The following is a 70,555-nucleotide window of genomic DNA, read 5'->3' on the forward strand; positions in this document are numbered from 1 at the left end:
GTTTCGGCCAGCTCTGATGTTTCTCAACAAAGAGCAGACGCCTTATTGTTTGACAGTTAAGGGAGGCCGCAGGGTCTTCATCATTGGACAGAGCTTATAGCTCCTTGGTTAAGTACTCGAGCCACTCAAGGGGGAAGGAATATTTCGGAACATTCGCATTTAGAGACTCGTCCAGACTCGAGACTTAGCTACACCCGGTAGCCTCTCTCAGAGACCTACCCGGTATAGTCTTCTACACGAGTCTTTGAAGTCTAGTCGGGAAGGCCAGACTTTCCGAGCAGCCTGTAGCGAGGGAAGCTCGGTGAGTTATAAGTGTAAAGGTGGTGTATTGTTGTGTATGAGATGTCTGTAAGTGTCAGATATACAGTTTCAGTTGTAGATATTTTTCTCTGATTTCTGTCAGCGACTCTGCTCGTGTTAGTATTTTTCACTTCAATTTATAATTATAAAGTAAACCTTGAGAAATGTTTGTCAACTATTAATGACATTATATACTTGCCTTATTATAAAGTAATTTGATTTTGTAACAGTTGAAAGAAATCTCATTTTGTTTCTTAAAGTTAATGAGTAGTGGAAGCCTACACCCCGGGAGGAGCTCCGCGACTCTAGTAACCGCCCCATTCCCTCGCATTCAATTAAAATTCCTGGCATTTTCCCTCCTTTATTCTCCATCCCGTCTTTGATACCATTTCCTCCCAGACAATGCCATTTCTGCCACGACATCAGGATAGTTACAAGGCATAAAGAAGATTGCTCCAAGTTTGTGTGTTGAGGAAACATCGCGTTAGGCCAGCCTAGCCTAGCCTAGCCTAGCCTAGCCTATCCTAGAGATCTGAGTGTATATTTATTTCATTGTGGAACAGCCCGTATTAAACACACCTTCTCCCGGGTCTCAGGCGTTGGTACGGTTTGTATAGAACATTTCTCTTTAGAGTGTAAAGCAGAGTGGCTGGAGATGGTTTCCAATCAGAGACAGATAATCCAGAGTGTTGATTATCGTCCTGCCTGCTGGCTCCTTCGACACGGGGCCCACATGTGTGCTTTTGGTACGCTGACCGCTGTTACATGGTGGCTCCTGCCACAGCAGCTAAAAACCAACCTTGATGGCTCCCACAGCATTTATAGCCACTCTTGGCGGCATTTTTCTTGGTAAGCGTCTTGGCTGGCCGAGTCAGGTCTCAGGACGGAAGGTAATGGACCACGAAGTCTCGGAGGACAAGGACCGCGGGCTCTCGGAGGACAAGATCCGCGGGCTCTCGGAGGACAAGGTCCGCGGGCTCCCGGAGGACAAGGTCCGCGGGCTCCCGGAGGACAAGGACCGCGGGCTCTCGGAGGACAAGGTCCGCGGGCTCTCGGAGGACAAGGTCCGCGGGCTCTCGGAGGACAAGGTCCGCGGGCTCTCGGAGGACAAGGACCGCGGGCTCTCGGAGGACAAGGACCGCGGGCTCTCGGAGGACAAGGTCCGCCGTAATAACCAAGGCTTTACCCTATTTCACGGTTGTGTACGTCACGCGTCCCTCTGTTATCTAGGTCTATACCTGCCTCCCCCTTTGTGTTCAAGGTGTACCTGCGTCTTTGTGATATAGGCCTAGCTGCTTCATACATCTCCTGCTTGCGTTTGGGCTTCCTGTCTTGTGCACTGGTGTTTTGTTCTAGGCCTGTCAGCCTGCCTGCTTGCCTGTCAGCCTGCCAGCCTGCCTGCCTGCCTGCCTGCCTGCCTGCCTGCCTGCCAGCCAGCCTGCCAGCCAGCCTGCCTGCCAGCCTGCCTGCCTGCCACTTGTACTCATGTTCCTAGGCATGTTCTTGCTTTTTAATTATTCTCTAGGCCTACCTGCCTCCTGTGTGATCCTAGCCTACATTTATCCCCTTCACCGTGTAGGCATATCTGAATTTATTCCAGTGGTTACACTAGCATAAATGACCGTGAGTAAATTGTTAAACAAGTGTCTAGGTTAGTGAGCTGCTCTTCTTATCTCTGTTTTTGTTTTACTCTGCAAAAAAGTAAGGACAAGAGAATTGGTGTTTGTTGTCCAATAGCCTGGCGGCAAACACCTGTCCTTGTACCTGATTGGCTCAGCAGGGGGGGGATGACATCATGCTGGGATGCTGTCCAGAGATGCGGTAAGGAGCAAAATCCCATAACATCATCATCTCGTCGTCGGCCTTATCCGCTCCCCAAACAGTGAGGTGTAAATATCTAGGCTTTTGAGCAGCAGAGAGAGCTGAAAGACCCATTGTGAAAGCGAGGATTTTCTGCTCTGTAGCACTGGACACAGCGCGGGTTAAGGACAGGGGGCAGGCGAGGCGGTGTTTCATTATTTCAATATAAATTGGTTCTCCAATTTATATTGAATTTATTTTATATTGAATTGATTTTATTTATATGGTTCAAAGTAGGAAGTGATAAATATTCATACTAGAGCACACTGAATAGTCGGCTCCTGGAGGAAGTCGAGGTTGGAGAGAAGTTCCAGAGGTTCCAGGTTCAGCCACTTGGGCAGGACGGTAGAGCGACGGTCTCGTTTCATGCAGGTCGGCGTTCAATCCCCCGACCGTCCACAAGTGGTTGGCCACCATTCCTTCCCCCCCCCCCCCCGTCCCAACCCAAATCCTTATCCTGATCCCTTCCAAGTGCTATATAGTCGTAATGGCCTGGCGCTTGCCCCCTGATAATTCCCTCCCTCCAGGACTAGTGGCTGGAGTGTCTCAACAAGTCCAACAAATAAAATCTGAATTATAAAAATTGAAGTGCTGTATTTGTCATTTATTTACATTAAACAAAAATTAACTCTGAAAAATTGCAGTTAGTCTTCTCTCTCGCACGCACGCACGCGCGCACGCATACAGTAGATATGATAGAGGAAAATTAGATCAGGAGTCAGTACATTAGCTATATAACCGACGGTTAGAAAGGCGGGGTCCAAGAGCTAACAACTCGATCCTGAAGGCACAAATAGTAAATACACACAGACACGCACGCACGCTTTAACGAGCATTCCCTGCAAGATAACTGACAAAAAAGTATATTGAACAGAATAGCAAAGCAACATAGCTTTAGTGAAGACAAATGCTCCCTAACAAACCTCACTGATAAGAACTTCATTGCAGACAAGAACTATTTTATTCTATTGTATTTTTAGGTTTTAAACGTCTTTCCACGCAGTTCCTCAGCCAAGACTTGTATATACAAGTTAGGAAAACAAGTTTGGATAAGAGCAAGTGCATTTAACTGGGAGTTGAGCCCACTGGATAACTTCAAGTTCAAGTAAGTTTATTGAGAAGAGAAAGTACATCACATAAGGACAGAGTAGCTTTGGCTATTTTTACCCTCACTCCCACTGGATAAGATGTCACTTAGCGGACCGCAAGACGTGAGGCCGAGCGATGAGGGGCCGAGATTGTAGGTCGGTGACAGGTGGTCCTCACGGGGGACCTTCACCACCACACCTGATCTACATCTACGGGAAGGACATAGCTGAAGAAATAGCTTCACGGGCTAAGGGCTCACCATAGCCCGTGCTGCTTTGAACTTTTTGTTCCAAGTAGAGAATCTTAAACAACACAACTTCACGGGCAGCAATATTTGACGTAAATAGACGAGGAATATGCATTTGAGCTGCACAGTCTTACGGTGGTGACCGACTACCACGAACAGTGACTATCTATCCACGTGTCACATGCAGACCAGGTAACACCCGGCCACCGTGGGACGCTCCGGACCACCATGGGACGCTCCGGACCACCGGGGGACGCTCCGGACCACCGGGGGACGCTCCGGACCACCGGGGGACGCTCCGGACCACCAGGGGACGCTCCGGACCACCGTGGGACGCTCCGGACCACCGTGGGACGCTCGGAACCACCGTGGGACGCTCCGGACCACCGGGGGACGCTCCGGACCACCGTGGGACGCTCCGGACCACCGGGGGACGCTCCGGACCACCGGGGGACGCTCCGGACCACCGTGGGACGCTCCGGACCACCGGGGGACGCTCCGGACCACCGTGGGACGCTCCGGACCACCGGGGGACGCTCTGGACCACCGTGGGACGCTCCGGACCACCGTGGGACGCTCCGGACCACCGTGGGACGCTCCGGACCACTGGGGGACGAACACGACACTAAGTGAGAGCGACAATAACAAAACATCAGCTAACAATAAGCGTCATGCTGCCATGTGTGTGTGTGTTCTAAACTGTATATGTAATATTTGTTGATATTTTGGTGATGTGGTAAAAGGAGACTTTGGAGCTTATGGAAACATGTATTGGGGACGACAGTCGTCTGTTCTTGTGTACGGAGGGTGATAGTCACATGCTCATATGTTTTTTTTTGTTTAATACTCGTGTGTTGAGTTGAGAGCGACAGGTTGTTGTTTTTGTTAAAGATTCGCTACTTGGAACAAAATGTTCCAAGTAGCACGGGCTATGGTGAGCCCGTAGTTGAGAGAGCGACAGGTGTTTCGTTTATGAGAATGGCGACGACGAAGTGACGACAGATGAGTCAGGAAGGCGGGCTCTTGGGCTCAAGGAAGGCTGTCAAGACCACGCATGTTACCCAGTCGTGTCCACCCGCTGACAAAGGCGACGACCGCTGATGCTCCAACTCTGTGCTTATTACAGTCTCAGACTTCAGACTTTACTCGGTTAAGGATGTTGAGTTTCTTTTTATAAGTATAATTGATTTTGATTTTCCTATTTGTTTTGCCCGGAGGCTCTAATCTGAGCCCGGCCCGAGGCCAGGAGTGATGAACCTGATCAACCAGTCTGACTGTTCAGACCCTTTGGAGGTTACATCTTAAATTATGCCACTATCTCTACCGACACTGATCTCAGACATCGCCGCACTTGCCGCAAATCTTATGATTCATTAAGAATTGTTAATGGTCCAGACCACCGGGAGAACGCGTAGAAATGTCTACCATTTCTACAGTAGTTATCCGACACGCGTGTTGAGGAAATTGTATAGAGATTCCGAACGTTAGAAGATTTTTCGTAGTCTCATTTTGGGTCGGCTTCATGTCTCCACGTGAGCATAGTTACACGTCTTGGGGGCCCCTAATCTGTCCTGCCTCGCTGACCCCAGCTAGCTCCCAGAGCCAGAGAGATTTCTCCCGTCGCCAGTCGCCCTAGAGAGGCCATACGCCGTGTTCACTATCACTAAGTCATCACTGGTTCTGCCGCTCTGCTTCACGTCTGCTGCTGCTGCTGCTGCTGCACAGGAAAATAAAGCAAAGCAGATTTATTGTTGGAAGACTACACAGGTGCCGTCGACCACGCGGGAAGAATTAGAGTCGTGGATCAAGTCGTTTATTATGTCATAGTTGCCGCTACAGACCTGCCAGGGAGCACGTGTCCTCTGCTCGGGCGTCCCTCAAGCCTCGTATCCTTGTGCTCCAGACTCCCCCAACCTGAGCGCTCGGCTCTGGTGATACCAACCACTTGCCGGCCAGTCGTCGTCTAGTTCAAGTTTGTCTTGAACCACTTAATGTTCTTCGCTGACACTAATAAACCATAACTTCTTTTCTCGAACCGTTTTATAAAGTCACACCTCACTTTTGTAAATGTAAATCGGTGTAAATAATATATTGTGGTAATGTTTTACAGTCATACTTGGAATTCGCCTCTTGATTAATTACTCATAATCTAGGGTGAATCGGTGTACAAGACCCAGTGCCAGCGAATGATATATATGCCCATACCTATTGCAAGACTCACTTCGGGTCGACTCTAGCATGAAGTGTGAGGCTTCTTGCCCACGATTGACTTTGCTCGGGTAATCAGTTGATCTCCTTAGCCCTTACCGGCGGCGTTACACACGGAGTAGCCATCTTGAGACTCGCAGGGACGGTGAAGAAGACTGTCTTGGTACCATATCCTTCACAGCTAACATGGAATTTGGCCAGGTTATATGTGCATGTCCATTGTTAGCTGACTCTGTGGGTGCGGTGTCATCGGGGAGACAGTCAAGCGTCCATTTGATGATGTCAAAAGCTTTATTTGTAACATTAGGTCGGGTTGTGTGTGTGTGTGTGTGTGTGTGTGTGTGTGTGTGTGTGTGTGTGTGTGTGTGTGTGTGTGTGTGTGTGTGTGTGTGTGTGTGTGTGTATTCACCTTTTTGTGCCTGCAGGATCGTGCACTGACTCTTGGATCCCGCCTTTTGAGCATCGGTTGTTTATAGCAATGACTCCGGTCCGGCACACACACACACACACCGGTGTGTGTGTGTGTGTGTGTGTGTGTGTGTGTGTGTGTGTGTGTGCGTGTGTGTGTGTGTGCGTGTGTGTGTGTGTGTGTGTGTGTGTGTGTGTGTGTGTGTGTGTGTGTGTGTGTGTGTGTGTGTGTGTGTGTGTGTGTTTGTGTGCGTGTTTGAGAGAGACTCCCAGGGGTCTTCGTTACACTGTTAGCGCCATCTGTGTTATCGGAGGCCGCTGGCACACCATTATCTCTGTATTGCAGATTAGTGGTTTGACCTTCAATTATTTTACCTGCATAAATTATATCTCCCGTACGTTCAAGGTACGTTCCTCGAGTACTTTAAGTCGCTCCTACCATCTTTGATTCTTGTTTGTCTGTGAGCCGTAAGACCTCTTTTTATGAGAAAATATCGAGATGGTAGAAAGGGATCGAACCGGCATTCATCGGGTCCGATCCCATCGTACAGCTTCAAAATTTTCCCATAGACATACCACGTTCTTGTGCAACCTGTCCTCCTCCTCCTCCTCCTCCTCCTACAAAGAACGTCGCTTTTCGCACGTATGCGTTACATAAGACCAAATATTGTCGTACTAGAAAATGGAAGCTGCTCCCGAAAGTGACGTACTGGCCCGTTTTCTGTTTTGGGTCCTCTGGTAGGTTAGGATAAGGGCAATTTAAATTGACCGTTTTCTTGATGTTGGAGAACTTTAGGAGGACGGACTGGCTGGTGATTGTACTCCCTCTCGGGCACAATCGTCACTTCATCCGGGCGGGTTATCTTGAGATGATTTCGGGGTTTAGCGTCCCCGCGGCCCGGTCCTCGACCAGGCCTCATTTTTGTTACACCCCCCTCCCGGGAAGCAGCCCGTAGCAGCTGTCTAACTCCCAGGTACCTATTTACTGCTAGGTAACAGGGATATCAGGGTGAAAGACATAGTTTGTCCATTTGTCTCCGCCTCCACCGGGAATCGAACCCGGAACCTCAGGACTACGAATCCCAAGCGCTGTCCACTCAGCTGTCAGGCGCCGGGTTGGGTGGTTTCTCCGACGTTGTTGATACCTTGTGTTTTAGCCTCTGTGTACACAAATTGATGTCAAACGTAAGCATTTGTGCACTCTAGACCCGCAGCCCCAACCCCTTGGGCTGGACGGTAGAGCGACGGTCTCGCGTCATGCAGGTCGGCGTTCAATCCCCCGACCGTCCAAGTGGTTGGGCACCATTCCTTTCCATCCCGTCCCATACCAAATCCTTATCCTGATTGATTGATCGATAAAGATTAAGCCACCCCAAGAGATGGCATGGGCATAAATAGCCCGTAACCTTATCCTGACTCCCCTTATAAGTGCTAGTGATGGCTTGCCGCCTTCCCTACCTTATCTTACCTTGAGGTTCCCCTAATATGTTTATTGTTTGTGATGTGTCTCTATGGATGTATTAACACGATGTACTGAACGGGGTGAGAATAGCTTGAGCTACCTCATCCCTTTGTGTGTATTTTACCTCAATAAACTTATTTCATTTTCAATTTGAGGTTCCCCTGATAATTCCTTCCTTCCAGACCCGCAGGCTACCTGAGAGTCAAAAATTGTTAGAATGTTGTGTTCATTCAAACTTGAATGTGACCTGACCAGTAATTATCTTGAGTAAGACAACAGGGTCTTGAGACGTGTAATGTGTTATCTCACATTTCACACTAACATACATCATTAGCAATCGCAGTGTGATTCCTTCCCGAGTTTCGGACAAGGAACTCGGCAGTCATACTGCATACATTTCACACTAACATACTTAAAATAAAAATGATTTTTTTTTTTTTAGATAAAATCCGCCAAAGGTCTTCTACTTTTTGGTAGGGGGGTTGCAGATCTCCATTATCGTATGTCCCTCTGTTGTTGGCATTACTATTATCTATTCTTGCTGTTCGGTTTCCTCTAATAATTATATTTCCTCATTACCTGGTATCCTCCTGGGAAGTTTGTACTCTATAAAACTTGTAAGTTTCGCTTCCATAATTGTGATAATGTGTGTGTTCTTTTCTACCAACCTTTTGTAATGGTTCCCATTTTTTTTGTAATGCCATCTGAGCATTTAATGCTACTCGTATCTGCTGGGGTGATTTGATTTTGTTTACAAAATAGTAGTAATTCCTGTTGTTTAAAGTTTAATCTTCATAGGGGAAGGTTTTTTCAGGGATATTCCTGCACGGGCCCTAAGCCTCTGGCTGGCCCACTAAGTGTTGCTTGTTTCTGTTTTACTCGGGCGGAGTATGAGTATTTATGACTCGTATACGGGAATGTGTACATGTGTGTGGAGCTAGGCACTACTGCCTGCTCCTTTGAATGGGTGCCTTGTCAGGCTGTTGTATACTTGTCTACCTGGCACTCTCTTTGATATTTCCTGGTTTCCTAGTGTTACACTTCCCTCTTTTTCTTCACTTACTCCTTTTCCACCTCATATATGGCTATTGTATACTTCTTGGTACTTTCCTCCATCTCGTAAATTCTTCTTTTTCTGCCATTATATATTAAAGTTTACTGTTCTTGAAGATAACATTCACTGGTCGATTATTTTCATTCTGAAACTTATCGAGCCTATATTAATACTCTATTTCCATAGTTAACACTCTAGCCTGAATTTTGGTGAGAATTTCTGCAGTTTCTGCCTGGTCTCGTTCTGTGGCGAGGGAGATACTGAGACAAGACAGCTGGTTACACAGAATGGACCCACATTTAGACCTGTGCAGAGACTATACAGACGTTAAGACACACACACACACACACACACACAGGGCTGGCAAGAGAGGCGCTTGAGCTCCATCAGACCACCACAGTCATTAGCGCTGTGTAACTTATGCATGGCAGCTATTATCCTCCTCATCGCTGTGCATTAAGAGAAAATTGAAGGCATAATTTGTGATATTAAGGGAGTTGTTGGTGTGATCGACGTGCTGTGTTCAAGGGGGGGGATTAGGGGAGGGGGGGGAGTGGTTAAGGGGCTGGGGAGATTTCTTGGTGGGATTAAAGAGGGGTGGGGGAGCAAAATATGTGAACGTTATAGAAGGTGGGAAGAGAGGATGGAGAAAGAAATGGAAGGAAGGAGAAACGAGAAAGAGGGAAGAGGAGAATGAACATGAGAGGGAATGTGAAAGCGGAAGTGAAACAAAACTTTATATTTTTCTATGAAAAGACTAAATATTTCAGAAATTTATTTTTTCCATAAGTTGCCATTGTCCTTAAATACAAGTAGGCCTTTGTGGCTAATATATTCAACCAGATTATTATTCCCTATAAAAACATTAATTCAAGCTATATATATATATATATATATATATATATATATATATATATATATATATATATATATATATATATATTATATATATATATATATATATATATATATATATATATATATATATATTATATATATATATATATATATATATTATATATATATATATATATATATATATATATATATAATATATATATATGTTCATTTCCCCCGGCGTCTATATATTTACTCAGAGCTTGAGGATTGATTTCCAAATTCCAGCCCAAACGGCTTCACTCGGCAGCGACCAGCGACCACACTATAAGCGAGAACCTAATGCAGCAAATTTGTCTTAACAACAGGTACCATAATCCGTTGAAAAATGCGACGTATTGGTGTAACTTAAAGCATCATGATATTGACGATCTCTGAGCCTCATGCCCAATAGGTTTAGAGAGGACGCAGACGGTTAGTCTCAACAACGTGGCTGTTAGACACCAAATTGATTGATTGATTGAAGATTAAGCCACACAAGAAGAGGCTTAATTAAGAAGATTAAGCCACAGGAAGAGGCTTGGCACGGGCTATTCATGCGCGTGCCAAGAGGTTGCACGGGCATGAATAGCCCGTAAACCAAGTGAGTTGGAGGAAACGTACATATACAAGGTAAGAAGAATGATGAAAGGTGAGAAGCAAACCATAGTAAAGTAAACCATAAGTAAACCATAGCACTTAATAGGTATACAGAAAACTCCAGAAGACCTCATGATGATGAAGAGAAAAGCGGTGAAATAGAGACAAAAGAGATAACGACAAGAGACACAAAAAAGCAAAACTGAACAAGATTTCTTCAGAGAGCCTGAGAGGCTAGAGCAAAGACAGATCACGTGTGATTGATTGATGATTGATGAAGAATAAGCCACCCAAAAGGTGGCACGGGCATGAATAGCCCGTAAGTGGTGGCTCTTTTGAGCCATTACCAGTATCAAGAGCTGATACTGGAGATCTGTGGAGGTGGGACTGCACCCTGCGTGACGGGAAATGTCTCCCGTGAGATCACGTGTGTTAACGTTTAGAACATTTACCCCCGAGTACTGAGAAAGGTACAAGACATCTCCACAGGTGCCGGGACTAAGGTTAATGTTGGGCACGTTGTGTATGGGAGCCGATTCGATAAGACGGCGGTTGAGAAGATTAGAGGCAGGAAATATTAGTTAAGAAGACCCATCTAACGGATGATTCGAGTCGCTAACATGACAGAATTGTGTCTGGAGACTAAACACTTTTGTCTTTCTGTAATTTGGCATTAAGAATTAAGGCAGTTTCACCAAAGTATCAGAGAGGACACGACGTCCAATACGTCGCCGACGACGACCAAGCTAACAAGTTGCATATTTTTTTTTCCCGGCGTGGCACAGCAAAGGACCGCGTGGCACAGCCTAGGACAGCGTGGCACAGCAGAGCACAGCGTGTGATAGCAACAGTGACGGCACCGAAATATTCCAAGCTTATTCTAGTTGCTGTATACCCCCAGAATGCTTCATCATAAGCTCCCAGTACTCTTCTCTTGATTATGTTAGCCAAAATATCGTCAAAAACTCTTAACCTGATATTCCAGGGCCAGAAACAGGTTACAAATGGACCTATTTACACTATCGTGGCCCTGTAGTGTTTTTGTTACGGCTGCGACACCTTGTCTGACTTACCAATCGGCAAAAACCTTCCCACGATCTCATTAGCTCGCTATTCACCTGGCAGACGTCTGGTGGTGGTGGTGTGGTGGTGCAATCTGTGTGTGGTTGTGACTCCATCCCCAGGGCCTGTGATGGTGTGGGGTGGGGTGGCGTGGTGGGGGGAATTATCACGTAAGTGGGCATCCCGCTATGCTTTTAAGATCCCTTCACCAGGTGTGTGGTGTAACGAGAGACCTCCAGCCAGGCGGAGTGAGTGTTGGGGCCAGCGACCACCACTGGGGATGGGAGAGGTGAGAATGTGGTGGGTTACCCTGGTGGGAATTCATTCTCTCTCTCTCTCTCTCTCTCTCTCTCTCTCTCTCTCTCTCTCTCTCTCTCTCTCTCTCTCTCTCTCTCTCTCTCTCTCTCTCTCTCTCTCTCTCTCTTATGAGTGGGTGGGGTCACTGGCACTATTGTAAGAAAGGTGTGTGGGTCATTGCCACCATTGTGAAGTGGCTTCACATAAATTGAATATTTTATGTCAATATGTTTTCAGTATTTCTCTAAAATTGTGGCGTAGAGACACTCTACATAACATGATCTATAATTATCATTTGTTTTTTTAATGTTTATTCTAATGCTTCCCTTTAAAATCATCTAGTGTGTTTTGTGATTGTCTGAATTATTTGGGGCAGGTTGAAGCCACTGTTGATAGACTTAGTCAGCTGGGCACTGGAAAGATTCTTCCAGAACTAACAATGTAATCTGGACCCCCAGTCATTCAGTGTTCTGGATCCCAGTCATTCAGTGTGTTCTGGATCCCAGTCATTCAGTGGGTTCTGGATCCCAGTCATTCAGTGGGTTCTGGACCCCAGTCATTCAGTGGGTTCTGGATCCCAGTCATTCAGTGTGTTCTGGATCCCAGTCATTCAGTGGGTTCTGGATCCCAGTCATTCAGTGGGTTCTGGATCCCAGTCATTCAGTGGGTTCTGGATCCCAGTCATTCAGTGGGTTCTGGATCCCAGTCATTCAGGGTGTTCTGGATTCTAGTTACTGGAAAGTTGGTGTTCATTTCTTAAGTCACCGTGATGGCGCTTGCCATTTTCTTCCACAGCCGAAGGCTTCCTTTATCTCACCCGGTCAGCAAGCTCCCCATCTCTTCTAATCAATGTCTAAGATACTGTTCATCACTGTCGTCCAGTGTCACTGTCCAAGGCAGCGTGAAGGCTGAGTGCCACTCTGAGGGCAGAGGGCAGTAACCTTGCCCCAAACACCAGCAGTACGTACGACTGTTGGAGTGAACGTACACGGTGAAACGAATATCATATTCTACTCTCTAATGCTGTATTGTCGCAAAACACACACACACACACACACACACACACACACACACACACACACACACACACACACACACACACACACACACACACAGGGACGTTAGAAAGAATTTTGTCAGAGTAGTTAACAGATAGGATGAATTAGGAAGTGATGTGGTGGAGGCTGACTCCATACACAGATTCAAATGTAGATATGATAGAGCCCAGTAGGCTCAGGAACCTGTACATTAGTTGACAGTTGAGAGGCGGGACCAAAGAGCCAGAGCTCAACCCCCCGCAAGCACAACTGGGCGAGTACACACACACACACACACACACACGAATGTGTATGCATAGTAATAATAATACTAGTTAAAACTTGTGTATTAGTAGTGTAGCCGCGCGCGTGTGTGTGTGTCGGGATAAACATCGCCTCGTCTTAGAATGATGTAAACCAGAATGTTGTTTACAACTCGCAGCGTTCAATGCCCATTCACCCATTAGGGTCCAGTATAGACTGTGGGTGCGTGCAGCTGTGGCTAAGATATACTATCTAGTTAAGAGGACCTGGCGCTTACATCCGTGCTACGCTTGTTTGGTCATGGGTAGTACACACACTCGCTACTACTGTGTAATTAGCCTAATGATCCGGGCTAATTACTGGGGTTAGGGAAATCTTGGCGTGCCGAGGCTAATCTGGTCAAATTAGGCGCCATTTATTTCAAAATATGGCCACTTGGCGCACTAATGCATGTTTGAGCTTTTTTGGAGGGGGAGGAGGGGGGAGTGTACCCGCTGTGTACCGTCAGTTGGTTCACTGTGGTTCACCACTAACACAGGACAGTGAGGATAGTGCTTATATTCACTGCCACACAGGACAGTGAGTATGGTGGTCATATTCACTGCCACACAGGACAGTGAGGATAATGCTCATATTCACTGCCACACAGGACAGGCTCATTCATACCACAATAGGTCTAAATCCAAGATTTGAACACTTGTTGATTATGACCGGATGAAATCTATATATCGGATCTTGTACACTTTCAATACACGAATTTGTAAACACAACGTTCTGTACACGTTCTATACACGTTCTGACGCGTGCATTCATTTATAATGCCAACTAGTATGCTCTTCCATCCTCCCTGGATAATGCTCGTGGCGTGGCCGACCCCATGCGGTGTAGGGAGGCATTATAGCTCTCCAATTAGGCACAATTGTATACTCATCTTGTCAATAAGAATGTTACTACGACCTGTGGAAGATCATTATTGGCTTTACCATGCTGACCAGAACTCTGTTCTCTTCGTCAGTCATGGATAAAATAGAGAATAATAATAAATAATAAGTAATAAATAAGTAATAAATAAATAAGTAATAAATAAATAAGTAATAAATAGAGAATACTGAATGCGTTTTCGGTTTAGTTCGCCTTCATCAGAGAGCAAGATAGTCTCTCTCTCTCTCTCTCTCTCTCTCTCTCTCTCTCTCTCTCTCTCTCTCTCTCTCTCTCTCTCTCTCTCTCTCTCTCTCTCTCTCTCTCTCTCTCTCTCTTTTATATATATATATATATACATATATACATATATATATATATATATATAATGTATATATGTATATATATATATATATATATATATATATATATATATATATATATATATATATGTATGTATATACTTATATGGTACAATATAAGTACCCGGGAGTTAGGCAACTCTAGGAGGGTTGCATCCTGGGGAGGGTCAATTGTTCGATCTTAGGGGGACCTCCATATAAGCCTAACGTATTTATATATACACAGGCTGTCTGTCTCCGACAAACGATAGCCTGAATTTACCTGAGGTTATGATTAAGTATTTGTTAGCGGAGATTACTTCAGTCTCCCACAACTTGACCGAAGAAAATGAATGTCATAGAAAATTTGTTTAAGCGGTGACTACTTTATAAGTTCCTGGTGCCCATTTGGGTTTCCATTGACTGGGATACGAAGGCTGTTACACCAATCGCTGGTCCTCCTATGAGCCCACGACAGTGCATAATTATTATTATTTAATATTAATAGTGTACAATAATTATTGTTATTTATATAACTGTAACGTACGATTCTGTTACGTTGTTGGGTGGATTAGATACAGTGTTTAGTGGGTTTTCATTTTTATTTTTAGTAGTCTTGCTTATAGCAGTCGGTTGTTGGAAGTGTCGTAGACGGTGAGACGAAGCTTGGAGCTGAGTACGGCCGGAGTCGTGGAGCTCCATGCGGGAGAGCGTGGCGGCTAGATGCGGGATCGTGAGTGTGGAAACTCGATGAGGCCAAGAGTGTGGTAGCTCCATGCGGTCGTAGTTTGCCGTCTACTGTGTTGAAGCTGAAGCGTCTTGGGGTCGGTTGGAACTGAATACACTGAGTGATGTTTACTTTAATTAAGGAAGAGGTATGTGTTTCGTCATCAGTGTTAATGATAGTTTTGCTACTCTCATTAAAGCTAATGAGTTTGGAGCGAGTATATTGTTTACATAATATACTCGCTACAACTCCAATTAGTTTGACCAATAAAAATAATAACTGTAATGTCCTAATTTTTTATATATAAAATAGGGAGAATAATGTTATGCCGAGTCGTGAATGTTTTGCTCATTATATGACAGGTGTTTTATATACATTCGCTCCCACCCACCCAACCATATATATATATATATATATTATTAAATATGACCGAAAAAGTAAGATTAATAATTCTAACACGAATTTTCTCAATCTTTCGTACATTTCTTTTCACTGTTGGAGGTAATTCAAAAATCAATTCTCCAAAATTCATTTTTATTTCTAGCCTGACGCGACACGAGCGCGTTTCGTAAAACTTATTACATTTTCAAAGACTTTAGTTTACAAATACACAACTGAATAGAACTTACACATCTCCGATTTTTGTTTATATCTACATTTGAGTGAGGTGGATGGGGTGAGGTGGCATTAATATGGTATTAATTTCATCAACACAAGACAGAACACGAAACAATGGGTATTGAAATGGAAGTGATTGTAGAAAACCTATTGGTCCATATTTCTTGATGCTTCTATATTGGAGCGGAGTCTTGAGGTGGGTAGAATCGGAGATGCGTAAGTTCTATTCAGTTGTGTATTTGTAAACTAAAGTCTTTGAAAATGTAATAAGTTTTACGAAACGCGCTCGTGTCGCGTCAGACTAGAAATAAAAATGAATTTTGAAGAATTGATTTTTGAATTACCTCCAACAGTGAAAAGAAATGTACGAAAGATTGAGAAAATTCGTGTTAGAATTATTAATCTTACTTTTTCGGTCATATTTAATAATATATGTCTACAGGAAAGACTGCTACCAAAATATACTAATATATATATATATATATATATATATATATATATATATATATATATATATATATATATATATATACAAAAGTTCTTACATTCTTGTACAGCTCGCAACGCGTTTCGGCCAAGTCCTTAATCTGTTAATCTGGGTCCTTACTTGTGATGTGTCGAGTCACAGTTCTGTGATCATTGTTGAGAGATGTGCGTCAGTGCGTGCGTCTCGTGCGTGCATACACCTCGTGCGTGTGTGCGTGCTCCTCGCGCGACTACCAGCAAACCCAACATGCAACATAGACACTAGGAATGTTGTAATATCAATTATAAACATAATTGGTACTCAGACAAGTGTTTCAAGTTGTTCTTCGTATGGACACCATAACACACACATATATATATATATATATATGTGGTGTCCAGCATGATATGTACAAGGCAAGTACAAGGAGGGGAGAGAATTATCAGAAGAGAGCGCCAAGCCATTAGGACTATACAGCACTTGGAAGGGGGTCAGGATAAGGATTGTGGACACCACATATATGTGATGATAGGATTTGTGCAGCATTTATCCGGGGTTTTCATTTTATGATTGCGTTAAAAATGTTATTTTGAAGGGATATAAATTGCTCCCTGAACCCAATAGGAAGAAATTTAGATAAACGAAATCAAGGACAGATTTGAGTAGAATTTGCCAGATGTGTCTCACCAGTTTGATAAATTGTGCAACTCTGCCTTAGTGAAATGTGGAACCTGATGCTAGAGGAAGACTTGTTAGGGCTTCCTTGGCAGTGTTTACTGTCAAGTAAACAGTCTTCCCATAGGTCATCTTAAGCCTTCCCCCTTACTAGTGTTCCCTGGAACACCAATAGACAATCAGTTTACAGTCGGGTCCCCCAATAATTGCTGGGTAAAAAGGGGGCTAAGAATTAAAACCTTGGTGCCCAGTCAGTTCTAGCCAGTCAGGGCTTGAGACGGGACAAAATGAACAAATCCACAAGGGACGTGACGAGGATTCGAACCTGCGTCCGGGAGCATCCCAGACACTGCCTTAATCGACGGACAAAACCTCTGAGTCGCAGGGCGAGTGTGCTCCGCCACCGGGAAATACTAAGCTGCCGAGGCCGGCAGTTTTTAAGTAATATCTGAAAGATGAGGACCACTGCCAGAGAGGAGGCCAAGAGTTGCAATAAGCAAGGCGTTTTTCCTGTTGGTAGATTTGCCCGTTGGTAGATTTTCCTGTTGGTAGATTTGTGTTTATCTTCTCTGTGGCTTGTGCTGTCAGCTCCAGGGGCCAGATTCGCGAAGTAGTTACGCAAGTACTTACGAACGTGTACATCTTTCCTCAATCTTTGACGACTTTGGTTACATTTATTAAACAGTTTACAAGCATGAAAACTTGCCAATCAACTGTTGTTATTGTTATAAACAGCCTCCTGGTGCTTCGCAGCTCATTAACTGTTTAATATTTGTAAACAAAGCCACCAAAGATTCAGGAAAGATGTACAGGTTCGTAAGTACTTGCATAACTGCTTTGAGAATTTGGCCCCAGGCGTAGTCGACGTCGGCTCTGATGTGATGGGTGTACTGGCACGCCCCTCTCTCCCTCTCTCTCTCCCTCTCCTCTCTCTCTCTCTCTCTCTCTCTCTCTCTCTCTCTCTCTCTCTCTCTCTCTCTCTCTCTCTCTCTCTCTCTCTCTCTCTCTCTCTCTCTCTCTCTCTCGTCTCTCTTCTCTCTTCTCTCTTCTCTCTCTCGTCTCTCTTCTCTCTTCTCTCTCTCTCTCTCTCTCTCTCTCTCTCTCTCTCTCTCTCTCTCTCTCTCTCTCTCTCTCTCTCTCTCTCTCTCTCTCTCTCTCTCTCTCTCTCTCTCGTCTCTCTTCTCTCTTCTCTCTCTCGTCTCTCTTCTCTCTTCTCTCTCTCTCTCTCTCTCTCTCTCTCTCTCTCTCTCTCTCTCTCTCTCTCTCTCTCTCTCTCTCTCTCTCTCTCTCTCTCTCTCTCGTCTCTCTCCTCTCTCTCGTCTCTCTCGTCTCTCTCTCTCTCTCTCTCTCTCTCTCTCTCTCTCTCTCTCTCTCTCTCTCTCTCTCTCTCTCTCTCTCTCTCTCTCGTCTCTCTCGTCTCTCTCGTCTCTCTCGTCTCTCTCTCTCTCTCTCTCTCTCTCTCTCTCTCTCTCTCTCTCTCTCTCTCTCTCTCTCTCTCTCTCTCTCTCTCTCTCTCTCTCTCTCTCATGGACTTGCGCGCTGGCCCGCTATCTTCCTTCATGCTAGCAGTCTGACGCTCCATGATCAAATATCCCTATAATTAACCTGAATTTACCTGAGGGCCACTAACACACCACTGGCCTCGACGAGGACAGGAAGCCAGCGGCTTCTTAACCCCTCTCACCCCATCTGTCCCAATGATTTTTTTTCAAGCTGGATTTTATAATTCAACAGCGTTTTGGCATTTACGTCCTCGGCGGGTAGGCGGTTCCATGGGTTTATAACCCTGTGGGTGAAAAAGAATATGTTTTGTGTCCTGTATTGTGGCTTGTTGAGCTTGAGTCGTTGCTCCTTCTTTGTGATATATCTGACTCCTCGAAGAAGCGCTCTGGATCAACAACTCATGTCTGGTGTGCCGTGTTGTTAGCCCTGTGGCCCTCAGCCCTTCCTGGTATGGGAGTCGACTTTGTTCAGGAATCACTTTTGTCGTCCAGTGTTGGACCTTCTCCAAAGCAGAGATGTCCGTCTGAAGATGCGGTCTCCATGCTTGGATACAATAATTGAAGTGGAGGGTTAAAGATTTTTATACAATTGAATAACTATCTTCTTCTTTTCCCTGAAATTAAAGTTAACTATTCCTAGGATATGGTTGGCTTTTTTTTTACCGCAGCTGCCAATTGTGAAACCTTCAGTGACCAGTGATTCTGACTCCAAGGTCCTGTTGTTCTTCATTAATCTGCTGCAAGATGTTATGGTAGTTGTGATGTGCAGTGTTATGGCCCCACATGCAAGATCTTGCATTTTTCGGTATTAATAATCATCTGTTGATCTTCCGACCATTTAAGGAGTTCACGCTGATCTTTTTGCAAGGCATTTAGCATCATTTCATTAACTACTTTACTATTAATCTTAGTGTCATCTACAAATTTGGTGATGTGGTTTGTCATATTCTCAACTTTGATGTATATGACAAAAATGTGATATTCGCCACATTTCTCACACATTCATTTCCGTTTAGCACGACCCTTTGATTTGTTAACCAAACCACACACTAGAAATTGAAGAGACGACGACCCTTTGATTTCTATATTTCCACCATTATTTTATCCATTCGAGTATCCTCGAGTCGGGGAGCCAGTCGGCCGAGCGGACAGCATGCTGGACTTTTGATCCTGTGGTCCCGGGTTCGATCCCAGGCGCCGGCGAGAAACAATGGGCAGAGTTTCTTTCACCCTATACCCCCTGTTACATAGCAGTAAAATAGGTACCTGGGTGTTAGTCAGCTGTCACGGGCTGCTTCCTGGGGGTGGAGGCCTGGTCGAGGACCGGGCCGCGGGGACACTAAAAGCCCCGAAATCATCTCAAGAAGATCCTGCCATTTATTCCATGTACTTGTACTTTTCTTACCAGTATTTTATGTGGTGTTTGGTTATTTCTTTTCCTAAATTTATTTGTTAAACTTGCTGTATATATTATATATACATATATATACTGTATATACATGTATATACATATATATACATGTATATACATATATATACATATACTGTATATATACAAGTATTCACACAGTAACAATAAAAAATTGTAAGAAATTAATATGCGTTCTTACCGTTGCTGGAACAGCATGGACTTACCAAATGAATTTTACAAACTAAAGGAAGGAGCCTATTTAGCATTTATTATTCTTTTTAGATAGAGTCCCAAAAAAGGACAAATTATCTGTTCTGCTTCATTCAAAATTATCTGTTACCAGAAATTTTAGCCAAATATCCCCAGTTTGCTAACTGTAGGTAGTAACTAAGTGATTGTAACCTATCCACCGCTGCCCACTGGATGGGGGGCGGTGTGCAGGACAAACGTATAAATTGTGACACTAGCTCTCCACATATGTCAGTTGCTTAATTTAGAACCTGTACTTGAGGTCGATCTCGAACCCATTGTTGATGTGACGACTTATATTGAATTTTGTAACTAGCTCATCAAGATTGTAACTTGCTTAGCTAAATGAATTGTTCATTTCACCGTTCCTCTATCTACCGATAGAGGAACAACAAGGCTAACAACAGGATAGAGAATCACCGTTCCTCTATCTACAGCACAACGCAACAAGCACCTTGGTAGCTCCGATCATCTTCAACATAAACGCGTCCAACAACATCATTACTGGTGCAGTCATCGGGAGGACAAACCCTTCATGCAAACTGCACCTACTATCAACAAGAAGAAGAAGAAGAAATGAATTGTGGGGTTCAGTCCCTGAGTCCATTATGTGCCTCTGTAACCCTTTCCACTACCGCCCATAAGATGGGTATGGGGTGCATAATAAGTGAACTAAACTAAACTAAGCTGCTTGCGGTGTGAGGACGGAGGTCACACTGCTCAAAATCATCATTGTCCTGCCTAAAGCAAAAACGTCTGACCACACTACTGCCACGTCGTGTGTGTGTGTGTGTGTGTGAGCGCGCGCGCGCGAGGGTACTCGCCTACTTGTACTCACCTAGTTGTGCTTGCGGGAGTTGAGTTTTGGCTCTTTGGTCCCGCCTCTCGACTGTTATTCAACTGGTGTACAGATTCCTGAGCCTACTGGGCTCTATCATATCTACATTTGAAACTGTGTATGGAGTCAGCCTCCACCACATCACTGCCTAATGCATTCCACTTGTTAACTACTCTAACACTGAACAAAATCTTTCTAACGTCTCTGTGGCTCATCTGGATATTAATTTTCCACCTGTGTCCTCTTATTCTTGTCCCATCCGTGCTGAAGAGTTTGTCTTTGTCCACCCTGTCAATTCCCTTGAGAATTTTGTAGGTGGTTATCATGTCTTTCCTTATTCTTCTGTTTTCCAGGGACGTGAAGTTCAGTTCCCTTAGCCTTTCCTCGTAACTCATACCTTTCAGTTCCTGGACAAGTCTGGTGGCATACCTCTGCCACCATTATTTTGTCTTATGTCTTGCTAGGTATGGACTCCAGGTTGGAGCTGCATATTCCAGGATTGGTCTGACATGAGTGGTATACAGGGTCCTGAACGATTCCTTACACAAGTTTCTAAAGGCAGTTCTTATATTTGCCAATCTAGCATATGCCGCTGATGATATTCTTTTGATGTGGGCTTCTGGGGACAGGTTCGGTGTGATATCAACCCCCAAATCTTACTCTATTTGACTCTTGCAGGATTTTACCTCCCAGATGGTACCTTGTGTTCAGTCTCCTGTTCCCTTCGCCTAATTTCATTACATTACACTTTCCTGAGTTGAACTTTAGTAGCCATTTTCTAGACCATTCCTCCAGTTTGTCCAGGTCGTCCTGTAGTCTCTATCTTCATCTGTCTTGATTCTTCTCATAATGTTTGCTGATGATGCAAAAATTGAGAGGAATTTGTCTATGCCTTCTGAAAGATCGTTTACATATATTAGAAACAGGATGGGTCCAAGTACAGAGCCCTGTGGGACTCCGCTGGTGACATCTCGTCATTCTGATGTGTCTTCCCCCTCACAGTTACTCGCTGTTTTCTGTTGCTTAGATACTCCCTTATCCACTGGAGCACCTTACCTTTTACTCCTGCCTGTTGCTCCAACTTTTTGTAACAGCCTTTTATGAGGTATTGTGTCAAAGGCTTTCTGGCAGTCCAAAAAAATGCAGTCTGCCCACGCTTCTCTTTCGTGACTAATTTTTGTTGCTTGGTCATGGAATTATATTAAGCCTGTGAGGCACGATTTATCATCTCTGATAAATGTATATGTGTGTGTGTATGTGTATGTGTATGTGTGTGTGTGTACTCACCTAATTGTGCTTGCGGGGGTTGAGCTCTGGCTCTTTGTGTGTGTGTGTGTGTTTACAAGAAGGAGGAGGAAAGTCTCAACTCAAATTTACAAGGAAAATCTTATCAATCCCCAGGAAGTATGCGAAGATTCTTAGTCTACTGGGCGAGCTATGGGTCGTACAGCACGCTGGAGGTGGTGGTGGTGAGTCTCTGACGTCGGTGGTGAGTCTTTGGTGGGCGGCAATGAGTCTCTGGCATCCGTGGGTGAGTAACTGGAGGCAGCGGTGAATTGCTAGTGGCGGTAGGGTAAGCTAGACGTCCTGATTTTGAGCCTTCTGTGTTTCTTCGATCTCACTTCAAGAAGCACGTTAACGTGTTCTTCTTTCAGGGGGGGACCTGTCTAAAAAAAAGAATGATATGCATTGCCCCGAGATAGACTAACACAGCGGGAAGTTTGGGAACTGAAGGTTACAATAACCACTTGGATATTTTTATCGTAATTTTATGCTTATGTCAACACTTCGCACGGAGCCCTAAGGGCGTGTCCAAGACGCACGGAGCCGTAGGGGCGTGTCCGAGACGTGTCCAGTTATCAGTCAAGTACACGTCCTCGGAGTCTTGAAGTCAGTACACGTCCTCGTCTCAGTTACTGAGTCAGAGACGGTCAGTCAGCCTAGGGGCCACTTGGGTAGACAATACTGCTTCCTTTAAGCCCCTAAAGAAATGCCGACAAGAATACAATTATCCCTGAATGGACCAAAGAATTCGGATTTATTTCTAAAAAAACACAAAAGTTCAGGCTTGCATTTTGTAAATTTTATGATATTATGTTGTTTGGTTATTAGCAGCATGGGGGAGAAATGCAGTTGATGGGTACATATAATGCCACATATATACACACACACACATGTAACACTGATAGTAGCAGCACGTCACCACTCTAAGCAGTCATCTCCCCAGCCTCCTCATCTCAAGACGCCAAGATAATGGCTGGAGAACTGTCTGCCATACTGCGAAGCACTAGTGTATGTGTGCCATACTGCGAAGCACTAGTGTATGTGTGCCATACTGCGAAGCACTAGTGTATGTGTGCCATACTGCGAAGCACTAGTGTATGTGTGCCATACTGCGAAGCACTAGTGTATGTGTGCCATACTGCGAAGCACTAGTGTATGTGTGCATACTGCGAAGCACTAGTGTATGTGTGCCATACTGCGAAGCACTAGTGTATGTGTGCCATACTGCGAAGCACTAGTGTATGTGTGCCATACTGCGAAGCACTTGTGTACGACTATCAGCCATACACAAGTGTTGATTGTAGAGTGGAAGTTGACCAAAAATTGAATAGCGACACGTTGACAGTGTGTAACATAAGGGGAAACTAAAGCAAAAGCTGTGTGTGTGTTTGTGTGGAAATATTCCAGCACGATGCTCTGTACACACACACACACACAGATGCAGTATACTCCAAAGGTGCAACAAAGTGTGTCCCAATATGTTGACCACACACTAGAAAGTGAAGGGACGACGACGTTTCGGTCACGTCCTGGACCATTCTCAAGTCGATTGACCCAATACTTCTGAGACACTTTCGTTTTGAGAAGGGAGCGCAGCGTGTGTGCGTGTGTGTGTGTGTGTGTGTGTGTGTGTGTGTGTGTGTGTGTGTGTGTGTGTGTGTGTGTGTGAGTCTTGACCGGCTGTTCAGTGATACCATTGAACCATCAGAGGTCATAACAAATCAGCAGTTAACTATGTCAATGTAGTTACTCTGTTCTTCTTGCTACTTTGACTATTATTATTTTATATAAATTCAGATGTATCCTTTTATTATACATTTACGAATGTTTCTTGGGTCCGGCTCCAACAAGCCAAATCAAAATGATTAATAGAGAGATTGACAGAAAGATTATTAATATAAATGTATCACGAAGAAAAATATGATGATGACCAACAACATTTAATTGGACGCCAAAAATACATTAGATGATTTTGGAGACAGTATTGGTAATGTTTCTTGAGATAATGATTTAAGTCATAACATCTGTATTTCCAGGAGCAGATGGAGGAAGGTGTTTGGCCCGTCTCTGTTGATCCTGGTGGCACTCTCTCTCACTCTCTCCCAGCTCCAGGCCCCACCAGGTCAGTCTCTATCCAGGTCCCATCAGGTCAGTTTATCCAAGCTCCAGGTCCCACCAGGTCAGTTTATCCAAGCTCCAGGTCCCACCAGGTCAGTCTCTATCCAGGCACCAGGTCAGTTTATCCAAGCTCCAGGTCCCACCAGGTCAGTTTATCCAAGCTCCAGGTCCCACCAGGTCAGTCTCTATCCAGGCTTCAGGTCCCACGAGGACAGTGAATCAATCGGCTTGTGAGATAATACAGATAACCTTGGATAATTATATCTCCTCTTCTTCCATCCTTCAGGGTCACGCCCCTTCAGGTTGTCTGTCATTAACAACTGCACTTGACCCATTAACAACCTCACTTGACCCGCTTCTTCCTCAAGTTAGACTAGGGTAGGAGAGAGTTAAGCCTCATGCTCCCCAAGGTAAGGTAATCGTGAGGGGAAAAAAAGCACCAACCCAGTGTGACTGTGTAGCGCCTAGACGGGATATGAGGACAAGGAGCTGGGAAGGGCGGAGGGAAAGGGAGGGTTATCCCTCTCTTATCATTATTGCCTCTTTTTATCATTATTATCGCTTTTTTGTCATCTTATTACAACGGGGCCCATGGTGATCATTGTTGTCCTGGCAGGAGGCGCGAGGGAGCGGAGTGACAGGACCCGACGCCAGGTGAGGCGAGTGTGCAAGTCACTCAACGTGTCCACTAAGGTCACTCAGGACCACCTCAGGAACATCCTCGTCGACGACGCCCGCGGCATCCTCTACTGCAGTGCCCACAAGGTCCGCAGTGCCCTCTCTCTTATGGGAATATGTTGTTAGGGTCTGAGATGAATTATATTGTGTGTGTGTGTGTGTGTGTGTGTGTGTGTGTGTGTGTGTGTGTGTGTGTGTGTGTGTGTGTGTGTGTGTGTACTCATCTAGTTGTACTCAATTGTGCTTGCACGAGTGAGCATCTGCTCTTAATACTCCCGTAGCCTGGAAAAGATCCTTCCTAAATCTCTATGGCTCATCTGTGTTACAGTTATGACCTCTCGTTCCACTGTTCCTCACTTAAAACATTTCTATATCTACTTTTCAATGTCCTTTAGTATCTTGTACGTCTGTATCATGTCTGACCTATTCCTATAAGCTTTGGCACAGTATGGAAAATTTGTTTTTGAAAATGTAAGGAGTACCTTGCGAATCGCATCTCTAGGCGTCAGACCATAATATTGAAAAATAGTGATAGTGATAATAGTGAAAATGAACTTTGGAGAGTTACTTTTTCAACTTCCCTCGACAGTAAAGAATAAGGTAAGAAATATTGAGAAGATTTGTGTTAGAATCATTAATCTTAACCTTATATATATATTTATTATGTTTATATATAATATATATATATATATATATATATATATATATATATATATATATATATATATATATATATATATATATATTATTCTAATTACGTTTTATTGATATGAATCAATTACTTCTTACACAGGATATATACTAATAGTATATGGTCAATTACATATATATTTTAATTGATATGTGGCTGAAGATTTACCAGTCACGTCAAGAATATGTCGGCCTCCTCAGCAAAATATCTGACTCTAAAATAATATGGTAGTCTTACGGTCCATCCACTTGGACTGGTCGGTACAATAACGGCCATGCTTCTTGAGGGGGGGTCGGTGTTCGATCCCTGATGGTCCAAGTGATTGAGCACCATTCCTTCGCCCCTTCAATTCCCAGCTCGATGTCCTTAGTAGTAGTAGGCATCCATCAGTCTCAGGAGACTATGGAGTTGCGCTCTGGTTGTCGGTCTGGAGTGGCCTCACCAGGGTGTAAAGCCTGGGTAGGTTGATTCGGGGGAGAAGCTGTTACCCAGGCAGCAGGTCCCCCCCCCTCTCTACGGCGCTGAAAGTCCTTATATATCCCTTCCAAATGCCACACAGTCATACTTGCTTGGTGCTTCCTCCTCATACTTACACTTACCCACAGGTGGCAAGCAGCAGCTGGAAGCGTTCTTGGCTTCAACTTACCTCGTCCACCTTCAACGCCTCCCGCCTCGCCACCATCTCCAGGTGAGCTGTATATACGGGGTAGGGAACCGAGCTATAAGGCGGGGTAGGGAACCGAGCTATAAGGCGGGGTAGGGAACCGAGCTATAAAGCGGGGCAGCGAACAGAGCTATAAGGCGGGGTAGGGAATCGAGCTATAAGGTGGGGCAGCGAACCGAGCTATAAGGCGGGGTAGGGAACCGAGCTATAAGGTGGGGCAGGGAACCGAGCTATAAGGTGGGGTAGGGAACCGAGCTATAAGGCGGAGCAGCGAACCGAGCTATAAGGCGGGGTAGGGAACCGAGCTATAAGGTGGGGCAGGGAACCGAGCCATAAAGCAGGGCAGCGAACCGAGCCATAAAGCGGGGCATCAACTCTCCGCTTGCCCAGTGGAGAGGCATCACCCCAGATGAGCTCTGGGTAATGGTAGACTCGACCAAGGAGCTCCTCAAGAGGGAGGGACCCCCACAGGTGTAAAATAAACCCATGGAGGGGTCCACGGTTCGTCTCTCCTAAGTGCTCCTTGAATGGAACCCGCGGAGGTCTTCCCTTCTTCTAACGAAGCTCTACGCTGTGAACTTATGGTGTGAATTTAACGGTAAAATCGCATAGAACAACATATGATGAAATTCTTAATAAACGTGTATTAAATCGAGAACGAATATAGCTGCAACATTTTCGGACACCGGCCTTATTTCACCCGACATTCCGTTGCAGTGTTCGATTAAGAAGTGTTCGAACACGTGCAGGCGTCTTACCCACCACTCAAGGTAAGGTAATCAAGAGAAAGCGCTAAGCCAGTATGTTCATACAGCCCTTGGCAGGGATATGAGGCCGGAATAGGAGCTGGAATAGGAGCTGGAATAGGAATTGGAATAGGAATGAATAAAAGAAAGATTCCTAGCCCATTTGGACCATCGGGGGCAGCAAACTCCGACCTTCAAGAGGCGAGTCCGGTGTTGTATACGGACCAGTCCAAGTCCCATTACTCGTGAGCCTCTTGGATTATAAGAGAAGCAGTAGTGTTTTCCTAGTCTTCGTAGGCTCCTCCTCCTCACCCCTCTAGGTGCTGCCACGCAAGATGTAACCTCACCAGCTGACGGCAACTGGCAACTCCTGAGGTCAACATGTGATGTAGTGCCCGCTATGAGGATAACAACGGATTAAGACTGACATCTAAATCTCCCTTAGGCAAAGTACTGACTTTCCAGAGGATGCAACTCTTCCCCCCCCCCCCCCCCCGACCCCGAGAAGAGTTGCCTAACTTCGAAAATATGTATTGCTGCTAGGTGAACAGAGGTGTCAGGTGAAAGGGAACGTGGCCAACTGTTTGTGTCCTGGCCAGGGATTACACCCGGGTCTCTCGGGGGATAATTGTAGGACGGCGATAAATGTTTCCAGATTAGATGTTCTGAAGTAGCTGTAAGCCTTTTTTTTTTTTTTTTTTTTTTTTTTTTTTTTTTTTTTTTGTGTGTGTGTGTGTGTGTGTGTGTGTGTGTGTGTGTGTGTGTGTGTGTGTGTGTGTGTGTGTGTGTGTGTGTGTGTGTGTGTGTGTATCAATTTCTACATCTCAAATTTGGACTTATCTCAGGGACTTGTGAAAACTGGAGTAATTTTGTACCCTCGGCAGGGAACGACCCCAAGATCTTCCTGGTTGTACCCAATAACGCAGAAGGTGTCGAGAAAAAAAGGTTCTCGTCCTAAAATGAAACTATAAAACTCCTGTGAAGGAGTCTCGTTTGATGAGTGACGAGCATGATGAGTGACGAGCATGATGAGTGACGAGCATGATGAGTGACGAGCATGATGAGTGACGAGCATGATGAGTGACGAGCATGATGAATGACGAGCATGATGAGTAAAGAGCATGATGAGTGACGAGCATGATGAATGACGAGCATGATGAGTGACGAGCATGATGAGTGACGAGCATGATGAATAACGAGCATGATGAGTGACGAGCATGATGAGTGACGAGCATGATGAGTGACGAGCATGATGAGTGACGAGCATGATGAGTGACGAGCATGATGAGTGACGAGCATGATGAGTGACGAGCATGATCAATGACGAGCATGATGAGTGACGAGCATGATGAGTGACGAGCATGATGAATAACGAGCATGATGAATAACGAGCATGATGAATGACGAGCATGATGAGTGACGAGCATGATGAATGACGAGCATGATGAGTGACGAGCATGATGAGTGACGAGCATGATGAATGACGAGCATGATGAGTGACGAGCAGCCACTAATACTAGCGTCAACATTTCCCCCAGGCACACCACTCATCTCCTGACGCAGCAGTTCATGCTGGTGCAGCCCAGGTTTGAGGACGTGTGGCCGGACATGCTGGCCTCCTACAGGAAGTTCCTGTTCGTGCGAGAGCCGCTCCACAGGGTGGTGTCAGCCTATCGGGACAAGCTAGAACATCCCACCGATATGGAAGATTTGGAAATTTCTCCTTACATAAAGAAATTAATATCTGAAAAGTTTGGGTAAAATATGCCAACACAATTATATATTTTTAAATTAGAATTTTGTAGTTTAATGACTGTGCAGGCGATGAGTCACAATAACGTGGCTGAAGTATGTTGACCAGACCACACACTAGAAGTTGAAGGGACGACGACGTTTCGGTCGGATGAATGGTCCAGGACGGACCGAAACGTCGTCGTCCCTTCAACTTCTAGTGTGTGGTCTGGTCAACTTTAATGACTGTTTTGCAAAATACAACCCATTTTATGCAAGCTTCTGGAATGTTTGTCGTTGGAAACACGACAAGTGAAAGATTCAGCAAAGACGGTTCTACTGTAGAACATTTTCTACAGAATTACTCCTATCATGAATTACTTATATTTGTTTTTAGGTTTGTGTCACAGTTGAAAAAACTCTCGTGTCTTGCCCTCCAGGACGCTGCCGACACAGGTTGAGGAGGGAGTGAGTTTTTCGGACTTTGTTAAGCTCATAAATCATCAGAAGGAAGAGGAGTCCATACCCTGGGACTCCCACTGGCGTCCCATCCATCAGGTGGGTCCAGGAGCTGGGTCTTCATCCACCTACGTGCGCGCGCACTCATACACAATTCCCTTAGTCTGTGCGCGTTGGTCTTCTATTTTAGTTCTGGGACTAGCCTTGTATCTCTGGCCTCTCACTTCTGGGACTAACCTTGAACCAGTATTTACCAAAGTTTTTTTTTCCTGATTCTAAACACTTGACAGTAACACAAGACACTTCACAGAGAAAAGCAAGGTTTGGTAAGGGGTGATTTAATTAATACAGGGAATTCATATCAGGTGCAGATATCACCTGGAAACTGGAAGATCAATAGCAGTTAGCTATTACCTCACCTCAGCTGCCAGCGGGAGTGGTCGTGTCCTCTCTGCCACGCCACAGGACACCCAACGCTACTACGACCCGTAGAGGGAGTAGCATCTGGAGCAAGGGTCAGGAGGGTCAGCTCAGGGATCACGGACCGCGACATCACCGATATCATCACCAGCATCAACTCAGAATACTCTGCCAAAACGGTTACCACGACCAAACTCATCACCAGCGACGACATCCGGCGCCCGACCTTGTAGATGTCTTTCGTAAACGCTGCCACCGCCGATCTCGTCACTGACAACATATTCTCATGCTTCGGAATCCAACCTGACCTACAAAGTACGTTGGTTTTCGCTCGCATGCGTTGCCTAAGGCCAAAAATTGTCATACTAGAAAATGGAAGCGGCTGGCGAAAGTGACGTACTGTCCCGTGTTCTGTTTTGGGTCCTCTGGTAGGTTAGGATAAGGGCACTTTAAATTTACCGTTTTCTTGACGTTGAACAGCACACACATACACAGCTTCGCTCCTGTGCCAGGTAAGTCCACTACGGGCTCACCATAGCCCGTGCTACTTGGAACTTTTTGTTCTAAGTAGCGAATCTTAAACAACAACAGCAGCAGCTTTAGGTGTTACCAGTACTCTCACTACACTGGCAAGTTCATGTTGCGCACACCGAAATGCAGCAAATGCTCCGAGGACCACCACTACACTGCCTACACTGACATCAGAAATGTCTCCTCTGCAGCGACCTACATACAGCTGTCTCCCCTGACTGCCCTCGTAAGAAGGAAGAAATCATGATGATGATGGAAATCTCTGCCAATCGCCACACCTCGACCAAACATCCCACCAACGTCTGCAGCATTCCCGGCCTTGCCCGGGATCACACTTGGTAAAGCTGCCGCTACCTCACTACCTGGTCCCTGGGGACGCCACATTAAGCTGACCTCACCCCTGCTTGGCCCCTGGGGACGCCATAATCAGCCGACCTCACCCCTGCCTGCAGCTACCACCAATATCACCCTGCTACCGGTACTTTTACACCTCGACGACAAACTGGCTGGCAGCGACGTCAACCTAAACGTCCACACCATCAACCGGCTTCTCACTCCAAATGGATTGCCGACGGTGACCGTACCCGACGACCTTCTACCAGCTCTTCCAGCTGCTGCCGGCCCCACAACCAGTCCGGAAACAGGGACGCTACCCACCCTGGCTACCTTTTCCAACATCGACATCACCATACCTGAAGACGACAACAGAACACCCGTAACTCCAACAACTGACACCAGGAGGCGCTCCAGACGCCGACACCGATGTTGACAAAAATGTCCTTGCAACCCACAACAACGGTCCGTCTAATTACCACAAGCTACCACAAACTACACAAACTTCAGAAAGCTTCCTGGCAATACGTTAGTAATGAATAAATATGATATATTTACTCATTATAATGTTGGTGCTGAATGTACAACACGAAAAAACATAATTTTAATCTGAAAAAGTATCTTTTTATAAAGAAATTAGACGAAAATAAAAAGCTGGTGACGCCAAATCAAGTCGACGATCCAAGCTTCGGTTAGGTTAGGTTAGGTTTGGTTAAGTTAGGTTAGGATAGGATAGGATAGGATAGGTTAGGTTATCTTGAGGTTATCTTGAGATGATTTCGGGGCTTTTAGTGTCCCCGCGGCCCGGTCCTCGACCAGGCCTCCACCCCCAGGAAGTAGCCCGTGACAGCTGACTAACACCCAGGTACCTATTTTACTGCTAGGTAACAGGGGCATAGGGTGAAAGAAACTCTGCCCATTATTTCTCGCCGGCGCCTGGGATCGAACCCAGGACCACAGGATCACAAGTCCCGCGTGCTGTCCGCTCGGCCGACCGGCTCCCTTAAAGTTAGGTTAGGTTAGGTCAGCCTAACTTAATATATCATATTTATTCATTACTAACGTATTGCCAGGAAGCTTTCTGAAGTTTGTGTAGTTTGTGGCTGCTTGTGGTAATTAGACGGACCCAGAAATGTATATTCCATTCACCAGAAATGGTGAATTTCACTTTAAGAAATGTATATGTTTATCACTCAGAATGTTCGGTAATAGGTTGATTGTTTGTGATGTGTGTGCTACATAACCTTCCCGGCTTGGTGCCTTCTTTTGATAATTACCTACTTGTGATATGTGTGTATTTATATATGAACACGTTGTAATGAACGGGGTGAGAATAGCTTGAGCTACCTCATCCCTTTGTGTGTAGTTATACCTCAATAAACTTATTTCACTTTCAATTCAATATCAGTGGCAGTTAAGTTGATATTAACCAAACACTCCATGTTGTCCCCAGATGTGTAATCCTTGTGGCATCGATTACGACTTTATCGGCAAGGTTGAGAGCTTGCATGAAGATTCGACTTACGTGTTAAAATGGCTTGGTGTTGAGAAAATTGTCGAGAAATTTCCCGTCCACAGCAGAAGCACGGAGGCTGACCGACTGGCCATCCACTACCTACAGGGCCTCGACTACTCCCTCAGGAAAGAGTTCCTGGATCACTACCTCCTCGACTATCTCAGCTTTGAGTACGACCTTGTGTGAGGATACCCACATGCGTACTGGGTACAGCTATTGCTTGTGATCCATGTATTTTATTTATATATTTTACTGTATTGTAAATAATGTACATTTTTGTAATGCTCACGATAGAATTTGCACTTATAGATGTACAAGATGATAGTGATTATTTAAGATAGATTTGGTGTAACATGTTTAAGAAAGTTACGGTATCCATGAACTACTCATCCTCTACCCTAACTACTAATATTGAACAGGAGCTTCAGTTGCAAATTACTAGCAACTGCTTTTGCAAAATTCAATGCAACTTGCAGTTGCAAATATTTTAGTATTAATATCTAAATTAATAAAGAAATTATATCGCCTATGTTGTTTGTTCACCCTCACGGCCAAAAACTAAGTTTATGTATGTCTTCCCCGCTGACATCTTTATAGGGATCTTTATTACCCACTTGCTGTACATGTAATCTTTGTTTATTCTTGTGGCGCAATTCTTATTCATGTCCTTAAACAGTTGTTAAGTCATTACATTAACTAGGCTTGTTATCAGCCCCTCGCTAATTACTGTTAACTCAATAACCCTTTATTGTGGTCATTATCTAGCATCAATTATTATTTGTTCACAGTTAATTTACTTGTTAACTTACTTATTTTACATGTTATATTTTTTACTTGATCTTGATACCTTAACTTTGATCATTCATTATTGTAATTAGGCTAATTCCCAAGGAAGGCTAATTACTGTTACATTAATTATACACCGTATGTCATCATTTATTAGTTTACAGTTTATTTACTTATAATATTTTATATATTTTACGGTGTATAATTTATTTATATTCATTATAAATAAACAATTTACCCAAGAGTATCAATCACCCTATCCAAAAATGTACTCGAAAATGCAGACGTCTTCTTAGAAAATATAGCATTACCTATTATACCATTGCCTGGGGCATTTAATTGTTTTAATTTTGCCCCAAGGGGCGAGTTTATTGGGCAGCGCCACTCATCCTGTGAGTGGACACACCGCCATAGCAGCATGTACAACACTCCCCAATAGGAAGAAAACCCGGCTGGGTTGTTTATTCTGTCACTTGTTGCCAGACACAGCTGGGACTTGCTTAACCGTCTCAAGTGAACAGCTTCTTAAACAAGGAGATTAACATTTGTCATCCCTTAAAATCTTACGTTATCTTGCGGTACATACCAATGCTATGTACTCCCACAAACCCGAATGTACCTTCTAGTGCGTATATATAATATACAGTTAGTTTAGTTCATTTATTATGCACCCCATACCCATCTTGTGGGCGGTAGTGGAAAGGGTTACAGAGGCACATAATGGACTCAGGGACTGAACCCCACAATTCATTTAGCTAAACAAGTTACAATCTTGATGAACTAGTTACAAAATTGATGAATTTGAGTTACAAAAATGAGCTCAACACCCCCCCCCCCCCGCAAGCTGACCTAGAGTAGAGAGCTCTATGACGGGACGGTCGTGTGTAGAGCCACCTACAGATGGCACAGTCGTCGCTGGTGACGTAGACTTGTAAACAAAAATGACAGACTTGAACAGAGAGCTGCAGGAATATCTGTCTCGGAGTGATGCCAAATCGGACTCCAAGGTGCCGCTACTGCCGACCACCATCACCGACATCAAGATCCCCAAGTTGAGCTCCTGGTTCACACGAAATGGCACTGCGGGGAGCCAAGACGAGGAGACGGGGTCGGCTTCTTCGTGGTCTTCGTCAGCACAGTCGGACCCTTGTCTGCCCAGTCTGGTAAGCTTGGTGCTCGTTACACAGGGTACTCGTTACACAGGGTGCTCGTTACACAGGGTACTCGTTACACAGGGCTCTCGCATACTGTCATATCGTTCACAGGTGTTTAATCATAATAGACCATAGAGGAGGCCTGGTCGACCAGGCCGCTGGGTCGCTAAGCCCCGAAATCACCTCAAAGTACCTCAAAGTAACCACCTCAAGGTATACTGGCTTAGTGCTTTCTCGCGAATATTACTTTAGCCCTAAAGCTCATGTTCTAATGGTGAAAACTGCATATAACATGGGTTAGACTGGGTTATGTTAGGTTTGGTAGTACTCGTACTACCTGTTCTGACCATACACGACTCTGTCATACATACGTGATTGAGAGTACGTGACTCAATTGGGAATTCCGGGCATGACAGAAATGTTGGGCAAGTTTCCTAATTGCCTCTGTTCATCTAACAGTAAATAGGTACCCCAGGAGTTAGTCAACTTGGTGTCTGGGATGCATCTGCTGTAGGGTCAGTAGCTCGGCCTTGGGGGAGCACCTCGATGCAAGCCTAAGCAATATAGCAATATTCTGCCTGAAGCCTAAGCTATAGCAATATTTTGCCTGAAATGCTATGCTTTACAAGAATGTAAAAAATCAGGGTTATGTACTCTCATAAACCCAATGTACCTTCTTGCATATATATAAATAAATATGTATATAAACAAGATTGTCTCTCAACAAAATTTAGTATCTATCCAAATGCTTGGGGCTAGCCTCGCAAAACTTTTGCAGTGACTGTAGGAGGACAGTTATAGACAGGTTAGGGTCCCTGATGTTATTAATACATTTGTTTTAATATAATTGTGTGATATAAACAAAGGCTGCTATATGTCATTCAGTAGCCTAACATCAAAGCCCAGTGATTCGGATTTCTGTTAGAATTAAGTTAACTAAAACTCGGACCCAATTGTAGCGGAAATTACCCAGAGGTTTAGGTTACTGACGGCTGAAACAGCGAGCTTTTTCTGTATTTTGAATAATTTATACATTAAAATTATTTTATTGATACTGTAGCTTTTAATAAAGTGAGGTGATGGGTCAATAAACTTTACATATAAAAATATGTAAGGTGATAAAAACTTGGGTGACCATAGTGGGCATAGCGTTTTGGGTAGTGACATCATCGCTGGCACTTTCATGTTTCAGTCTTGCTCTCACTCTCATGGTGGGTCGAGTGAATAGTTCTGTTATGTGAGTATTTATGGTGGGTTGTTCTACTTTTTACTTAAAGTAGAATGTCCTGACTTTCAGGACATTCGCGTGCCATGCTTCCCTAATGTCTCTCGGTCATTTCTCTCTCATTCAAGTCGTTAATGAATTGAATACCTTTGATAATGCTCACCTTACGTGCTTTTGTTCTTGTAATGGCATCCTCAGGGATATTTATTGCCTTTTCAATATCCTGTGGCACTGATGGTGCTGCATAGTCTCCCCGGCCTGGTGCCTTCTTTTGATATATATTGTTCTTACATGCTGCTTCAATGTGTAATGTGGAAGAAATGTACAGGGTAATAATAATGATGGACAATTAATGAACAGCTTACTATTAATATTTGGATATGTGCATTTCAGGGCAGAAAACAGAGGATTTTAGGCTTCTTGGGCTGTGTAGTGATGGGCTTAATTTGCTTCTCACTGGCAGCAATGTATTTTCCACTCCTGGTATTCAAGGCTCGCAAGTTTGCCCTGCTCTTCACATTAGGCAGCTTGTTCTCTGTTTTAAGGTAATTCTTTTGTATGATAATATGTAATTATGCAATTTCTTTTATTAAACTTGAGTAATAACTGCTGAAGAATTTTCTTATACAGTACCGTACATAGGCATGGTCTGTTTAGCTTGGAGGATGTACAAGTATTACAAAACACACAATTGTTAACAATTGGCATTATGTGGGTTGTTATGGCAAAAGATGAATATATTGGCTGTCTTTGGAAAGAATAAAGGGTGGGATGTGGAGAGTGCCAGTAAAGAAAACTTGATAAAATCCTGACATTAAATGGAAGGACAAGTGTAATGTTAACATGATAACCATTCACACTGGAGAGATGGTAAACAATTATCTGTAGTTCTGTTACATATACTCTATATGTTAAAAAAAATTACTTATCAGACCCTTGTGAGTAACCAGGTTTCAGAAATATCCTCATTGAAGTCACCAGACTCTGGAAATTCATTGTAATTTTTACATTTAAATTTAACCTCGAGATCATTAGTGGAAGAAGAGAATAGATTAAAGTCAAGAATTTCATTTAATTGTATGAATAGTTTATGTGAACTTCTGGATGTTTGTTCAGAGTTCAGATAGTAAATTGTTTTCCTTTTTTTATCTTTTCAGTTTCTCTTTCCTTTGGGGTCCAATAAATCACCTAAAACATCTGTTTTCTTCAGAACGACTGATGTTTACATCTGTTTACTTTATCTCATTGTTTGCAACACTCTACTTTGCACTCAGTTTGCAGTCAACACTTTTTACCTCCATAGCTGCTATCATACAACTGGTGGCACTACTGTGTTTTGTTGTCAGTAATATACCTGGAGGACAGACTGGGCTCAAGTTTTTCTCCAGCATATGCTCTTCCATGGTAAAAACTACAGTCTCCAAAGCTCTTCCAGTGTAGTTCTCTCCAAATTTTTACTTTCTACTTTTTATTGTATATGTACCTAAATTGTTATGAATATATGTATAGTGAAAATACAGTTTGAGGTGATTACTATGTCCTCTCTTATGCTTTTTACACTGCTTGTAAGAATTATCTGTACAGTATAGTTTTAACAGTTGAGGGGGGTAGTCATTCTCGGTACTGTATATAAGATCTTTCAATTTATTTCCTGTCCCAAATGGTAAATTTAGTACATAAGAAAACAACTTTGTATTTATATGTGTTGAGTTGCCATATTTTCTTTGATTTCTACAACCATCATAATTACTCACTGGGAAGCATCATCAATAGGAAATACTTCATTCTAAATTTGTTATGCATAACAGATTTTTTTGAACTCAAATCATCAAATTGGTCTCTTTGTGCAAAGCTAAACCAGTGTTTTAACTACTTAATCCTTATTTTTCTTACCAAACATGAAATTTTCCAATAACTTTAAACAAGAAATTAACCTCTCTTCTGCAGACGATGAGTCACAATAACGTGGCTGAAGATATGATGACCAAGCCACACGCCAGAAAACGGAGAAATGATGACATTTCGATCCGTCAAATACATACGACTTGATAGTGGTCCAGGACAGACTGAAACATTGTCGTTTCTTCATTCTCTGGTGTGTGGTTTGGTCGTCATAGGCTCTCTTCTGATCCATGTCAGTGGGTTTTTCTACTTCCTCTTTCTACTACTGTACTTTGTTTCATTGTTATTGGCCCTTCCATTCCTAGAGATCGTCATGAGGTGAGTGATTTTGAGTCCCTTTCCTGTTGAAAAATAATTATTAGCATAACTCGTAATCAGAATCTTGTACATTCATGTGTGCAGCAAGTTCATCCAGTCATTCCAGTTTTCTTGTTTATATATATATATACAGTAAATTATCTAAATTCTTCACACACCACTGTCATCGATTATCTTTTCTCAGGTCTTTGTTTTCCTATTTATATATAAAGGCTAAACACAAAATGCTATTTTCCCTTGTAAAACTGAATGTTAAATTATAAATACGTACTGATATTTATAGACAGCCACTACCAACTACTGGCTGTACAAGAATGTAAGAACTTTTGTATATATAAATAAAAAATAATAATCTTCATGTTTCATACTTCTATTAAAATATTGACATTACTCATTGAAATATTCAAGTTTGATTTTTCATGGTAAAATATTCAGAAGATATTATGCAGGTTCAGTTTTTATCTGATAATGTTGTATATTTATGACAAAAGTGCACACATTACTTTTGCGACACATAAGTGTTCATTAGTAATGTTTATCGTGCATGTTGTTTTGCTCTATAGTACAGTATATCATTAAAACTTAATATTACAAGCATAAACAACAATATCCAACATATTCAGTTGTACAGTATTACAAAATGTACAGAAAATATTTTGTAAAACACAATCTTTTTGAATTAGAAGCAATAGAAAATGTATACAAAGAGAATTTTTATATTGTTGTCTTTGTAATATAACAGTAGCAAGTCAAAATTATTATGTACAGTACTATATATATAGCCATTACATTAACATTATAGGTATTTCACATGTTAGAATTCAGTTACCTTGTCAGACAACACAGTTGCTTTATTCAAGAAGCCTTGGGGCATACTGAATCTCATCTATACAGTGGACCATTATACGACACAAATTTATACAGAGCATTTTTGCCATATAATGGTTTTTATTTACTGACTAATAATTTAAAATGCCTGCATTATTATTATATAAACACACTCATGGCATGTTCACCTGTCCACTCTAGCAGACAACCATGATTTGGCTCCCTCCTAACACCCATCAGATCTCTCGTCATTCACACACCCTTATCATACCCACTGTCAAGAACATAAAACTACATTATATAAGGATTGCCTATACTTTATGCTGGACTTGGTGTAAAATAAGAATGGTATGGGCTCTTTGTCAAGTCATTAACAAATATTGAATAGAAACTTTTGAATGTCATTAGCAGTTTAAATGCTAAGAGCTTGATTTTAAGACCACATCTAGGTTTAGTATTTTTTTTAAGTAAACTTTTTGCATAAAATTTACTGCAGGATGTGTTTGTGTGCGTGTGTTTAGTGTATGTGTCCGTGTGCATTGATAAATACATGAAGGGGAATTATTTAATTTGATCAGTGTTAGTGCTAAAAATAAGAATAAAAAACATTCAATAAGCTTTTATAAATTTAATAAGTGCTGCCGAGCTCATTATCCAAACATATGCATTCGCTGGTTTGTTATAAGAGTGAAAAAAAGTTCCTTAGCCTAATACAATTATTCAAAAGAACAGGATACTGTATTAGATATTCTAGTATTATGTAAGTTTTAATTATGCCCACCTAGACTATTTTTATCTCTTTAGTTTTCCCTTCTCTCAAACCATGTTATTGTATACAAAATAACAATATTTATGCAGATGAGGAGTGACAATAACATGGCTGAAAAATGTTGGCCAGACCACACACTAGAAAGTGAAGAGACGACGATGTTTCGGTCCGTCCTGGACCATTATCAAGTCAATCGTGAAACGTCGTCGTCTCTTCATTTTCTAGTGTGTGGTTTGGTTAACAATATTTATATTTGTCTCAATTCATGGGAGGGGTATGATTAATACTTGTATGTCATGTTAAAAGTTGGATAAATGTTGTCAAAGTCCAATACAATTGACAAAGAGGAGGAGGAGGGCATGTTAAAACAAAGCCTCTTCTGAAATCCTAGATTTGCTGTACCACTGTAAAGCATTTAAAACATATTCATTCGTGTTAGCTGAATGTGTATTGTCTGGAAGAAATTGGATGGAGTTGTCATTTCACCAGTGTGAAACTCTTTCCTTATCATAATTGTCGATGATTAAATTTAAGCATCATGCTTACCAATAAGAATTATGCATGTAAAAAAAATGTACAATTAAGTTTGCTGTCTTACTTAGAAATATTGTAGAAACCATGTCATGCATTTGTTCGAGTAAAAAAAAAGTGTTGAAACAACACATTTATGGTGGATGACAGGGAAAGTTAGCATCAGAATATAATGGTTCATTTTGGGAATGTAATATCTTGCACCCAAAAACTTGAAAAGTTGTATTTATATAGTTCATGGGAATTTTTAGTTTATACATTCTACTGTTAGTTGATATATTCTTTAATTGTTCATATACAGTACTGTGGATGGAAACCAAAAATGTAAGTATTTATAATGTTTTATATTGTGTATGACAATCTCTTGATCACTTCAGTAAATGTATCACATTTTCAATAAGAGTTCTTCTGGTATTGTAATCTTTACCCCATATATTTATATTTATTATTATTGCCAATATATAATTTTTTATGACCAATAAATAATTCTTATGATTACCCTATCAAATACTGTAGTCTTAATTTGTGGTTACCCTTGAAACCTAAAGGACTTCTATACCAACACGGTCATGTACTTTATCTCCCCCCCCCCCCAACTCAAAACGAATAAAAGGGTAAGATTTGCTGTCTTCACTACAATCGGATAATGTATGTGGAGATCAGGATTTTTTGATGGTTAAGTAATGGAAAGATATCAATGAATTTATATACAGCATTTAAGATGCACTGTATTATGCTTGCTCAGCTCTATAAATGATGGAGAGCAGTACAAGAAGCTTACTCACTCAAGGAAGCAAGGTGCTCAACCCATGTTAGAAAGGGGGGGGGAGCTTAGATCCATGGAAATAAGGTGCTTGAAACCCCTGGAAGAAAGGTGCTTGAACCCATGTGCAGTTAAACTGCAAAAGATAAAGTAAAATATTTGTTGAGGTCTAAAACCTTTTGGGCCCTCTGTAATAAGCTTGTGCAGGATGAGTATGGAGAGCACAAAAGACTAGCTGCCAGCAGTGGACAATAATTTTTTTATAAATGCAGTAATGATATTCCAGCCTAATTTTGGCAATTATTATACCCCTACTGAATGCTTTTTGCTAGGCAAATGTATAGTTTTCAACTCTATAGTTTCCCGAGTTTACCTAAGAGCCACTAACACTAGTGGCCTCGACGAGGACAGGAAGCTGGCAACTTGTCGAAGGTACCCCCATTTGCCTTGATCTCTTCCAGCTGTACCTTAAAAGTTAACAGTTTTGCCATTCACCGCTTTGGCGAGTAGGCAGTTCCATATGTTAATCTTTACTTGCTTCTTCAAGTAGTGCACCTTTAAAAATTTTTGGATACCTAGATTAAGACTGATTACATAATTGTTACATGCATATTAATTTACCTGCCTTGTTAGTTTTGTCATGCTGGGTAATACATATGAGTCAGTAGCCATACAAAGGGGCTACTGACTCATATGGTAAAACTTGTTTTGTACGTTATATTATTTACAATTGATGTTTTGATATTTCGATGGAAACCAGCAACTTTGTCTTAGCTTGCTAGAAACGCTAGCCATGTTTCCCTACAGGGACAAATTCAGGGAATTTCCATCTGTAAGATAAGATAAGCAACTTTTGAGAGGAACATTTCATCCTTCATCTTGTCATGTAGTTTAGCTTCTGTTGCAGTTTTTTCTCTGTCCAGAAACGTTGGTCAGCTTATTAACCAATCAGCAAGCATACTTTAGTCTTCAACATGATTCATAACAAAAGTAAACTTAATGAATATACACTGAGAAGTTGGCTTACACTTCTCGATATATAACTTCGATTCATAGAGCAAAGCTCTAATATCAAAATTTGATTTATCCAGTCTATATATTTGTCAGTTTAAATCATTTTGAATTTTAAAAATTGTTTTCTCATCATTATGTATATTACAATTATGTTCTGTGTTATTCATAGACTATGCAAATCACTTTAATGTTACTGTATATATATATATAGCTTATGTGAGTCATCATTGTAATTTCATGCAATATGTTTTGCTTATATAATTCTTACAACTAATTGCAAGCTAAAGATTTTGTACTGTTATACACCTGTTCAACTGTTCAATCCAGTTATGACTGTAATGATGTGTATGAATCAGTTACAAATAAAAATCAATCAATCTCTCTTCAATACAGTAAAATCCTCTTATAAATTTACTGTGTGTCTTATCTTTATGTTATCTGCAAATTTATTGGTATTACTATTTACCCCATCAAGATCTTTATTATAAATGCCCGAAACGCTTTGCGTAATAGTGGCTTTAGGCATTGTATGTACTAGCTCTATCTATAAATCTATCAATTTTTGTAAAATCTCTTGTATGTATGTACCTTACCTGAATAAACATTTATTTATTTATTTATTTATTTATTTATTTATTTATTTATTTATTTATTTATTATTACTAAATGATAAATCACAAATGAATGTGTTTGATTTGACAGCTGCACTACTGGCAGCACCAGTGTGGCACTGACCAGTCCATCCTCCTGTTTTGGTAGTCCAGTACTTATAGTAACAATGAGGATCATAGTATATGTACTCACGTACAATGAAATTAGAAAGTATAAATTGGCATTATTGAGTTGGACAAACCGGAAAACTATAATAAAACCACCCAGACCACCCTGTGGGCGGTAGTGGACCCCAATACCCATCCTATGGGTGGTGTGTGGACCCCATACTCATCCTGTGGGTGGTAGTGAACCCCAACCCGTGAGCTGTAGTTGACCCCATTCCCATCATGTGGGCGGTAGTAGACCCCAAACTCATCCTGTGGGCGGTAGTGGACCACATACCCATCCTCTGGGCGGTCTTGGGCCCCTTGGGCCCCATATCCATCCTATAGTTGGTAGTGAACCCCATACCACACCTAGTGGGTGGTTGCGGGCCCCATACCAATCATCTAATCGTTAGTGGACTCCATACCCATCCTCTGAGCGACAATGGACCCCATACTCATACTCAAGGCGGTATTGGACCCAATACCCATCCTGTGGGCAGTACTGGACCTCATTGCCATCCTGTGGGCTCTTATACCCATCCTACAGTTGGTAGTGGACCCCATAGCCATTAATTTGTCATTAACGAGTAATATCTAAGTCAGTTGAAAGCAAATATTTAACATCATCCAGTGTCGTTTCAGGAACTTTGGTTCCAATTTTTGCCCGCCAGCGGCGAAAATCGCACGGTTTTTGCCCGCCAGCGGCGAAAATCGCGCTATTTTTGGCCGGTAGCGGCGAAAATCGCGCTATTTTTGGCCGCCAGCTGCAAAAATCGTATAGTTTCTGGTCGCTAGCGGCGAAAATCGCGCTATTTTTGGCCGGTAGCGGGGAAAATCGCGATTTTTGCCCGCCAGCGGCGAAAACCGCACGGTTTTTGGCCGCTAGCGGCGAAAATCGCGCTATTTTTGGCTGGTAGCGGCGAAAATCGCGATTTTGCCCGCCTGCGGCGAAAATCGCAAGGTTTTTGGCCGCTAGCGGCGAAAATCGCCCGGTTTTTGGCCGGTAGCAGCGAAAATCGCGCTATTTTTGCCCGCAAGCTGCAAAAATCGCATAGTTTCTGGCCGCTAGCGGCGAAAATCGCGCTATTTTTGGCCGGTAGCGGCGAAAATCGCACGGTTTTTGTTCGCTAGCGGCAAAAATCGCGCTATTTTTGGCCGGTAGCGGCGAAAATCGCGATTTTTGCCCGCAAGCTGCGAAAATCGCATGGTTTTTAGCTGCTAGCGGCGAAAATCGCGCGGTTTTTGGCAGGTAGCGGCGAAATTCGCGCGATTTTTACCCGCCAGCTGCAAAAATCGCAGTTTCTGGCCGCTAGCGGCGACAATCGCACAATTTTTCGACGCTAGCGGCGAAATTCGCAAGGTTTTTGGCCGCTAGCGGCGAAAATCGTGCTATTTTTGGCCGGTAGCGGCGAAAATCGCGATTTTTGCCCGCCAGCTGCGAAAATCGCATGGTTTTTGGGCGCTAGCGGCGAAATTCGCACGATTTTTGGCCGGTAGCGGCGAAAATCGCGATTTTTGCCCGCCAGCTGCGAAAATCGCATGGTTTTTGGGCGCTAGCGGCGAAATTCGCACGATTTTTGGCCGGTAGCGGCGAAAATCGCGATTTTTGCCCGCAAGCTGCGAAAATCGTATGGTTTTTGGCCGTTAGCGGCGAAAATCGCGCTATTTTTGGCCGGTAGCGGCGAAAATCGCGAATTTTGCCCGCCAGCAGCGAAAATCGCACGGTTTTTGGTCGCTAGCGGCGAAAATCGCGATTTTTGCCCGCCAGCTGCGAAAATCGCATGGTTTTTGGCCGCTAGCGGCGAAAATCGCGCAGTTTTTGGCCGGTAGCGGCAAAAATCGCGCTATTTTTGCCCGCCAGCTGAAAAAATCGCATAGTTTCTGGCCGCTAGAGGCGAAAATCGCGCGATTTTTGGCCACTAGCGGCGAAATTCGCACGGTTTTTGGCCGCTAGCGGCGAAAATCGCGCTATTTTTGGCCGGTAGTGGCGAAAATCGCGATTTTTGCCCGCCAGCTGAGAAAATCGCATAGTTTTTGGGCTCTAGCGGCGAAAATCGCGCGGTTTTTGGCCAGTAGCAGCGAAAATCGCGCTATTTTGCCCGCAAGCTGCAAAAACGCACAGTTTCTGGCCCCTAGAGGCGAAAATCGCGCGATTTTTGGCCGGTAGCGGCGAAAATTGCGAGTTTTGCCCGCCAGCTGCGAAAATCGCACGGTTTTTGGCCGCTAGCGGCGAAAATCGCGCTATTTTTGGCCGGGAGCGGCGAAAATCGCGATTTTTGCCCTCCAGCTGCGAAAATCGCATGGTTTTTGGGCGCTAGCGGCGAAAATCGCGCGGTTTTTGGCCGGCAGCAGCGAAAATCGCGCTATTTTTTCCCGCAAGCTGCAAAAATCGCATAGTTTCTGGTCGCTAGCGGCGAAAATCGCGCTATTTTTGGCCGGTAGCGGCGAAAATCGCGATTTTTGCCCGCCAGCGGCGAAAATCGCACGGTTTTTGGCCGCTAGCGGCGAAAATCGCGCTATTTTTGGCCGGTAGCGGCGAAAATCGCAATTTTTGCCCGCAAGCTGCGAAAATCGCATGGTTTTTGGCCGGTAGCGGCGAAAATCGCGCGGTTTTTGGCCCGTAGCGGCGAAAATTGCGCTATTTTTGCCCGCCAGCCGCAAAAATCGCATAGTTTCTGGTCGCTAGCGGCGAAAATCGCGCTATTTTTGGCCGGTAGCGGCGAAAATCGCGATTTTTGCCCGCCAGCGGCGAAAATCGCACAGTTTTTGGCCGCTAGCGGCGAAAATCGCATAGTTTCTGGTCGCTAGCGGCGAAAATCGCGATTTTTGCCCGCCAGCTGCACAAATCGCATGGTTTTTGGCCGCTAGTGTCGAAAATCGCGCGGTTTTTGGCCAGTAGCGGCGAAAATCGCGCTATTTTTGCATGCCAGCTGCAAAAATCGCATAGTTTCAGGCCGCTAGCGGCGAAAATCGCGCTATTTTTGGCCGGTAGCGGCGAAAATCGCGATTTTTGCCCGCCAGCTGCGAAAATCGCACGGTTTTTGGCCGCTAGCGGCGAAAATCGCGCTATTTTTGGCCGGTAGCGGCGAAAATCGCGCTATTTTTGGCCGGTAGCGGCGAAAATCGCGCTATTTTTGGCCGGTAGCGGCGAAAATCGCGCTATTTTTGGCCGGTAGCGGCGAAAATCGCGATATTTGCCCGCCAGCGGCGAAAATTGAACGGTTTTTGGCCGCTAGCGGCGAAAATCGCGATATTTTTGGCCGGTAGCGGCGAAAATCGCGATTTTTGCCCGCCAGCTGCGAAAATCGCATGGTTTTTGGGCGCTAGCGGCGAAATTCGCACGATTTTTGGCCGGTAGCGGCGAAAATCGCGATTTTTGCCCGCAAGCTGCGAAAATCGCATGGTTTTTGGCCGCTAGCGGCGAAAATCGCGCGGTTTTTGGCCGGTAGCGGCAAAAATCGCGCTATTTTTGCCCGCCAGCTGCAAAAATCGCATAGTTTCTGGCCGCTAGAGGCGAAAATCGCGCGATTTTTGGCCACTAGCGGCGAAATTCGCACGGTTTTTGGCCGCTAGCGGCGAAAATCGCGCTATTTTTGGCCTTTAGCGGCAAAAATCGCGATTTTTGCCCGCCAGCTGCGAAAATCGCACGGTTTTTGGCCGCTAGCGGCGAAAATCGCGCTATTTTTGGCCGGTAGTGGCGAAAATCGCGATTTTTGCCCGCCAGCTGCGAAAATCGCATAGTTTTTGGGCTCTAGCGGCGAAAATCGCGCGGTTTTTGGCCAGTAGCAGCGAAAATCGCGCTATTTTGCCCGCAAGCTGCAAAAACGCACAGTTTCTGGCCCCTAGAGGCGAAAATCGCGCGATTTTTGGCCGGTAGCGGCGAAAATTGCGAGTTTTGCCCGCCAGCTGCGAAAATCGCACGGTTTTTGGCCGCTAGCGGCGAAAATCGCGCTATTTTTGGCCGGGAGCGGCGAAAATCGCGATTTTTGCCCCCCAGCTGCGAAAATCGCATGGTTTTTGGGCGCTAGCGACGAAAATCGCGCGGTTTTTGGCCGGCAGCAGCGAAAATCGCGCTATTTTTGGCCGGTAGTGGCGAAAATCGCGATTTTTGCCCGCCAGCTGCGAAAATCGCATAGTTTTTGGGCTCTAGCGGCGAAAATCGCGCGGTTTTTGGCCAGTAGCAGCGAAAATCGCGCTATTTTGCCCGCAAGCTGCAAAAACGCACAGTTTCTGGCCCCTAGAGGCGAAAATCGCGCGATTTTTGGCCGGTAGCGGCGAAAATTGCGAGTTTTGCCCGCCAGCTGCGAAAATCGCACGGTTTTTGGCCGCTAGCGGCGAAAATCGCGCTATTTTTGGCCGGGAGCGGCGAAAATCGCGATTTTTGCCCCCCAGCTGCGAAAATCGCATGGTTTTTGGGCGCTAGCGGCGAAAATCGCGCGGTTTTTGGCCGGCAGCAGCGAAAATCGCGCTATTTTTGCCCGCAAGCTGCAAAAATCGCATAGTTTCTGGTCGCTAGCGGCGAAAATCGCGCTATTTTTGGCCGGTAGCGGCGAAAATCGCGATTTTTGCCCGCCAGCGGCGAACATCGCACGGTTTTTGGCCGCTAGCGGCGAAAATCGCGCTATTTTTGGCCGGTAGCGGCGAAAATCGCAATTTTTGCCCGCAAGCTGCGAAAATCGCATGGTTTTTGGCCGCTAGCGGCGAAAATCGCGCGGTTTTTGGCCCGTAGCGGCGAAAATCGCGCTATTTCTGCCCTCCAGCCGCAAAAATCGCATAGTTTCTGGCCGCTAGTGGCGAAAATCGCGCTATTTTTGGCCGGTAGCGGCGAAAAACGCGATTTTTGCCCGCTAGCTTCGAAAATCGCATGGTTTTTGGGCGCTAGCGGCGAAAATCGCGCGGTTTTTGGCCGCTAGCGGCGAAAATCGCGCTATTTTTGGCCGGTAGCGGCGAAAATCGCGATTTTTGCCCGCCAGCTGCGAAAATCGCACGGTTTTTGGCCGCTAGCGGCGAAAATCGCGCTATTTTTGGCCGGGAGCGGCGAAAATCGCGATTTTTGCCCCCCAGCTGCGAAAATCTCATGGTTTTTGGGCGCTAGCGGCGAAAATCGCGCGGATTTTGGCCGGGAGCAGCGAAAATCGCACTATTTTTGCCCGCAAGCTGCAAAAATCGCATAGTTTCTGGTCGCTAGCGGCGAAAATCGCGCTATTTTTGGCCGGTAGCGGCGAAAATCGCGATTTTTGCCCGCCAGCGGCGAAAATCGCACGGTTTTTGGCCGCTAGCGGCGAAAATCGCGCTATTTTTGGCCGGTAGCGGCGAAAATCGCGATTTTTGCCCGCCAGCTGCGAAAATCGCATGGTTTTTGGCCGCTAGCGGTGAAAATCGCGCGGTTTTTGGCCCGTAGCGGCGAAAATCGCGCTATTTTTGCCCGCCAGCCGCAAAAATCGCATAGTTTCTGGTCGCTAGCGGCGAAAATCGCGCTATTTTTGGCCGGTAGCGGCGAAAATCGCAATTTTTGCACGCCAGCGGCGAAAATCGCACAGTTTTTGGCCGCTAGTGGCGAAAATCGCATAGTTTCTGGTCACTAGCGGCGAAAATCGCGATTTTTGCCCGCCAGCTGCACAAATCGCATGGTTTTTGGCCGCTAGTGTCGAAAATCGCGCGGTTTTTGGCCAGTAGCGGCGAAAATCGCGCTATTTTTGCATGCCAGCTGCAAAAATCGCATAGTTTCTGGACGCTAGCGGCGAAAATCGCGCTATTTTTGGCCGGTAGCGGCGAAAAACGCGATTTTTGCCCGCTAGCTTCGAAAATCGCATGGTTTTTGGGCGCTAGCGGCGAAAATCGCGCGGTTTTTGGCCGCTAGCGGCGAAAATCGCGCTATTTTTGGCCTTTAGCGGCGAAAATCGCGATTTTTGCCCGCCAGCTGCGAAAATCGCACGGTTTTTGGCCGCTAGCGGCGAAAATCGCGCTATTTTTGGCCGGTAGCGGCGAAAATAGCACGGTTTTTGTTCGCTAGCGGCAAAAATCGCGCTATTTTTGGCCGGTAGCGGCGAAAATCGCGATTTTTGCCCGCCAGCTGCGAAAATCGCATGGTTTTTGGCCGCTAGCGGCGAAAATCGCGCGGTTTTTGGCCCGTAGCGGCGAAAATTGCGCTATTTTTGCCCGCCAGCCGCAAAAATCGCATAGTTTCTGGTCGCTAGCGGCGAAAATCGCACAATTTTTGGCCGGTAGCGGCGAAAATCGCAATTTTTGCCCGCCAGCGGCGAAAATCGCACAGTTTTTGGCCGCTAGCGGCGAAAATCGCATAGTTTCTGGTCGCTAGCGGCGAAAATCGCGATTTTTGCCCGCCAGCGGCGAAAATCGCACAGTTTTTGGCCGCTAGCGGCGAAAATCGCATAGTTTCTGGTCGCTAGCGGCGAAAATCGCGATTTTTGCCCGCCAGCTGCACAAATCGCATGGTTTTTGGCCGCTAGTGTCGAAAATCGCGCGGTTTTTGGCCAATAGCGGCGAAAATCGCGCTATTTTTGCATGCCAGCTGCAAAAATCGCATAGTTTCAGGCCGCTAGCGGCGAAAATCGCGCTATTTTTGGCCGGTAGCGGCGAAAAAACGCGATTTTTGCCCGCTAGCTTCGAAAATCGCATGGTTTTTGGGCGCTAGCGGCGAAAATCGCGCGGTTTTTGGCCGCTAGCGGCGAAAATCGCGCTATTTTTGGCCGGTAGCGGCGAAAATCGCGATTTTTGCCCGCCAGCTGCGAAAATCGCACGGTTTTTGGCCGCTAGCGGCGAAAATCGCGCTATTTTTGGCCGGTAGCGGCGAAAATCGCGCTATTTTTGGCCGGTAGCGGCGAAAATCGCGATATTTGCCCGCCAGCGGCGAAAATTGAACGGTTTTTGGCCGCTAGCGGCGAAAATCGCGATATTTTTGGCCGGTAGCGGCGAAAATCGCGATTTTTGCCCGCCAGCTGCGAAAATCGCATGGTTTTTGGGCGCTAGCGGCGAAATTCGCACGATTTTTGGCCGGTAGCGGCGAAAATCGCGATTTTTGCCCGCAAGCTGCGAAAATCGCATGGTTTTTGGCCGCTAGCGGCGAAAATCGCTCGGTTTTTGGCCGGTAGCGGCAAAAATCGCGCTATTTTTGCCCGCCAGCTGCAAAAATCGCATAGTTTCTGGCCGCTAGAGGCGAAAATCGCGCGATTTTTGGCCACTAGCGGCGAAATTTGCACGGTTTTTGGCCGCTAGCGGCGAAAATCGCGCTATTTTTGGCCTTTAGCGGCAAAAATCGCGATTTTTGCCCGCCAGCTGCGAAAATCGCACGGTTTTTGGCCGCTAGCGGCGAAAATCGCGCTATTTTTGGCCGGTAGTGGCGAAAATCGCGATTTTTGCCTGCCAGCTTCGAAAATCGCATAGTTTTTGGGCTCTAGCGGCGAAAATCGCGCGGTTTTTGGCCAGTAGCAGCGAAAATCGCGCTATTTTTGCCCGCAAGCTGCAAAAACGCACAGTTTCTGGCCCCTAGAGGCGAAAATCGCGCGATTTTTGGCCGGTAGCGGCGAAAATTGCGAGTTTTGCCCGCCAGCTGCGAAAATCGCACGGTTTTTGGCCGCTAGCGGCGAAAATCGCGCTATTTTTGGCCGGGAGCGGCGAAAATCGCGATTTTTGCCCCCCAGCTGCGAAAATCGCATGGTTTTTGGGCGCTAGCGGCGAAAATCGCGCGGTTTTTGGCCGGCAGCAGCGAAAATCGCGCTATTTTTGCCCGCAAGCTGCAAAAATCGCATAGTTTCTGGTCGCTAGCGGCGAAAATCGCGCTATTTTTGGCCGGTTGCGGCGAAAATCGCGATTTTTGCCCGCCAGCTGCGAAAATCGCACGGTTTTTGGCCGCTAGCGGCGAAAATCGCGCTATTTTTGGCCGGTAGAGGCGAAAATCGCAATTTTTGCCCGCAAGCTGCGAAAATCGCATGGTTTTTGGCCGCTAGCGGCGAAAATCGCGCGGTTTTTGGCCCGTAGCGGCGAAAATCGCGCTATTTTTGCCCGCCAGCCGCAAAAATCGCATAGTTTCTGGTCGCTAGCGGCGAAAATCGCGCTATTTTTGGCCGGTAGCGGCGAAAATCGCGATTTTTGCCCGCCAGCGGCGAAAATCGCACAGTTTTTGGCCGCTAGCGGCGAAAAGCGCATAATTTCTGGTCGCTAGCGGCGAAAATCGCGATTTTTGCCCGCCAGCTGCACAAATCGCATGGTTTTTGGCCGCTAGTGTCGAAAATCGCGCGGTTTTTGGCCAGTAGCGGCGAAAATCGCGCTATTTTTGCATGCCAGCTGCAAAAATCGCATAGTTTTTGGCCGCTAGCGGCGAAAATCGCGCTATTTTTGGCCTTTAGCGGCGAAAAAACGCGATTTTTGCCCGCTAGCTTCGAAAATCGCATGGTTTTTGGGCGCTAGCGGCGAAAATCGCGCGGTTTTTGGCCGCTAGCGGCAAAAATCGCGCTATTTTTGGCCTTTAGCGGCGAAAATCGCGATTTTTGCCCGCCAGCTGCGAAAATCGCACGGTTTTTGGCTGCTAGCGGCGAAAATCGCGCTATTTTTGGCCGGTAGCGGCGAAAATCGCGATTTTTGCCCGCCAGCTGCGAAAATCGCATGGTTTTTGGGCGCTAGCGGCGAAATTCGCACGATTTTTGGCCGGTAGCGGCGAATATCGCGATTTTTGCCCGCAAGCTGCGAAAATCGCATGGTTTTTGGCCGCTAGCGGCGAAAACCGCGCTATTTTTGGCCGGTAGCGGCGAAAATCGCGATTTTTGCCCGCCAGCGGCGAAAATCGCACAGTTTTTGGCCGCTAGCGGCGAAAATCGCATAGTTTCTGGTCGCTAGCGGCGAAAATCGCGATTTTTGCCCGCTAGCTGCACAAATCGCGTGGTTTTTGGCCGCTAGTGTCGAAAATCGCGCGGTTTTTGGCCAGTAGCGGCGAAAATCGCGCTATTTTTGCATGCCAGCTGCAAAAATCGCATAGTTTCTGGCCGCTAGCGGCGAAAATCGCGCTATTTTTGGCCGGTAGCGGCGAAAAACGCGATTTTTGCCCGCTAGCTTCGAAAATCGCATGGTTTTTGGGCGCTAGCGGCGAAAATCGCGCGGTTTTTGGCCGCTAGCGGCGAAAATCGCGCTATTTTTGTCCTTTAGCGGCGAAAATCGCGATTTTTGCCCGCCAGCTGCGAAAATCGCACAGTTTTTGGCCGCTAGCGGCGAAAATCGCGCTATTTTTGGCCGGTAGCAGCGAAAATCGCACGGTTTTTGTTCGCTAGCGGCAAAAATCGCGCTATTTTTGGCCGGTAGCAGCGAAAATCGCGCTATTTTTGCCCGCAAGTTGCAAAAATCGCATAGTTTCTGGCCGCTAGAGGCGAAAATCGCGCGATTTTTGGCCACTAGCGGCGAAATTCGCATGGTTTTTGGCCGCTAGCGGCGAAAATCGCGCTATTTTTGGCCGGTAGCGGCGAAAATCTTGATTTTTGCTCGCCAGCTGCGAAAATTGCACTGTTTTTGGGCGCTAGCGGCGAAATTCGCACGATTTTTGGCCGGTAGCGGCGAAAATCTTGATTTTTGCCTGCCAGCTGCAAAAATCGCATAGTTTCTGGTCGCTAGCGGCGAAAATCGCGCTATTTTTGGCCGGTAGCGGCGAAAATCGCGATATTTGCCCGCCAGCGGCGAAAATCGAACGGTTTTTGGCCGCTAGCGGCGAAAATCGCGCTATTTTTAGCCTTTAGCGGCGGAAATCGCGATTTTTGCCCGCCAGCTGCGAAAATCGCACGGTTTTTGGCCGCTAGCGGCGAAAATCGCGCTATTTTTGGCCGGTAGTGGCGAAAATCGCGATTTTTGCCCGCCAGCTGCGAAAATCGCATAGTTTTTGGGCTCTAGCAGCGAAAATGGCGCGGTTTTTGGCCAGTAGCAGCGAAAATCGCGCTATTTTTGCCCGCAAGCTGCAAAAACGCACAGTTTCTGGCCCCTAGAGGCGAAAATCGCGCGATTTTTGGCCGGTAGCGCCGAAAATTGCGAGTTTTGCCCGCCAGCTGCGAAAATCGCACGGTTTTTGGCCGCTAGCGGCGAAAATCGCGCTATTTTTGGCCGGGAGCGGCGAAAATCGCAATTTTTGCCCCCCAGCTGCGAAAATCGCATGGTTTTTGGGCGCTAGCGGCGAAAATCGCGCGGTTTTTGGCCGGCAGCAGCAAAAATCGCGCTATTTTTGCCCGCAAGCTGCAAAAATCGCATAGTTTCTGGTCGCTAGCGGCGAAAATCGCGCTATTTTTGCCCGCCAGCGGCGAAAATCGCACGGTTTTTGGCCGCTAGCGGCGAAAATCGCGCTATTTTTGGCCGGTAGCGGCGAAAATCGCGATTTTTGCCCGCCAGCTGCGAAAATCGCATGGTTTTTGGCCGCTAGCGGCGAAAATCGCGCGGTTTTTGGCCCGTAGCGGCGAAAATCGCGCTATTTTTGCCCGCCAGCCGCAAAAATCGCATAGTTTCTGGTCGCTAGCGGCGAAAATCGCGCTATTTTTGGCCGGTAGCGGCGAAAATCGCGATTTTTGCCCGCCAGCGGCGAAAATCGCACAGTTTTTGGCCGCTAGCGGCGAAAAGCGCATAATTTCTGGTCGCTAGCGGCGAAAATCGCGATTTTTGCCCGCCAGCTGCACAAATCGCATGGTTTTTGGCCGCTAGTGTCGAAAATCGCGCGGTTTTTGGCCAGTAGCGGCGAAAATCGCGCTATTTTTGCATGCCAGCTGCAAAAATCGCATAGTTTTTGGCCGCTAGCGGCGAAAATCGCGCTATTTTTGGCCTTTAGCGGCGAAAAAACGCGATTTTTGCCCGCTAGCTTCGAAAATCGCATGGTTTTTGGGCGCTAGCGGCGAAAATCGCGCGGTTTTTGGCCGCTAGCGGCAAAAATCGCGCTATTTTTGGCCTTTAGCGGCGAAAATCGCGATTTTTGCCCGCCAGCTGCGAAAATCGCACGGTTTTTGGCTGCTAGCGGCGAAAATCGCGCTATTTTTGGCCGGTAGCGGCGAAAATCGCGATTTTTGCCCGCCAGCTGCGAAAATCGCATGGTTTTTGGGCGCTAGCGGCGAAATTCGCACGATTTTTGGCCGGTAGCGGCGAATATCGCGATTTTTGCCCGCAAGCTGCGAAAATCGCATGGTTTTTGGCCGCTAGCGGCGAAAACCGCGCTATTTTTGGCCGGTAGCGGCGAAAATCGCGATTTTTGCCCGCCAGCATTAAAAATCGCATAGTTTCTGGTCGCTAGCGGCGAAAATCGCGCTATTTTTGGCCGGTAGCGGCGAAAATCGCGAATTTTGCCCGCCAGCAGCGAAAATCGCACGGTTTTTGGTCGCTAGCGGCGAAAATCGCGCTATTTTTGGCCGGTAGCGGCGAAAATCGCGATTTTTGCCCGCCAGCTGCGAAAATCGCATGGTTTTTGGCCGCTAGCGGCGAAAATCGCGCGGTTTTTGGCCGGTAGCGGCAAAATTCGCGCTATTTTTGCCCGCCAGCTGCAAAAATCGCATAGTTTCTGGCCGCTAGAGGCGAAAATCGCGCGATTTTTGGCCACTAGCGGCGAAATTCGCACGGTTTTTAGCCGCTAGCGGCGAAAATCGCGCTATTTTTGGCCTTTAGCGGCGAAAATCGCGATTTTTGCCCGCCAGCTGCGAAAATCGCACGGTTTTTGGCCGCTAGCGGCGAAAATCGCGCTATTTTTGGCCGGTAGCGGCGAAAATCGCGATTTTTGCCCCCCAGCTGCGAAAATCGCATGGTTTTTGGGCACTAGCGGCGAAAATCGCGCGGTTTTTGGCCGGCAGCAGCGAAAATCGCGCTATTTATGCCCGCAAGCTGCAAAAATCGCATAGTTTCTGGTCGCTAGCGGCGAAAATCGCGCTATTTTTGCCCGCCAGCGTAGAAAATCGCACGGTTTTTGGCCGCTAGCGGCGAAAATCGCGTTTTTTTTGGCCGGTAGCGGCGAAAATCGCGATTTTTGCCCGCCAGCTGCACAAATCGCATGGTTTTTGGCCGCTAGTGTCGAAAATCGCGCGGTTTTTGGCCAGTAGCGGCGAAAATCGCGCTATTTTTGCATGCCAGCTGCAAAAATCGCATAGTTTCTGGACGCTAGCGGCGAAAATCGCGCTATTTTTGGCCGGTAGCGGCGAAAAACGCGATTTTTGCCCGCTAGCTTCGAAAATCGCATGGTTTTTGGGCGCTAGCGGCGAAAATCGCGCGGTTTTTGGCCGCTAGCGGCGAAAATCGCGCTATTTTTGGCCTTTAGCGGCGAAAATCGCGATTTTTGCCCGCCAGCTGCGAAAATCGCACGGTTTTTGGCCGCTAGCGGCGAAAATCGCGCTATTTTTGGCCGGTAGCGGCGAAAATAGCACGGTTTTTGTTCGCTAGCGGCAAAAATCGCGCTATTTTTGGCCGGTAGCGGCGAAAATCGCGATTTTTGCCCGCCAGCTGCGAAAATCGCATGGTTTTTGGCCGCTAGCGGCGAAAATCGCGCGGTTTTTGGCCCGTAGCGGCGAAAATTGCGCTATTTTTGCCCGCCAGCCGCAAAAATCGCATAGTTTCTGGTCGCTAGCGGCGAAAATCGCACAATTTTTGGCCGGTAGCGGCGAAAATCGCAATTTTTGCCCGCCAGCGGCGAAAATCGCACAGTTTTTGGCCGCTAGCGGCGAAAATCGCATAGTTTCTGGTCGCTAGCGGCGAAAATCGCGATTTTTGCCCGCCAGCGGCGAAAATCGCACAGTTTTTGGCCGCTAGCGGCGAAAATCGCATAGTTTCTGGTCGCTAGCGGCGAAAATCGCGATTTTTGCCCGCCAGCTGCACAAATCGCATGGTTTTTGGCCGCTAGTGTCGAAAATCGCGCGGTTTTTGGCCAATAGCGGCGAAAATCGCGCTATTTTTGCATGCCAGCTGCAAAAATCGCATAGTTTCAGGCCGCTAGCGGCGAAAATCGCGCTATTTTTGGCCGGTAGCGGCGAAAAACGCGATTTTTGCCCGCTAGCTTCGAAAATCGCATGGTTTTTGGGCGCTAGCGGCGAAAATCGCGCGGTTTTTGGCCGCTAGCGGCGAAAATCGCGCTATTTTTGGCCGGTAGCGGCGAAAATCGCGATTTTTGCCCGCCAGCTGCGAAAATCGCACGGTTTTTGGCCGCTAGCGGCGAAAATCGCGCTATTTTTGGCCGGTAGCGGCGAAAATCGCGCTATTTTTGGCCGGTAGCGGCGAAAATCGCGATATTTGCCCGCCAGCGGCGAAAATTGAACGGTTTTTGGCCGCTAGCGGCGAAAATCGCGATATTTTTGGCCGGTAGCGGCGAAAATCGCGATTTTTGCCCGCCAGCTGCGAAAATCGCATGGTTTTTGGGCGCTAGCGGCGAAATTCGCACGATTTTTGGCCGGTAGCGGCGAAAATCGCGATTTTTGCCCGCAAGCTGCGAAAATCGCATGGTTTTTGGCCGCTAGCGGCGAAAATCGCTCGGTTTTTGGCCGGTAGCGGCAAAAATCGCGCTATTTTTGCCCGCCAGCTGCAAAAATCGCATAGTTTCTGGCCGCTAGAGGCGAAAATCGCGCGATTTTTGGCCACTAGCGGCGAAATTTGCACGGTTTTTGGCCGCTAGCGGCGAAAATCGCGCTATTTTTGGCCTTTAGCGGCAAAAATCGCGATTTTTGCCCGCCAGCTGCGAAAATCGCACGGTTTTTGGCCGCTAGCGGCGAAAATCGCGCTATTTTTGGCCGGTAGTGGCGAAAATCGCGATTTTTGCCTGCCAGCTTCGAAAATCGCATAGTTTTTGGGCTCTAGCGGCGAAAATCGCGCGGTTTTTGGCCAGTAGCAGCGAAAATCGCGCTATTTTTGCCCGCAAGCTGCAAAAACGCACAGTTTCTGGCCCCTAGAGGCGAAAATCGCGCGATTTTTGGCCGGTAGCGGCGAAAATTGCGAGTTTTGCCCGCCAGCTGCGAAAATCGCACGGTTTTTGGCCGCTAGCGGCGAAAATCGCGCTATTTTTGGCCGGGAGCGGCGAAAATCGCGATTTTTGCCCCCCAGCTGCGAAAATCGCATGGTTTTTGGGCGCTAGCGGCGAAAATCGCGCGGTTTTTGGCCGGCAGCAGCGAAAATCGCGCTATTTTTGCCCGCAAGCTGCAAAAATCGCATAGTTTCTGGTCGCTAGCGGCGAAAATCGCGCTATTTTTGGCCGGTTGCGGCGAAAATCGCGATTTTTGCCCGCCAGCTGCGAAAATCGCACGGTTTTTGGCCGCTAGCGGCGAAAATCGCGCTATTTTTGGCCGGTAGAGGCGAAAATCGCAATTTTTGCCCGCAAGCTGCGAAAATCGCATGGTTTTTGGCCGCTAGCGGCGAAAATCGCGCGGTTTTTGGCCCGTAGCGGCGAAAATCGCGCTATTTTTGCCCGCCAGCCGCAAAAATCGCATAGTTTCTGGTCGCTAGCGGCGAAAATCGCGCTATTTTTGGCCGGTAGCGGCGAAAATCGCGATTTTTGCCCGCCAGCGGCGAAAATCGCACAGTTTTTGGCCGCTAGCGGCGAAAAGCGCATAATTTCTGGTCGCTAGCGGCGAAAATCGCGATTTTTGCCCGCCAGCTGCACAAATCGCATGGTTTTTGGCCGCTAGTGTCGAAAATCGCGCGGTTTTTGGCCAGTAGCGGCGAAAATCGCGCTATTTTTGCATGCCAGCTGCAAAAATCGCATAGTTTTTGGCCGCTAGCGGCGAAAATCGCGCTATTTTTGGCCTTTAGCGGCGAAAAACGCGATTTTTGCCCGCTAGCTTCGAAAATCGCATGGTTTTTGGGCGCTAGCGGCGAAAATCGCGCGGTTTTTGGCCGCTAGCGGCAAAAATCGCGCTATTTTTGGCCTTTAGCGGCGAAAATCGCGATTTTTGCCCGCCAGCTGCGAAAATCGCACGGTTTTTGGCTGCTAGCGGCGAAAATCGCGCTATTTTTGGCCGGTAGCGGCGAAAATCGCGATTTTTGCCCGCCAGCTGCGAAAATCGCATGGTTTTTGGGCGCTAGCGGCGAAATTCGCACGATTTTTGGCCGGTAGCGGCGAATATCGCGATTTTTGCCCGCAAGCTGCGAAAATCGCATGGTTTTTGGCCGCTAGCGGCGAAAACCGCGCTATTTTTGGCCGGTAGCGGCGAAAATCGCGATTTTTGCCCGCCAGCGGCGAAAATCGCACAGTTTTTGGCCGCTAGCGGCGAAAATCGCATAGTTTCTGGTCGCTAGCGGCGAAAATCGCGATTTTTGCCCGCTAGCTGCACAAATCGCGTGGTTTTTGGCCGCTAGTGTCGAAAATCGCGCGGTTTTTGGCCAGTAGCGGCGAAAATCGCGCTATTTTTGCATGCCAGCTGCAAAAATCGCATAGTTTCTGGCCGCTAGCGGCGAAAATCGCGCTATTTTTGGCCGGTAGCGGCGAAAAACGCGATTTTTGCCCGCTAGCTTCGAAAATCGCATGGTTTTTGGGCGCTAGCGGCGAAAATCGCGCGGTTTTTGGCCGCTAGCGGCGAAAATCGCGCTATTTTTGTCCTTTAGCGGCGAAAATCGCGATTTTTGCCCGCCAGCTGCGAAAATCGCACAGTTTTTGGCCGCTAGCGGCGAAAATCGCGCTATTTTTGGCCGGTAGCAGCGAAAATCGCACGGTTTTTGTTCGCTAGCGGCAAAAATCGCGCTATTTTTGGCCGGTAGCAGCGAAAATCGCGCTATTTTTGCCCGCAAGTTGCAAAAATCGCATAGTTTCTGGCCGCTAGAGGCGAAAATCGCGCGATTTTTGGCCACTAGCGGCGAAATTCGCATGGTTTTTGGCCGCTAGCGGCGAAAATCGCGCTATTTTTGGCCGGTAGCGGCGAAAATCTTGATTTTTGCTCGCCAGCTGCGAAAATTGCACTGTTTTTGGGCGCTAGCGGCGAAATTCGCACGATTTTTGGCCGGTAGCGGCGAAAATCTTGATTTTTGCCTGCCAGCTGCAAAAATCGCATAGTTTCTGGTCGCTAGCGGCGAAAATCGCGCTATTTTTGGCCGGTAGCGGCGAAAATCGCGATATTTGCCCGCCAGCGGCGAAAATCGAACGGTTTTTTGGCCGCTAGCGGCGAAAATCGCGCTATTTTTAGCCTTTAGCGGCGGAAATCGCGATTTTTGCCCGCCAGCTGCGAAAATCGCACGGTTTTTGGCCGCTAGCGGCGAAAATCGCGCTATTTTTGGCCGGTAGTGGCGAAAATCGCGATTTTTGCCCGCCAGCTGCGAAAATCGCATAGTTTTTGGGCTCTAGCAGCGAAAATGGCGCGGTTTTTGGCCAGTAGCAGCGAAAATCGCGCTATTTTTGCCCGCAAGCTGCAAAAACGCACAGTTTCTGGCCCCTAGAGGCGAAAATCGCGCGATTTTTGGCCGGTAGCGCCGAAAATTGCGAGTTTTGCCCGCCAGCTGCGAAAATCGCACGGTTTTTGGCCGCTAGCGGCGAAAATCGCGCTATTTTTGGCCGGGAGCGGCGAAAATCGCAATTTTTGCCCCCCAGCTGCGAAAATCGCATGGTTTTTGGGCGCTAGCGGCGAAAATCGCGCGGTTTTTGGCCGGCAGCAGCAAAAATCGCGCTATTTTTGCCCGCAAGCTGCAAAAATCGCATAGTTTCTGGTCGCTAGCGGCGAAAATCGCGCTATTTTTGCCCGCCAGCGGCGAAAATCGCACGGTTTTTGGCCGCTAGCGGCGAAAATCGCGCTATTTTTGGCCGGTAGCGGCGAAAATCGCGATTTTTGCCCGCCAGCTGCGAAAATCGCATGGTTTTTGGCCGCTAGCGGCGAAAATCGCGCGGTTTTTGGCCCGTAGCGGCGAAAATCGCGCTATTTTTGCCCGCCAGCCGCAAAAATCGCATAGTTTCTGGTCGCTAGCGGCGAAAATCGCGCTATTTTTGGCCGGTAGCGGCGAAAATCGCGATTTTTGCCCGCCAGCGGCGAAAATCGCACAGTTTTTGGCCGCTAGCGGCGAAAAGCGCATAATTTCTGGTCGCTAGCGGCGAAAATCGCGATTTTTGCCCGCCAGCTGCACAAATCGCATGGTTTTTGGCCGCTAGTGTCGAAAATCGCGCGGTTTTTGGCCAGTAGCGGCGAAAATCGCGCTATTTTTGCATGCCAGCTGCAAAAATCGCATAGTTTTTGGCCGCTAGCGGCGAAAATCGCGCTATTTTTGGCCTTTAGCGGCGAAAAAACGCGATTTTTGCCCGCTAGCTTCGAAAATCGCATGGTTTTTGGGCGCTAGCGGCGAAAATCGCGCGGTTTTTGGCCGCTAGCGGCAAAAATCGCGCTATTTTTGGCCTTTAGCGGCGAAAATCGCGATTTTTGCCCGCCAGCTGCGAAAATCGCACGGTTTTTGGCTGCTAGCGGCGAAAATCGCGCTATTTTTGGCCGGTAGCGGCGAAAATCGCGATTTTTGCCCGCCAGCTGCGAAAATCGCATGGTTTTTGGGCGCTAGCGGCGAAATTCGCACGATTTTTGGCCGGTAGCGGCGAATATCGCGATTTTTGCCCGCAAGCTGCGAAAATCGCATGGTTTTTGGCCGCTAGCGGCGAAAACCGCGCTATTTTTGGCCGGTAGCGGCGAAAATCGCGATTTTTGCCCGCCAGCATTAAAAATCGCATAGTTTCTGGTCGCTAGCGGCGAAAATCGCGCTATTTTTGGCCGGTAGCGGCGAAAATCGCGAATTTTGCCCGCCAGCAGCGAAAATCGCACGGTTTTTGGTCGCTAGCGGCGAAAATCGCGCTATTTTTGGCCGGTAGCGGCGAAAATCGCGATTTTTGCCCGCCAGCTGCGAAAATCGCATGGTTTTTGGCCGCTAGCGGCGAAAATCGCGCGGTTTTTGGCCGGTAGCGGCAAAATTCGCGCTATTTTTGCCCGCCAGCTGCAAAAATCGCATAGTTTCTGGCCGCTAGAGGCGAAAATCGCGCGATTTTTGGCCACTAGCGGCGAAATTCGCACGGTTTTTAGCCGCTAGCGGCGAAAATCGCGCTATTTTTGGCCTTTAGCGGCGAAAATCGCGATTTTTGCCCGCCAGCTGCGAAAATCGCACGGTTTTTGGCCGCTAGCGGCGAAAATCGCGCTATTTTTGGCCGGTAGCGGCGAAAATCGCGATTTTTGCCCCCCAGCTGCGAAAATCGCATGGTTTTTGGGCACTAGCGGCGAAAATCGCGCGGTTTTTGGCCGGCAGCAGCGAAAATCGCGCTATTTATGCCCGCAAGCTGCAAAAATCGCATAGTTTCTGGTCGCTAGCGGCGAAAATCGCGCTATTTTTGCCCGCCAGCGTAGAAAATCGCACGGTTTTTGGCCGCTAGCGGCGAAAATCGCGTTTTTTTTGGCCGGTAGCGGCGAAAATCGCGATTTTTGCCCGCTAGCTGCGAAAATCGCATGGTTTTTGGCCGCTACTGTCGAAAATCGCGCGGTTTTTGGCCAGTAGCATCGAAAATCGCGCTATTTTTGCATGCCAGCTGCAAAAATCGCATAGTTTTTGGCCGCTAGCGGCGAAAATCGCGCTATTTTTGGCCTTTAGCGGCGAAAAACGCGATTTTTGCCCGCTAGCTTCGAAAATCGCATGGTTTTTGGGCGCTAGCGGCGAAAATCGCGCGGTTTTTGGCCGCTAGCGGCGAAAATCACGCTATTTTTGGCCTTTAGCGGCGAAAATCGCGATTTTTGCCCGCCAGCTGCGAAAATCGCACGGTTTTTGGCTGCTAGCGGCGAAAATCGCGCTATTTTTGGCCGGTAGCGGCGAAAATCGCGATTTTTGCCCGCCAGCTGCGAAAATCGCATGGTTTTTGGGCGCTAGCGGCGAAATTCGCACGATTTTTGGCCGGTAGCGGCGAAAATCGCGATTTTTGCCCGCAAGCTGCGAAAATCGCATGGTTTTTGGCCGCTAGCGGCGAAAATCGCGCTATTTTTGGCCGGTAGCGGCGAAAATCGCGATTTTTGCCCGCCAGCTGCGAAAATCGCACGGTTTTTGGCCGCTAGCGGCGAAAATCGCGCTATTTTTGGCCGGTAGCGGCGAAAATCGCACGGTTTTTGTTCGCTAGCGGCAAAAATCGCGCTATTTTTGGCCGGTAGCGGCGAAAATCGCGATTTTTGCCCGCCAGCTGCGAAAATCGCATGGTTTTTGGCCGCTAGCGGCGAAAATCGCGCGGTTTTTGGCCCGTAGCGGCGAAAATTGCGCTATTTTTGCCCGCCAGCCGCAAAAATCGCATAGTTTCTGGTCGCTAGCGGCGAAAATCGCACAATTTTTGGCCGGTAGCGGCGAAAATCGCGATTTTTGCCCGCCAGCGGCGAAAATCGCACAGTTTTTGGCCGCTAGCGGCGAAAATCGCATAGTTTCTGGTCGCTAGCGGCGAAAATCGCGATTTTTGCCCGCCAGCTGCACAAATCGCATGGTTTTTGGCCGCTAGTGTCGAAAATCGTGCGGTTTTTGGCCAGTAGCGGCGAAAATCGCGCTATTTTTGCATGCCAGCTACAAAAATCGCATAGTTTCAGGCCGCTAGCGGCGAAAATCGCGCTATTTTTGGCCGGTAGCGGCGAAAAACGCGATTTTTGCCCGCTAGCTTCGAAAATCGCATGGTTTTTGGGCGCTAGCGGCGAAAATCGCGCGGTTTTTGGCCGCTAGCGGCGAAAATCACGCTATTTTTGGCCGGTAGCGGCGAAAATCGCGATTTTTGCCCGCCAGCTGCGAAAATCGCACGGTTTTTGGCCGCTAGCGGCGAAAATCGCGCTATTTTTGGCCGGTAGCGGCGAAAATCGCGATATTTGCCCGCCAGCGGCGAAAATTGAACGGTTTTTGGCCGCTAGCGGCGAAAATCGCGATATTTTTGGCCGGTAGCGGCGAAAATCGCGATTTTTGCCCGCCAGCTGCGAAAATCGCATGGTTTTTGGGCGCTAGCGGCGAAATTCGCACGATTTTTGGCCGGTAGCGGTGAAAATCGCGATTTTTGCCCGCAAGCTGCGAAAATCGCATGGTTTTTGGCCGCTAGCGGCGAAAATCGCGCGGTTTTTGGCCGGTAGCGGCAAAAATCGCGCTATTTTTGCCCGCCAGCTGCAAAAATCGCATAGTTTCTGGCCGCTAGAGGCGAAAATCGCGCGATTTTTGGCCACTAGCGGCGAAATTCGCACGGTTTTTGGCCGCTAGCGGCGAAAATCGCGCTATTTTTGGCCTTTAGCGGCAAAAATCGCGATTTTTGCCCGCCAGCTGCGAAAATCGCACGGTTTTTGGCCGCTAGCGGCGAAAATCGCGCTATTTTTGGCCGGTAGTGGCGAAAATCGCGATTTTTGCCCGCCAGCTGCGAAAATCGCATAGTTTTTGGGCTCTAGCGGCGAAAATCGCGCGGTTTTTTGGCCAGTAGCAGCGAAAATCGCGCTATTTTTGCCCGCAAGCTGCAAAAACGCACAGTTTCTGGCCCCTAGAGGCGAAAATCGCGCGATTTTTGGCCGGTAGCGGCGAAAATTGCGAGTTTTGCCCGCCAGCTACGAAAATCGCACGGTTTTTGGCCGCTAGCGGCGAAAATCGCGCTATTTTTGGCCGGGAGCGGCGAAAATCGCGATTTTTGCCCCCCAGCTGCGAAAATCGCATGGTTTTTGGGCGCTAGCGGCGAAAATCGCGCGGTTTTTGGCCGGCAGCAGCGAAAATCGCGCTATTTTTGCCCGCAAGCTGCAAAAATCGCATAGTTTCTGGTCGCTAGCGGCGAAAATCGCGCTATTTTTGGCCGGTAGCGGCGAAAATCGCGATTTTTGCCCGCCAGCTGCGAAAATCGCATGGTTTTTGGCCGCTAGCGGCGAAAATCGCGCGGTTTTTGGCCCGTAGCGGCGAAAATCGCGCTATTTTTGCCCGCCAGCCGCAAAAATCGCATAGTTTCTGGTCGCTAGTGGCGAAAATCGCGCTATTTTTGGCCGGTAGCGGCGAAAATCGCGATTTTTGCCCGCCAGCGGCGAAAATCGCACAGTTTTTGGCCGCTAGCGGCGAAAATCGCATAATTTCTGGTCGCTAGCGGCGAAAATCGCGATTTTTGCCCGCCAGCTGCACAAATCGCATGGTTTTTGGCCGCTAGTGTCGAAAATCGCGCGGTTTTTGGCTAGTAGCGGCGAAATCCGCGCTATTTTTGCATGCCAGCTGCAAAAATCGCATAGTTTTTGGCCGCTAGCGGCGAAAATCGCGCTATTTTTGGCCTTTAGCGGCGAAAAACGCGATTTTTGCCCGCTACCTTCGAAAATCGCATGGTTTTTGGGCGCTAGCGGCGAAAATCGCGCGGTTTTTGGCCACTAGCGGCGAAAATCGCGCTATTTTTGGCCTTTAGCGGCGAAAATCGCGATTTTTGCCCGCCAGCTGCGAAAATCGCACGGTTTTTGGCTGCTAGCGGCGAAAATCGCGCTATTTTTGGCCGGTAGCGGCGAAAATCGCGATTTTTGCCCGCCAGCTGCGAAAATCGCATGGTTTTTGGGCGCTAGCGGCGAAATTCGCACGATTTTTGGCCGGTAGGGGCGAATATCGCGATTTTTGCCCGCAAGCTGCGAAAATCGCATGGTTTTTGGCCGCTAGCGGCGAAAATCGCGCTATTTTTGGCCGGTAGCGGCGAAAATCGCGATTTTTGCCCGCCAGCAGCAAAAATCGCATAGTTTCTGGTCGCTAGCGGCGAAAATCGCGCTATTTTTGGCCGGTAGCGGTGAAAATCGCGAATTTTGCCCGCCAGCAGCGAAAATCGCACGGTTTTTGGTCGCTAGCGGCGAAAATCGCGCTATTTTTGCCCGCCAGCTGAAAAAATCGCATAGTTTCTGGCCGCTAGAGGCGAAAATCGCGCGATTTTTGGCCACTAGCGGCGAAATTCGCACGGTTTTTAGCCGCTAGCGGCGAAAATCGCGCTATTTTTGGCCTTTAGCGGCGAAAATCGCGATTTTTGCCCGCCAGCTGCGAAAATCGCACGGTTTTTGGCCGCTAGCGGCGAAAATCGCGCTATTTTTGGCCGGTAGCGGCGAAAATCGCGATTTTTGCCCGCCAGCGGCGAAAATCGCATAGTTTTTGGGCTCTAGCGGCGAAAATCGCGCGGTTTTTGGCCAGTAGCAGCGAAAATCGCGCTATTTTTGCCCGCAAACTGCAAAAATCGCATAGTTTCTGGCCCCTAGAGGCGAAAATCGCGCGACTTTTTGGCCGGTAGCGGCGAAAATTGCGAGTTTTGCCCCCCAGCTGCGAAAATCGCATGGTTTTTGGGCGCTAGCGGCGAAAATCGCGCGGTTTTTGGCCGCAAGCTGCAAAAATCGCATAGTTTCTGGTCGCTAGCGGCGAAAATCGCGCTATTTTTGCCCGCCAGCGTAGAAAATCGCACGGTTTTTGGCCGCTAGCGGCGAAAATCGCGTTTTTTTTGGCCGGTAGCGGCGAAAATCGCGATTTTTGCCCGCTAGCTGCGAAAATCGCATGGTTTTTTGGCCGCTACTGTCGAAAATCGCGCGGTTTTTGGCCAGTAGCGGCGAAAATCGCGCTATTTTTGCATGCCAGCTGCAAAAATCGCATAGTTTTTGGCCGCTAGCGGCGAAAATCGCGCTATTTTTGGCCTTTAGCGGCGAAAAACGCGATTTTTGCCCGCTAGCTTCGAAAATCGCATGGTTTTTGGCGCTAGCGGCGAAAATCGCGCGGTTTTTGGCCGCTAGCGGCGAAAATCACGCTATTTTTGGCCTTTAGCGGCGAAAATCGCGATTTTTGCCCGCCAGCTGCGAAAATCGCACGGTTTTTGGCTGCTAGAGGCGAAAATCGCGCTATTTTTGGCCGGTAGCGGCGAAAATCGCGATTTTTGCCCGCCAGCTGCGAAAATCGCATGGTTTTTGGGCGCTAGCGGCGAAATTCGCACGATTTTTGGCCGGTAGCGGCGAAAATCGCGATTTTTGCCCGCAAGCTGCGAAAATCGCATGGTTTTTGGCCGCTAGCGGCGAAAATCGCGCTATTTTTGGCCGGTAGCGGCGAAAATCGCACGGTTTTTGTTCGCTAGCGGCAAAAATCGCGCTATTTTTGGCCGGTAGCGGCGAAAATCGCGATTTTTGCCCGCCAGCTGCGAAAATCGCATGGTTTTTGGCCGCTAGCGGCGAAAATCGCGCGGTTTTTGGCCCGTAGCGGCGAAAATTGCGCTATTTTTGCCCGCCAGCCGCAAAAATCGCATAGTTTCTGGTCGCTAGCGGCGAAAATCGCACAATTTTTGGCCGGTAGCGGCGAAAATCGCGATTTTTGCCCGCCAGCGGCGAAAATCGCACAGTTTTTGGCCGCTAGCGGCGAAAATCGCATAGTTTCTGGTCGCTAGCGGCGAAAATCGCGATTTTTGCCCGCCAGCTGCACAAATCGCATGGTTTTTGGCCGCTAGTGTCGAAAATCGCGCGGTTTTTGGCCAGTAGCGGCGAAAATCGCGCTATTTTTGCATGCCAGCTACAAAAATCGCATAGTTTCAGGCCGCTAGCGGCGAAAATCGCGCTATTTTTGGCCGGTAGCGGCGAAAAAACGCGATTTTTGCCCGCTAGCTTCGAAAATCGCATGGTTTTTGGGCGCTAGCGGCGAAAATCGCGCGGTTTTTGGCCGCTAGCGGCGAAAATCACGCTATTTTTGGCCGGTAGCGGCGAAAATCGCGATTTTTGCCCGCCAGCTGCGAAAATCGCACGGTTTTTGGCCGCTAGCGGCGAAAATCGCGCTATTTTTGGCCGGTAGCGGCGAAAATCGCGATATTTGCCCGCCAGCGGCGAAAATTGAACGGTTTTTGGCCGCTAGCGGCGAAAATCGCGATATTTTTGGCCGGTAGCGCCGAAAATCGCGATTTTTGCCCGCCAGCTGCGAAAATCGCATGGTTTTTGGGCGCTAGCGGCGAAATTCGCACGATTTTTGGCCGGTAGCGGTGAAAATCGCGATTTTTGCCCGCAAGCTGCGAAAATCGCATGGTTTTTGGCCGCTAGCGGCGAAAATCGCGCGGTTTTTGGCCGGTAGCGGCAAAAATCGCGCTATTTTTGCCCGCCAGCTGCAAAAATCGCATAGTTTCTGGCCGCTAGAGGCGAAAATCGCGCGATTTTTGGCCACTAGCGGCGAAATTCGCACGGTTTTTGGCCGCTAGCGGCGAAAATCGCGCTATTTTTGGCCTTTAGCGGCAAAAATCGCGATTTTTGCCCGCCAGCTGCGAAAATCGCACGGTTTTTGGCCGCTAGCGGCGAAAATCGCGCTATTTTTGGCCGGTAGTGGCGAAAATCGCGATTTTTGCCCGCCAGCTGCGAAAATCGCATAGTTTTTGGGCTCTAGCGGCGAAAATCGCGCGGTTTTTGGCCAGTAGCAGCGAAAATCGCGCTATTTTTGCCCGCAAGCTGCAAAAACGCACAGTTTCTGGCCCCTAGAGGCGAAAATCGCGCGATTTTTGGCCGGTAGCGGCGAAAATTGCGAGTTTTGCCCGCCAGCTTCGAAAATCGCACGGTTTTTGGCCGCTAGCGGCGAAAATCGCGCTATTTTTGGCCGGGAGCGGCGAAAATCGCGATTTTTGCCCCCCAGCTGCGAAAATCGCATGGTTTTTGGGCGCTAGCGGCGAAAATCGCGCGGTTTTTGGCCGGCAGCAGCGAAAATCGCGCTATTTTTGCCCGCAAGCTGCAAAAATCGCATAGTTTCTGGTCGCTAGCGGCGAAAATCGCGCTATTTTTGGCCGGTAGCGGCGAAAATCGCGATTTTTGCCCGCCAGCTGCGAAAATCGCATGGTTTTTGGCCACTAGCGGCGAAAATCGCGCGGTTTTTGGCCCGTAGCGGCGAAAATCGCGCTATTTTTGCCCGCCAGCCGCAAAAATCGCATAGTTTCTGGTCGCTAGTGGCGAAAATCGCGCTATTTTTGGCCGGTAGCGGCGAAAATCGCGATTTTTGCCCGCCAGCGGCGAAAATCGCACAGTTTTTGGCCGCTAGCGGCGAAAATCGCATAATTTCTGGTCGCTAGCGGCGAAAATCGCGATTTTTGCCCGCCAGCTGCACAAATCGCATGGTTTTTGGCCGCTAGTGTCGAAAATCGCGCGGTTTTTGGCTAGTAGCGGCGAAAATCGCGCTATTTTTGCATGCCAGCTGCAAAAATCGCATAGTTTTTGGCCGCTAGCGGCGAAAATCGCGCTATTTTTGGCCTTTAGCGGCGAAAAACGCGATTTTTGCCCGCTACCTTCGAAAATCGCATGGTTTTTGGGCGCTAGCGGCGAAAATCGCGCGGTTTTTGGCCGCTAGCGGCGAAAATCGCGCTATTTTTGGCCTTTAGCGGCGAAAATCGCGATTTTTGCCCGCCAGCTGCGAAAATCGCACGGTTTTTGGCTGCTAGCGGCGAAAATCGCGCTATTTTTGGCCGGTAGCGGCGAAAATCGCGATTTTTGCCCGCCAGCTGCGAAAATCGCATGGTTTTTGGGCGCTAGCGGCGAAATTCGCACGATTTTTGGCCGGTAGGGGCGAATATCGCGATTTTTGCCCGCAAGCTGCGAAAATCGCATGGTTTTTGGCCGCTAGCGGCGAAAATCGCGCTATTTTTGGCCGGTAGCGGCGAAAATCGCGATTTTTGCCCGCCAGCAGCAAAAATCGCATAGTTTCTGGTCGCTAGCGGCGAAAATCGCGCTATTTTTGGCCGGTAGCGGCGAAAATCGCGAATTTTGCCCGCCAGCAGCGAAAATCGCACGGTTTTTGGTCGCTAGCGGCGAAAATCGCGCTATTTTTGCCCGCCAGCTGAAAAAATCGCATAGTTTCTGGCCGCTAGAGGCGAAAATCGCGCGATTTTTGGCCACTAGCGGCGAAATTCGCACGGTTTTTAGCCGCTAGCGGCGAAAATCGCGCTATTTTTGGCCTTTAGCGGCGAAAATCGCGATTTTTGCCCGCCAGCTGCGAAAATCGCACGGTTTTTGGCCGCTAGCGGCGAAAATCGCGCTATTTTTGGCCGGTATCGGCGAAAATCGCGATTTTTGCCCGCCAGCGGCGAAAATCGCATAGTTTTTGGGCTCTAGCGGCGAAAATCGCGCGGTTTTTGGCCAGTAGCAGCGAAAATCGCGCTATTTTTGCCCGCAAACTGCAAAAATCGCATAGTTTCTGGCCCCTAGAGGCGAAAATCGCGCGACTTTTTGGCCGGTAGCGGCGAAAATTGCGAGTTTTGCCCCCCAGCTGCGAAAATCGCATGGTTTTTGGGCGCTAGCGGCGAAAATCGCGCGGTTTTTGGCCGCAAGCTGCAAAAATCGCATAGTTTCTGGTCGCTAGCGGCGAAAATCGCGCTATTTTTGCCCGCCAGCGTAGAAAATCGCACGGTTTTTGGCCGCTAGCGGCGAAAATCGCGTTTTTTTTGGCCGGTAGCGGCGAAAATCGCGATTTTTGCCCGCTAGCTGCGAAAATCGCATGGTTTTTGGCCGCTACTGTCGAAAATCGCGCGGTTTTTGGCCAGTAGCGGCGAAAATCGCGCTATTTTTGCATGCCAGCTGCAAAAATCGCATAGTTTTTGGCCGCTAGCGGCGAAAATCGCGCTATTTTTGGCCTTTAGCGGCGAAAAAACGCGATTTTTGCCCGCTAGCTTCGAAAATCGCATGGTTTTTGGCGCTAGCGGCGAAAATCGCGCGGTTTTTGGCCGCTAGCGGCGAAAATCACGCTATTTTTGGCCTTTAGCGGCGAAAATCGCGATTTTTGCCCGCCAGCTGCGAAAATCGCACGGTTTTTGGCTGCTAGCGGCGAAAATCGCGCTATTTTTGGCCGGTAGCGGCGAAAATCGCGATTTTTGCCCGCCAGCTGCGAAAATCGCATGGTTTTTGGGCGCTAGCGGCGAAATTCGCACGATTTTTGGCCGGTAGCGGCGAAAATCGCGATTTTTGCCCGCAAGCTGCGAAAATCGCATGGTTTTTGGCCGCTAGCGGCGAAAATCGCGCTATTTTTGGCCGGTAGCGGCGAAAATCGCACGGTTTTTGTTCGCTAGCGGCAAAAATCGCGCTATTTTTGGCCGGTAGCGGCGAAAATCGCGATTTTTGCCCGCCAGCTGCGAAAATCGCATGGTTTTTGGCCGCTAGCGGCGAAAATCGCGCGGTTTTTGGCCCGTAGCGGCGAAAATTGCGCTATTTTTGCCCGCCAGCCGCAAAAATCGCATAGTTTCTGGTCGCTAGCGGCGAAAATCGCACAATTTTTGGCCGGTAGCGGCGAAAATCGCGATTTTTGCCCGCCAGCGGCGAAAATCGCACAGTTTTTGGCCGCTAGCGGCGAAAATCGCATAGTTTCTGGTCGCTAGCGGCGAAAATCGCGATTTTTGCCCGCCAGCTGCACAAATCGCATGGTTTTTGGCCGCTAGTGTCGAAAATCGCGCGGTTTTTGGCCAGTAGCGGCGAAAATCGCGCTATTTTTGCATGCCAGCTACAAAAATCGCATAGTTTCAGGCCGCTAGCGGCGAAAATCGCGCTATTTTTGGCCGGTAGCGGCGAAAAACGCGATTTTTGCCCGCTAGCTTCGAAAATCGCATGGTTTTTGGGCGCTAGCGGCGAAAATCGCGCGGTTTTTGGCCGCTAGCGGCGAAAATCACGCTATTTTTGGCCGGTAGCGGCGAAAATCGCGATTTTTGCCCGCCAGCTGCGAAAATCGCACGGTTTTTGGCCGCTAGCGGCGAAAATCGCGCTATTTTTGGCCGGTAGCGGCGAAAATCGCGATATTTGCCCGCCAGCGGCGAAAATTGAACGGTTTTTGGCCGCTAGCGGCGAAAATCGCGATATTTTTGGCCGGTAGCGGCGAAAATCGCGATTTTTGCCCGCCAGCTGCGAAAATCGCATGGTTTTTGGGCGCTAGCGGCGAAATTCGCACGATTTTTGGCCGGTAGCGGTGAAAATCGCGATTTTTGCCCGCAAGCTGCGAAAATCGCATGGTTTTTGGCCGCTAGCGGCGAAAATCGCGCGGTTTTTGGCCGGTTGCGGCAAAAATCGCGCTATTTTTGCCCGCCAGCTGCAAAAATCGCATAGTTTCTGGCCGCTAGAGGCGAAAATCGCGCGATTTTTGGCCACTAGCGGCGAAATTCGCACGGTTTTTGGCCGCTAGCGGCGAAAATCGCGCTATTTTTGGCCTTTAGCGGCAAAAATCGCGATTTTTGCCCGCCAGCTGCGAAAATCGCACGGTTTTTGGCCGCTAGCGGCGAAAATCGCGCTATTTTTGGCCGGTAGTGGCGAAAATCGCGATTTTTGCCCGCCAGCTGCGAAAATCGCATAGTTTTTGGGCTCTAGCGGCGAAAATCGCGCGGTTTTTGGCCAGTAGCAGCGAAAATCGCGCTATTTTTGCCCGCAAGCTGCAAAAACGCACAGTTTCTGGCCCCTAGAGGCGAAAATCGCGCGATTTTTGGCCGGTAGCGGCGAAAATTGCGAGTTTTGCCCGCCAGCTACGAAAATCGCACGGTTTTTGGCCGCTAGCGGCGAAAATCGCGCTATTTTTGGCCGGGAGCGGCGAAAATCGCGATTTTTGCCCCCCAGCTGCGAAAATCGCATGGTTTTTGGGCGCTAGCGGCGAAAATCGCGCGGTTTTTGGCCGGCAGCAGCGAAAATCGCGCTATTTTTGCCCGCAAGCTGCAAAAATCGCATAGTTTCTGGTCGCTAGCGGCGAAAATCGCGCTATTTTTGGTCGGTAGCGGCGAAAATCGCGATTTTTGCCCGCCAGCTGCGAAAATCGCATGGTTTTTGGCCGCTAGCGGCGAAAATCGCGCGGTTTTTGGCCCGTAGCGGCGAAAATCGCGCTATTTTTGCCCGCCAGCCGCAAAAATCGCATAGTTTCTGGTCGCTAGTGGCGAAAATCGCGCTATTTTTGGCCGGTAGCGGCGAAAATCGCGATTTT

At 47.2% G+C, this 70,555-nt stretch overlaps 3 protein-coding genes across 3 annotated transcripts; all 3 read left to right on the plus strand.

Annotated features, from left to right (window-relative positions):
- The first annotated feature begins 1,193 nt into the window (after positions 1-1,193).
- Positions 1,194-3,229, plus strand: LOC138366593 (germ cell nuclear acidic protein-like). The gene is made up of 2 exons (XM_069327624.1): positions 1,194-1,467; positions 3,141-3,229. The coding sequence occupies exons 1-2, from the start codon at positions 1,194-1,196 to the stop codon at positions 3,227-3,229; spliced, it is 363 nt and encodes a 120-aa protein (XP_069183725.1).
- An 11,413-nt stretch (positions 3,230-14,642) lies between these two features.
- LOC123762463 (carbohydrate sulfotransferase 11) lies at positions 14,643-32,207 on the plus strand. The gene is made up of 8 exons (XM_045748975.2): positions 14,643-14,898; positions 21,911-21,978; positions 23,830-23,915; positions 24,528-24,676; positions 25,886-25,968; positions 28,229-28,447; positions 28,862-28,979; positions 31,618-32,207. Exons 2-8 carry the CDS (start codon positions 21,947-21,949, stop codon positions 31,864-31,866), a joined length of 936 nt encoding a protein of 311 aa, XP_045604931.1. The 5' UTR covers positions 14,643-14,898; positions 21,911-21,946; the 3' UTR covers positions 31,867-32,207.
- A 1,131-nt stretch (positions 32,208-33,338) lies between these two features.
- Positions 33,339-41,349, plus strand: LOC123762332 (uncharacterized). Its single transcript, XM_045748803.2, has 3 exons — positions 33,339-33,629; positions 35,239-35,390; positions 36,003-41,349. Exons 1-3 carry the CDS (start codon positions 33,408-33,410, stop codon positions 36,283-36,285), a joined length of 657 nt encoding a protein of 218 aa, XP_045604759.1. The 5' UTR covers positions 33,339-33,407; the 3' UTR covers positions 36,286-41,349.
- Positions 41,350-70,555: the final 29,206 nt, after the last annotated feature.

This window comes from Procambarus clarkii, chromosome 2 (assembly GCF_040958095.1).
Source record: "Procambarus clarkii isolate CNS0578487 chromosome 2, FALCON_Pclarkii_2.0, whole genome shotgun sequence".
Lineage (NCBI taxonomy): Eukaryota > Metazoa > Arthropoda > Malacostraca > Decapoda > Cambaridae > Procambarus > Procambarus clarkii.

Coding starts and splice junctions, on each gene's coding strand:
- LOC123762463 (XM_045748975.2), top strand. CDS start 21,947: ATGGGTCGTACAGCACGCTGGAGGTGGTGGTG. Junction 21,979..23,829: donor GCACGCTGGAGGTGGTGGTG/GTGAGTCTCTGA, acceptor CTGTATTTCCAG/GAGCAGATGGAGGAAGGTGT. Junction 28,448..28,861: donor TTAATATCTGAAAAGTTTGG/GTAAAATATGCC, acceptor CTTGCCCTCCAG/GACGCTGCCGACACAGGTTG.
- LOC138366593 (XM_069327624.1), top strand. CDS start 1,194: ATGGACCACGAAGTCTCGGAGGACAAGGACCGCGGGCTCTCGGAGGAC. Junction 1,468..3,140: donor CTCGGAGGACAAGGTCCGCC/GTAATAACCAAG, acceptor TTGTATTTTTAG/GTTTTAAACGTCTTTCCACG.
- LOC123762332 (XM_045748803.2), top strand. CDS start 33,408: ATGACAGACTTGAACAGAGAGCTGCAGGAATATCTGTCTCGGAGTGAT. Junction 33,630..35,238: donor ACCCTTGTCTGCCCAGTCTG/GTAAGCTTGGTG, acceptor TGTGCATTTCAG/GGCAGAAAACAGAGGATTTT. Junction 35,391..36,002: donor AGCTTGTTCTCTGTTTTAAG/GTAATTCTTTTG, acceptor TTATCTTTTCAG/TTTCTCTTTCCTTTGGGGTC.